This window comes from Carcharhinus amblyrhynchos, chromosome 11 (genome assembly GCF_965287045.1).
Source record: "Carcharhinus amblyrhynchos chromosome 11, sCarAmb.v2.hapA, whole genome shotgun sequence".
In the NCBI taxonomy this organism is placed as follows: domain Eukaryota; kingdom Metazoa; phylum Chordata; class Chondrichthyes; order Carcharhiniformes; family Carcharhinidae; genus Carcharhinus; species Carcharhinus amblyrhynchos.
The window spans coordinates 93,694,572-93,746,259 of NC_137334.1; the positions used below are offsets into that span (position 1 = coordinate 93,694,572).

At 48.3% G+C, this 51,688-nt stretch overlaps 2 protein-coding genes across 2 annotated transcripts; one reads left to right on the top strand and one right to left on the bottom strand.

The window, feature by feature from the left end:
- The first annotated feature begins 512 nt into the window (after positions 1–512).
- Positions 513–30,749, top strand: LOC145350353 (sterol 26-hydroxylase, mitochondrial-like). The gene is made up of 9 exons (XM_080199592.1): positions 513–768; positions 4,206–4,384; positions 9,831–10,030; positions 13,538–13,735; positions 18,161–18,324; positions 22,966–23,132; positions 26,483–26,561; positions 27,068–27,271; positions 27,419–30,749. The coding sequence occupies exons 1-9, from the start codon at positions 520–522 to the stop codon at positions 27,533–27,535; spliced, it is 1,557 nt and encodes a 518-aa protein (XP_080055718.1). The 5' UTR covers positions 513–519; the 3' UTR covers positions 27,536–30,749.
- A 95-nt stretch (positions 30,750–30,844) lies between these two features.
- Positions 30,845–45,515, bottom strand: bcs1l (BCS1 ubiquinol-cytochrome c reductase complex chaperone). The gene is made up of 8 exons (XM_080199593.1): positions 45,453–45,515; positions 43,466–43,834; positions 40,787–40,926; positions 39,766–39,960; positions 39,162–39,225; positions 37,722–37,891; positions 35,159–35,276; positions 30,845–34,487 (listed from the first exon to the last, which is right to left on the bottom strand). Exons 2-8 carry the CDS (start codon positions 43,783–43,785, stop codon positions 34,235–34,237), a joined length of 1,260 nt encoding a protein of 419 aa, XP_080055719.1. The 5' UTR covers positions 43,786–43,834; positions 45,453–45,515; the 3' UTR covers positions 30,845–34,234.
- Between the last annotated feature and the right edge of the window lie 6,173 nt (positions 45,516–51,688).

The window sequence follows — 51,688 nt, forward strand, 5'->3', positions numbered from 1 at the left end:
TCCCTCAGCAGTGACCCACTGACAGTGCAGCACTCCCTCAGCACTGACCCTCTGACAGTGCGGCACTCCCTCAGTACTGACCCTCTGACAGTGCGGCACTCCCTCAGCACTGACCCTCTGACAGTGCGGCACTCCCTCAGTACTGACCCTCTGACAGTGCGGCACTCCCTCAGTACTGACCCTCTGACAGTGCGGCACTCCCTCAGTATAATGTCGATCTGGACAATGGTCTGAACTTCTCAAATGTCCTTGAACTGAAATCTTCCTGATTCTGCTTTGGGAATGTCGTGCTCTGAGCCGCAGGTGATCCAATGAAGAAAGCGTGATCAATATTCTGCTGGATTGTGGGAGGAAGCTGCAACAGCGAAGTGTAGGATTGCTTATCTTTCATCACCTTATTCTAAAGGACTGTAGTGAACCTATGGACTCTAGGACCCAGGAGCAAACTCAATCTGGATCAGTATATATTTGTGTCACGTGAAGGTGTTTGATGATTATGTTATTTGCTCGGGAGCTGCAATGTTTTCCACGATGAGGTCTCCGCTCATGAGGTGGTTCCCACTGGGGAAGGGTTGTGCTGCTGGAAAAGGAGGTCACCTTGTAATCTCTAACCACTCTGCCATCAGATACTCCTCCAACATCCCTGTATCTTCAGAGAACACAGTCCTGACATCCAGACCCGTCCACCAGATCCCGGAACGCAGCACCTGGGGCACCATTTACTGGCTTTTCCTCAAAGGATATTTCCACAAATTGCATCTACTCCAGGTAAAGCGGCAAAGGAATTTATCTGGGGAAGGTGAACGGGGATTGGGATCACCTGTAGCAGGTGAATGGGGGTCAGGGACTCACCTGGCGAAGGTGAAGGGGATCAGAGACTCACCTGAAGCAGGTGAAGGGGATCAGAGACTCACCTGGGGCAGGTGAAGGGGATCAGAGACTCACCTGGGGCGGGTGAACGGGGATCAGAGACTCACCTGGGGCTGGTGAACGGGGATCAGGGACTCACCTGGGGCTGGTGAACGGGGATCACAGACTCACCTGGGACGGGTGAACGGGGATCACAGACTCACCTGGGGCAGGTGAAAGGGGATCAGAGACTCACCTGGGGCGGGTGAACGGGGATCAGAGACTCACCTGGGGCGGGTGAATGGGAATCAGAGACTCACCTGGGGCACGTGAACGGGGATCAGAGACTCACCTGGGGCAGGTGAACGAGGATCAGAGATTCACCTGGGGCTGGTGAACGGGGATCAGGAACTCACCTGGGGCAGGTGAACGGGGATCAGAGACTCACCTGGGGCAGGTGAAAGGGGATCAGAGATTCACCTGGGGCGGGTGAACGGGGATCAGAGACTCACCTGGGGCAGGTGAACGGGGATCAGAGACTCACCTGGGGCAGGTGAACGAGGATCAGAGATTCACCTGGGGCGGGTGAACGGGGATCAGAGACTCACCTGGGGCAGGTGAACGGGGATCAGAGACTCACCTGGGGCGGGTGAACGGGGATCAGAGACTCACCTGGGGCGGGTGAACGGGGATCAGAGACTCACCTGGGGCAGGTGAACGGGGATCAGAGACTCACCTGGGGCAGGTGAAAGTGGATCAGAGACTCACCTGGGGCGGGTGAACGGGGATCAGAGACTCACCTGGGGCAGGTGAACGGGGATCAGAGACTCACCTGGGGCAGGTGAAAGGGGATCAGAGATTCACCTGGGGCGGGTAAACGGGGATCAGAGACTCACCTGGGGCAGGTGAACGGGGATCAGAGACTCACCTGGGGCAGGTGAAAGTGGATCAGAGACTCACCTGGGGCGGGTGAACGGGGATCAGAGACTCACCTGGGGCAGGTGAAAGGGGATCAGAGACTCACCTGGGGCGGGTGAACGGGGATCAGAGACTCACCTGGGGCGGGTGAACGGGGATCAGAGACTCACCTGGGGCGGGTGAACGGGGATCAGAGACTCACCTGGGGCAGGTGAAAGAGGATATATTTCCACAAATTGCATCTACTCCAGGTAAAGCGGCAAAGGAATTTATCTGGGGAAGGTGAACGGGGATTGGGATCACCTGTAGCAGGTGAATGTGGGTCAGGGACTCACCTGGCGAAGGTGAAGGGGATCAGAGACTCACCTGGAGCAGGTGAAGGGGATCAGAGACTCACCTGGGGCAGGTGAAGGGGATCAGAGACTCACCTGGGGCGGGTGAACGGGGATCAGAGACTCACCTGGGGCTGGTGAACGGGGATCAGAGACTCACCTGGGGTTGGTGAACGGGGATCAGAGACTCACCTGGGGCAGGTGAAAGTGGATCAGAGACTCACCTGGGGCGGGTGAACGGGGATCAGAGACTCACCTGGGGCGGGTGAATGTGGATCAGAGACTCACCTGGGGCGGGTGAACGGGGATCAGACACTCACCTGGGGCTGGTGAAAGGGGATCAGAGACTCACCTGGGGCAGGTGAAAGGGGATCAGAGACTCACCTGGGGCGGGTGAACGGGGATCAGAGACTCACCTGGGGCTGGTGAAAGGGGATCAGAGACTCACCTGGGGTTGGTGAACGGGGATCAGAGACTCACCTGGGGCGGGTGAAAGGGGATCAGAGACTCACCTGGGGTGGGTGAACGGGGATCGGAGACTCACCTGGGGCTGGTGAAAGGGGATCAGAGACTCACCTGGGGTGGGTGAACGGGAATCAGAGACTCACCTAAGGCAGGTGAACGGGGATCAGAGACTCACCTGGGGCGGGTGAACGGGGATCAGAGACTCACCTGGGGCTGGTGAACGGGGATCAGAGACTCACCTGGGGCGGGTGAACGGGGATCAGAGACTCACCTGGGGCGGGTGAACGGGGATCAGAGACTCACCTGGGGCAGTTGAAAGGGGATCAGAGACTCACCTGGGGCGGGTGAACGGGGATCAGAGTCTCACCTGGGGCAGGTGAACGGGGATCAGAGACTCACCTGGGGCAGGTGAACGAGGATCAGAGATTCACCTGGGGCTGGTGAACGGGGATCAGGAACTCACCTGGGGCGGGTGAACGGGGATCAGAGACTCACCTGGGGCAGGTGAACGGGGATCAGAGACTCACCTGGGGCTGGTGAAAGGGGATCAGAGACTCACCTGGGGTTGGTGAACGGGGATCAGAGACTCACCTGGGGCGGGTGAAAGGGGATCAGAGACTCACCTGGGGCGGGTGAACGGGGATCGGAGACTCACCTGGGGCTGGTGAAAGGGGATCAGAGACTCACCTGGGGTGGGTGAACGGGAATCAGAGACTCACCTAAGGCAGGTGAACGGGGATCAGAGACTCACCTGGGGCGGGTGAACGGGGATCAGAGACTCACCTGGGGCTGGTGAACGGGGATCAGAGACTCACCTGGGGCGGGTGAACGGGGATCAGAGACTCACCTGGGGCGGGTGAACGGGGATCAGAGACTCACCTGGGGCAGTTGAAAGGGGATCAGAGACTCACCTGGGGCGGGTGAACGGGGATCAGAGTCTCACCTGGGGCAGGTGAACGGGGATCAGAGACTCACCTGGGGCAGGTGAACGAGGATCAGAGATTCACCTGGGGCTGGTGAACGGGGATCAGGAACTCACCTGGGGCGGGTGAACGGGGATCACAGACTCACCTGGGGCAGGTGAAAGGGGATCAGAGACTCACCTGGTGCGGGTGAACGGGGATCTGAGACTCACCTGGGGCGGGTGAACGGGGATCAGAGACTCACCTGGGGCTGGTGAACGGGGATCAGAGACTCACCTGGGGCGGGTGAACGGGGATCAGAGACTCACCTGGGGCGGGTGAACGGGGATCAGAGACTCACCTGGGGCTGGTGAATGGGGATCAGGGACTGACCTGGGGCTGGTGAACGGGGATCAGAGACTCACCTGGGGCAGGTGAACGGGGATCAGAGACTCACCTGGGGCTGGTGAACGGGGATCAGAGACTCACCTGGGGCTGGTGAACGGGGATCAAAGACTCACCTGGGGCAGGTGAATAGGGATCAGGGCTCACCTGGGGCAGGTGAACGGGGATCAGGGCTCACCTGGAGCAGGTGAACGGGGATCAGAGATTCCAGTTAAGAATGCTCGGTTCCCAGAGCTAACTGGGTAATTTAGTAATAATGCGAGATGAAGTTGAGATAATTGTGAGGGGCCAGTGATTGTGTTTGGATAGTGATTGCCAAAATTTCTTTTCTTAGATAATGGAGCACAATCAGTTTGGGCCATTATGGAGAACAGGGCCGTTTGTGCAAGTAGCAGACAGCAAATTAATCGAGCAGGTTTCCCGTCAGGAAGGAAAGTACCCATTGCGGACATCTCCGAACATCTGGGTAGAACACCGTATAATTCGCGGATTGGCGAATGGACTCATTACTGCGTAAGTCAACAGGAACCTTATGGTGTGGATATCAGCTGGAGCAGCTTTGGACACGGCTGAGAAACTGGGCATGGTTTTCGATTGTTACCCCTGGGGGCTTTGAGAGCTTAGTTTTTGTGTAAAGATAACCCTGTGTGTAGTAGTTTACAGTGGAAACTTTGGATGGTATTAACTCTGCACATCCAGAACTAATAAACCTCATATCACATAGAAACTACACTGATCTCACACAGACACACACACAGACACACACACAGACACACATGCACACGCACATACACACAGACACACACACGCACACACACACAGACACACACACAGACGCACACGCACACATAGACACATACACAGACAGACACACACAGACAGACAGACACACACACACACAGATACACACACCCACATATACACAGACACGCACACGTACAGACACACACACAGACACACACATGCACACACACACAGACAGATACACACTCAGACACACACACACCCACAAGCACACAGACACACACTCACACATACCTACGTACACACACACACATCAACACAGACACACATACCTCCATACACACAGCCCCACATTCACAGACACACACCAACACCCACATACACACAGATATACACACACATCTACATACACACAAACACACACATCCATATACACCCAAATATATACACCCACACATAAATACACACATATCCACATACATACAGATATATACACACACATACATACATACAAACACCAACATACACACAGATACACACATCCACATACACACAAATATATATACACACATACATGCATACACACAGATACACACATGCAGTCCATATACTCACAGAAACACACACAAACAGATATATACACACATGCACACAGACAGGTACGCAAAGACAGCACAGGCAGACAGTTGCAGGCACACATTGATAGGGACAAACACAATGGTACCCACACTATGCTAAGCACTTACCGAGCTGGATTTTACTCGCCTTTGGGTTTATGGAGGAGTTGGGAGTGGGTGGGGGTCTGTTGGGGAGAGATTTTGCCTGTAAATGGTGAGGGAAGGTGGGCCGTGTCATTTTGCCAGCAATGGCAAAAGTCGACACCTCATCAACTAGGCGGCCAATAGAAGGCCTCTCCTTGTCACCGCTAGCATTTTCGCAGTGTCAGGTTGGCCTTTTGCATTTTTAAGACGCGGGTTGATGGGTTTTTGATAAGAGAGGGGATTAAGGGTTATGGGGAGAGGGCGGGAATGTGGAACTGAGCAGCGACAGATCAGCCATGATCTTATTGAATGGCGGGGCAGGCTTGAAGGGCTAGATGGCCTACTCCTGCTCCTATTTCTTATGTTCTTATGTTCTTATGAGTCACTGCCAGGTAGCCCCTAGCAACCTCCTTAACAGCTCTGGAGACTGTGTATGGGTGTCTTTTTCAGGCAATCTTGTCAGACCTGGCTGACTGGCTCTGACACCCCGAGGCCTCACTTATCTGATTGGCAGGGCAGCATCCGCCTAAGTGCAACCACTCCCAATGGTGCCACTGAGCTGCCGTCTGATGGGCTGGTAGTCTGGAGGGGGGCAGGTGGCTGTCCAGGAAGGACCAGCATCTCCGATGCCAACAATTGGTGGTCTGGACCCCTGTACATTGTGGCCTTAGGGTCCTGCAAATGGCTGGGATGGAATTGCCCTGAGATTCTGGCCCTCCACTGGGATGATGAGAATAGTATTCTAGGGTGGACAGAGAGAATTTCTGCGCATCAATATCCTTGAGAGAAAGCTGAAGTAAGACAATAAGGAAAGATTTATATGAGTGAGGGGGTGAGAGAAGGACATGGTGAGGTAGATAAATGTACATGAACCAGGAGCAGGAGTAAGGTAATTCAACCCTCAAAACTGCTCCAGAATTCAATAAGATCACGGCTTATCTGATTGTTATCTCAGCCCCACATCCCTGCCGAACCCGCCCCCGATAACCTTTCACCCCTCATTGTTTAAGAATCTATCTCTCTCAGCCTTGGGAACATTTGAAGCCTTAAGGATCTTTTGAGGGAGAGAGTCCCAAAGTCTCACAACCCTTGATTAGAATTGTTTTCCTCTTTTCTGGGTAACCAGCCCCTCCCTCCCCCCTCCCCCCCAACCCCTATTTTTAAACAGTGACCCCGAGATCTAGATTCTCCCGCAAGAGGAAACATCCTCCCCACATCCACCCTGTCCATACCCCCAGAACCATTGGAAGATTTTAATTCTCACACAGAAGCAGAACACCTCACGCAACAAAGGCCATTAATTTCTGGAACCTTCTTGTGGTAGATTTTGGAGTTTATGTTAAAACTGGAAATGGAATGGGCCATTCTGGAATTAGTGATGGATAATGGATTGAATTCATGAACAATCTGAGGCAAGTTATGAATAGTGAGCAGAGTATCAGTAAATTTGACTCTGGGTTCGAGGGAGAGAATTGATTGCAGGGAACTGGGCTGATGTATTAATGATCATATCCACAAACAAACGGTAGGATTTTTTCACAGAACTCTTTGGTGCAAACCCCAAAAGCAGTGAACACCCCAAAAAACAAAAGGCCCATTTGGGTTGTTAGGAAGCCATGATCAACAAGTGAGGTAAAAGGCAGTGGCAAGTTGAAGCTTAGTTTAGTTTATTTATTTATTAAAGAACAGTACAGGAACCACCAAACCTGTGCCAATCATGTTGTCCTACTAGACCAGCTGCCTGTATCCCTTTATACATTAACACCGCAATGAAGTTACTATGAAAATCCCCTGTTCGCCACACTCCACCGCCTGTTTGGGTACACTGAGGGAGAATTTAGCGCGGCCAATCCTCCTAATGAGCACATCTTTCAGACTGTGGGAGGAAACTGGAGCACCCGGTGGAAACCCACGCAGACATCCATTTTAGAGTAATTCTTTCTATATAGAGTATTGCTGAAAAAGAGGCATGTCAAAGTTTTTCATCTTGCACTCATCAGGACAATTCACAAGATTACTGGAAAAACAACAATTATACAGTATGAAAAGAAAGTGTTGATTGGCTGGCAAGTAGACTCTGATTGGTAGATGTGTTGCCATAGAGAATGCATCAGGTGACAAGCTTTGTTTTATATGTAAACCAAGCAGCTTGCTCCTGATTGGTCAAGGCATTATTACCCTGAGGAATGAGTCAGCGAATGGCTGTCACTTATTTTGTTTGGTGAAAGAGGCGCAGTGTGTGTCTATCATCCCAAACTATTCTGACTAATGGACAGGACAGGTGTCCAAACTGTCTACAACTGCCTTGAAAATCTTTCTTTGTACCCCCTCCAGTCTCTGTAATCGTTTTACAATAGGGAGAGCGAGGAACAGTGCAGAGCAAACGCTGAGTGTGATCTACTCAAGGTTCTGTCGCATAACCTGCTTTCCTGGTCAATTCTATTGCCCTGGAAATGAACGCCAGTTTTTGGTTTACCTATTTTTTAATAACCTTAACAACCTGTGTCCTTGCTACAGAGGGAGAGCAGCAAAGGTTTACCAGGCTGATTCCTGGGATGAATGATTCCTGTCATATGAGGAGAGACTGAGTTGGTTAGGATTATATTCGCTGGAGTTTAGAAGAGTGAGAGGGGATCTCATAGAAACTTATAAAATTCTAACAGGGTTAGACAGGGTAGATTCAGAAAGAATGTTCCCGATTGTGGGGGGAGCCCAGAACCAGGGGTCATAGTTTGAGGAAAAGGGGTGAACCTTTTAGAACTGAGATGAAGAGAAATTTCCTCACACAGAGGGTGGGGAATGCATTGGGACCAAAACATTGTCTGATTTCAAGAAGAAATTAGATATAGCTCTTGGGGCTAAAGGGATCAAGGGATGGAGGGGCAAGGGGGGATCAGGATACTGAATTTGATGAGCCGCCATGATCAAGATGAATGGCGGAGCAGGCTCAGAAGGCCGAATGGCCTCCTCCTGCTTCTAGTTTCTATGTGTTGCTGCTTTTAGTGATTTGTGGATCTTTTACCCCTGATCAGTTTTGCTCCTCTGCCCTGTTTAAACTTCAACATTTTTTTCCAATTTTATTTTCAAGTGGAAATTCATTCAGGGCACACAGCTCGTTTGTTAACAATTACATAGACATGAATAAAGAATACAAATATAATTGAAAATGAATTAAAATAATCAGTCACTGCTCCCCACCCTGAGTGAATACTCCTCCGTCTGGGTGAAGAAAATTCTCCTCACCTCAATTCTAAAAGGTTTACCCCTTATCCTCAAACTCTGACCCCTGGTTCTGGACTCCCCCACCATCGGGAACATTCTTTCTGAATCTATCCTGTCTAACCCTGTTAGAATTTTATAAGTTTCTATCAGATCCCCTCTCACTCTTCAAATTCTTTATAAAGGTTCTTACAGAGAAGGACACAGATGAGATTTTGAAGTTTACTTATTAGTCACAAGCAGGCTTGCATTAACACTGCAATGCAGGTACTGTGAAAATCCCCGAGCGGCCACACTCTGGTGCCTGTTCGGGTACGCTGACGGAGAATTTAGCACGGCCAATGCACCTAACCAGACTGTGGGAGGAAACCAGACCACCCGGAGGAGATATGGGGAGAATGTGCAAACTCCACACAGACACTGACCCAAGCCAGGAATTGAAGCCGGGAGCCCGGTGCTGGAGGGAGCAGTGCTAACCACTGTGCCGCCCAAGTTCAGGAAGTGATTTATCCTGACTCTGAGTGCTTGTGGCCTTTTCCCTGAGTGTAATCAGTAATTATACTGTGACACGGGGCAATTCTCATTGTTCATGTGACGCAGTCTGCTTCTGCCGTCATTCCCCAAGTATTCCCCAAGTGTTTATCCCAGACCAATGCCGGCATATCCACGTCATTCTCCAAGAACAGACTTACATAAGAACATAACATAAGAACATAAGAAATAGGAGCAGGAGTAGGCCATCTAGCCCTTCGAGCCTGCCCCGCCATTCAATAAGATCATAGCTGATCTGTTGTGGCTCAGTTCCACTTTCCCGCCCTCTCCCCATAACCCTTAATCCCCTCTCTTATCAAGAACCCATCAACCCGCTTCTTAAAAATATTTAGCGAGGCAGCCTCCACCACTTCAACGGGCAGAGAATTCCAGAGATTCACCACCCTTTGAGTGAAGAAGTTCCTCCTCAACTCCGTTCTAAACCGCCTCCCCTTTATCTTGAGGCTGTGCCCCCTAGTCCTACTGTCTTTTTTGAGCGGGAAGAGTCTCTCCACCTCTATCCTATCCATCCCATTCAACTTCATCAAGACACAACTGCTTATCCAATCCAATGAATGAATAAAAAAAACTAATCTCTGTATCCTTAACAAATCTGCTCCAAGTTTGACTGTACCAAACACCCTGCGGCCACATTGCTCATGTTAAGGTTGAGCTGATCGAGCAGTTCTGTTTCCGTTCCTCAGGGAGGGAGAGGAATGGCACAGAATCCGCACCCTGCTGAACAAAAAGATGCTGAGACCACAAGATGCCGCGTTGTACCAGGGCGTCATCAACCAGGTAGCCTCGGACTTCATTGACCGAATCCGGTGGCTGCGCTCAGCAAAGGGATCTGGGCTCATCGTCCACAACATCACCAAGGAGCTGCGCCAGTATACCTTCGAAGGTGAGGGCAATTCACAGCTGGGGGCCGGGGGTGGGGGGTGGTGGGGGGGGGGGGGGGGGGGGTGGGGGGGCGCAGGGGCGGGGAGGTGGTGGGATGATGGGGTGATGGAGGAGTTGGTAGTGTGAGGGGGGGATAGGGGGAAAATGAGGGGAGGGGAATGGGGTGGCAGGGATTAGGGTCGCGTGGGAGATGGGGTGGGATTGGGAGCTGGGGGGAAGGGATGTGGGGAGGGGTGAAGGGAGGGATGAGGGAAGGGCTGGGCGGAGGGGAGGAGGGGTGGGGAAGGGTGAGGGGAGGTATGAGAGGAGCGCTGGGTGGAGGAGTAGGGGGAAGGGATGAGGGGAGGGCTGGGGGCAGGAGTGGGGAGAGGGGTGGAGGGAGGAGGTGGGGGAAGGATGGGTGAGGAGTGAGGAGAGGGAATGGGAAGAGGTGGGAAGGGAGGGTGGGGGAAGTGGTGAGGGAAGGGGCGAGGGAAGGGTGGTGGGGGTGGGGGTGGGGGAGAGGTAGGGAAAGGAGTGGGGGGGGGAGGTGTGGGGGAGGGGGAAGGGAAGGGTCAGGGAGGGATGGGTGGAGGGGTGGGGGAAGGGGTAGGGGATGGGGGAGGAAAGGGGTGGGGGAAGGGGTGGGAAGGAGTGAGGGATGGTGGGGGGAAGGGTAGGGGATGGGGGAGAAAAGGGTGGGGAAGGGGAAAGGGAAGGGGTGTGGGAGGATGAGTGGAGAGGTGTGGGGGAGTGGTGGGTGGGGGGGAGGGGTGGGTGGAGGGGTGTGGGGGACGGGTGTGGGGGAGGGGTGTGGGGTAGGGGTGTGGGGGAGGGGTGGGGGGAGTGGTGGGTGGAGGAGGGGGTGGGTGGAGGGGTGGGGTCTGTGGAGGGGTGTGGGGGAGGGGTGGGTGGAGGGGTGGGGGGGAGGGGTGTGGGGGGAGGGTGGGTGGAGGGGTGTGGTGGAGGGTGGGGGGGACGAGTGGGGGGGACGGATGGGTGGAGGGGTGTGGGGGAGGGTGGGGGGGACGAGTGGGGGGGACGGATGGGTGGAGGGGTGTGGGGGAGGGTGGGGGGGACGAGTGGGGGGGACGGATGGGTGGAGGGGTGTGGGGGAGGGTGGGGGAAAGTTCCAATTGATAGATTTTTGTTGGGTTAATGCACCAGTAGGAAGTGAAGGTGCAGAAATTGAGTTGAATCTGAAAGAGAGGCTGAAGAACTGGAATCGTTTCTCAGTTCAGTCCTTGTTTGAAAAGGGTGCACGGATAAAACCGGCAACTACAGAGCTGTGTGTTTGGTTTCAGCGGGAGGGAGATTTCTGGAAAGTATAGTTTGGGACAAAATCGACCATCGCTTCGACAGTGTGGTATTGTTGAGGAAAAGCAGCTTGGATTCATTCAGCAAAATCACATTGAACTAACTGGCTGGAGTTTTTTGAGGAGGTTACAGGGAGGGTTAACAAGGGACAAGCAGGTGATGTGGTGTATATAGACTTTCAAAACACACTCGATACAACAGACTGTGAGCAAAGCTCTAGCCCACGGGATAAACGGGAATGTGGGCACTTGGATTGATTGACAGGAAGCAGAGGATGGTGATAAATAGTTGCTTTTCAGATCCAAGGAGGGTTTGAAGTGGAATTCCCCAAGGTTTGTGTTGGAACCCTTGGGTCGTCCTGATTTATATTAATGACCCAGACTGCGCTGCTCAGGGCATCATCTCAAATTCTGCAGATGATACAAAGATTGGACACGGGTGTCAACTGTGATAAGAACCCGTCCTGAACTGGGCAGACAAGCAGCAGATGCAGTTCAACACAGAGGAGTATGAGATGATTGGTTTCTGGCAGGAAGAATGAGGAGAGGCCGAATAGAATAGAGGAGAAACTCTAAAGGAGGAGCAGGAACAGGGGGTGTATACGTACATAAGACATTAAAGATAGAAAGACATGTTGAGAGAGCAGTTAATAAAGCTATTGTTTCTTTTATATCCCTTTTAAATTGGGGGAATGCCCCAATTAATAAAGCCTAAGGTATCCTCTGTTGTTAGTGTCCCCTTAGTTCAGGGACTGCAGGATAAGGAGGTCGTGTTGAACTTGTATGAGATACTAGTTAGGCATCATCTGGAGCACGGTGTCCAGTTCTGGCTGCCTTTGAGGAAGGATGTGAAGGGCTTGGAGATGGTACAGAAGAGATTCACAAGAATGATTCTGGGATAAAGAACTGTAGCTGTGAGGATAGTTTGGAAGGTTGGAGCTGTTTTCCTTGGAGAAAAGAAGGCTAAGTGGAGATTTAATTGAAGTATTCAAGATCCTGGAGGAATGGACAGGGAAAACAGTGAGAAACTGTTCCCACTCAAGAGAGCACCAAGAACTAAGGAGAACAGAATCGGAATAATGGATAGAAGGATGGGGGTGATATGAGGAAAGGTTTTTTCACCCAGAGGGAGGGTGGAGTCTGGAGCTTCCTGTGAGGATGGTGAAGGCAGCTTCAATCGAGGTGTTCAGGAGAGAATTGGATCACAATCTGAACAGAGAATGTGCACAGTAACCGGGATAAGGCAGGGGAGGGAAACTCGGTAACCGGGATAAGGCAGGGGAGGGAAACTTGGTAACGGGGATAAGGCAGGGGAGGGAGACTCAGTAACAGGGATAAGGCAGGGGAGGGAAACTCGGTAACCGGGATAAGGCAGGGGAGGGAGACTCGGTAACCGGGATAAGGCAGGGGAGGGAAACTCGGTAACCGGGATAAGGCAGGGGAGGGAAACTTGGTAACGGGGATAAGGCAGGGGAGGGAGACTCAGTAACAGGGATAAGGCAGGGGAGGGAAACTCGGTAACCGGGATAAGGCAGGGGAGGGAGACTCAGTAACCGGGATAAGGCAGGGGAGGGAGACTCGGTAACGAGGATAAGGCAGGGGAGGGAGACTCGGTAACGGGGATAAGGCAGGGGAGGGAAACTCGGTAACCGGGATAAGGCAGGGGAGGGAGACTCGGTAACCGGGATAAGGCAGGGGAGGGAGACTCGGTAACCGGGATAAGGCAGGGGAGGGAGACTCAGTAACCGGGATAAGGCAGGGGAGGGAAACTCGGTAACAGGGATAAGGCAGGGGAGTGGGACTCAGTGGAATGTTGTTTCAGCAAGCCAGTACAGGCTCAATGGGCTGAATGGCCTCCTTCTGCACTGTAAAGGCTCTGTGATTCTGTGACTTAAGAATCTTAAAAAAAAGCCAGAGATGGGAAATAAGTCATCAAACACTTGAGAGGGAGTTACAGGGGGTGGAGTGTAAATTATCTGTTGCAAGCTCCCTCTCTTCCTCATCCCTCCTCAGCACACACAGTGGCCGGAATTTTACCGGCATGCCTGCCCTCTTTCGGGAATGCGCGAGGCTCGGAGAATTCTCCATTGGCCTGGGGCGGAATTGTACGGACCTCGGGTGGACGTGCCGGTAAAATTCCAGCCAGTGAGTCCCTGAAGCGTTTGCCTGTTATTTGCCTGATGGCTAACGGTGATGCCCCTCTTGTTGAACAGCGATTGCTGCCATCCTGTTCGAGGTTCGGCTGGGCTGTCTGCAGGAGAAGATTCCGGAGGAAACGCAGAAATTCATCAATTCTGCCACCATCATGTTCCATACTCTGGTTTACTGTGACCTTCTCCCCAAATGGACCCGGAACTGGCTGCCGTTTTGGAGGCAGCACTTGGCAGCCTGGGACAACATGTTCGAATTTGGTAAACAAGCCTCTCTGAATCTTAGCACCCTTCGCTGGGAAACACCGAGCGGAACGTTTGCCAGATCCAGAAGTGCCTCGATTTTGATTTATATCCTCGTTTCCACATCCCTCCATGCCTCACCTCTCCCTGTGCCTCCAGCCCCACAACCCTCTTGAGATCTCTGCACTCCTCTAACTCTGGCAGCCATGCCTTCACTTCCTGGGCCCTAACTCTGAGGTTCCTCTTCAAAACTCTCCACCTCTCTCTCCCCCTTTAAGATTCAAGATGGCACAAGAGTGAGGTGACTTCTTGCAAGCTGTTCCCAGCCTACCCTCTAATTCAACCTTTTAGTTTCATTCTATGCCTCTATAACTCTATTCTAACTCTTTTAAGCTCTCTAACAATGCTTTCATTCAATCTCTTACAGATTTGACACCGTCAGACTTTTGAGTGGACCTGCTTTGCACTAAGTTGATCTTTCTCTACACCCTAGCTATGACCGTAACACTACTTGCTGCACTGTCTCATTTCCTTCTCTATGAATGGTATGCTTAGTCTGTATAGCGCGCAAGAAACAATACTTTTCACTGTATGTCAATGCATGTGACAATAATAAATCAAACTGAATTAAAATCAAATCAGAAGGACAGTCCTTAAAATCTACAAGTTCGATCAAGCTCTGGGTCACCTGTCCAAATTATCTCAATCTGTTAGCTTGGGGCTGTTCTTTTGCTTCATTAAATGTGCTATATAAATGCAGGGTGTTATTGTTGTAGCTGAGGGCAGTTCTCTGCTGGGACTGGTTTTATTGGTCACCTCGGATCAAGCACCAGCTGGCGTTGGCCCCATGAATTAGAGAACATGATTGGCAGCCCCTGTTCCCCCACTGCTCTGGTGCTGACTGTCACTGCTCCTCCTGCTACCACTCTCCACATCAAAAGGCAAGGCGACAGGGCAGGGGGCAGTGGAAGGAATCTGCAGTAACGGAATGTCTTACTGATACCTTAACCCGAGAAGCCCCCCCCACCGGCCTCCCCCTTATTGTTCGGATCCTGGTTGTGAATATCGGCTGTCTGACTGTGAGAGGCATCACAAACAAAACTAAAAATCTCAGCAGGTCTGACAGCGTTTGTGGAGAGGGAATAGAGCCAACGTTTCGAATCTGGATAACTCTTCATCAGAGCTAAGAGCAAAGAGAATCAGCAGAGATTTATACCATTGGGGAGCAGGGCTGTAATAGATCAAAGGGGATGTAAATGAGGATGAAGAAGGCTGAGAAAGGTGCAAAACATGTCCATTCAGTGAGCGGAATGTGAGAATGGCAGAACAGAGGCACAGAGGGCTAAGGGAATGTGGCAGTTGTTCTGAAGAAGGGGGTGGGCACTCTTACCTCCAACAATGGTCACCTGGACTCAAAACGTCAGCTCTCTTCTCTCTCCACAGATGCTGCCAGACCTGCTGAGATTTTCCAGCATTTTCTGTTATGGTTTCAGATTCCAGCACCCGCAGTCATTTACTTTAAACAAACAAAACCAACCCTGACCCTGCTTGACATCCTCTCAGTCTGTCCTGGTGGGGGTGAAGATTAGAGAGATTGGGACATCCAATATGAGAAGCAGATATCAGGGGCAGGGTACAGGAGACTGTTGAAATGATAGACGACATCAGAAGAATCGAAGTGGGAAGAGACAAGGGGAGAGAAAAATAGAGGTGAGGTAGGAGTAGTCAGTTCAATGGGGTGGAAACAGTCTAAAACAAAACTCAATACCCAATCACACCTTCATTCTGCAGGTTTATTAATGTCTTTCTGTATTTGGTGGCAGTGTGTATTAACTAAAGTTTAAAGTTTATTTATTATTGTTACAAGCAAGCTTACATTAACGTTGCAATGAAGTTACTGTGAAAATCCCTTAGTTGCACCTGTTCGACTACACTGAGGGAGAATTTAGCTCAACCAATGCACATCTTTCGGACGGTGGGAGGAAACTGGAGCACCCGGAGGAAACCCACACAGACACGGGGAGAACATGCAAACTCCATACAGACAGTGACCCAAGCCAAGTCACTGGTTTAACAGGCCTCTCGTTCCCTGTTGTCTCTTTCTCTCCTTTATTGATTAGCAGTGTTACATTTGCTAACCTCCAACCTGATGGGACCATTTCAGAATCTAGGGAATTTTGGAAAATCATAGCTGGCACATCCATGATCATTGGAGCTATTTCTTTCAGAGCCGGCAGGGGCGGGGTGGGGGGGGAGGCAGTGGTGGGGTAGGCCATCCTTTACTGGGGATTTATCAGAATTTACTCCCTTGAGTTTCACTAGTAAGTCTTGTCTGCTGATATTAATTACTGGAATATCCTTGCTTTTATTTGCCGCTAGGTTACCCACTATTTCTGGAATGTGGTGGGTGGCTTAAGACAGGAACAAGATATTGTTCCATATCTCTGCCATTTCTTCATTACCCATGATAATTTCTTCTGCCTCTGTTCTAAGGAATCAGCACTACTTTAGCTACTCTCCTCCTTTCATGTATATAATATATATGTGTAGAAGCTCTTATGGTCTGTTTTTATATTCCTGGCACTCATATTCTGTCCCTTATCCGTTTCAAAAATAGTTCCACTCCTGAGATTTACCACATTCTTTGCAACATTACATCTCTCTATTTTTAATCTAATACCATCCTGAAACCCCGGGGTCAGTTGAGTCTTTCTTGCTGAGCTTTCATTTTCACTGAAATGGATTTTTCTTGAAAGTTTGGAATGTGAAACTTTAAATATTTCCCACTATTTATTTACCTCCAAACCTTTTTGTTTCTTTACCCAGTTAACACCAGTTCTCCTCTTACACCTCAGTTTAAGATTCTTGTTTATGATTACCATAGAGCGTAAGAAATAAGAACAGGAGGAGGCCATTCAGCCCTTTGAGCCTTCTCCAACATTTAAGAAGTTCATGGCTGATCTAACACTCGCTAAGTCCATTTTCCTGTTTCATCTCCGTAACCCTAATTCCCCAACTGATTATAAACCAATCGATCTCGGCCTTGAGAATGTTCAAGGACTCCACCTCCACAGCTTCCTACGGGAAAGAATTCCAAAGACTCACCACTCTCCGAGAGAAGAAATTCTTCCTCAAATTCGTCTTAAATGAGTCCCTCCTGTTATTCTGCGACTCTGTCCTCTGGTCCCACACTCTCCTCTGAGTGGAAACATCCTTCTGACAATTACCCAGCCTGACCTGTTAACAATCTTCTATGTCTCAATCATTCCACCTCTCATTCTTCTCAACTCCAAGGGGGACAGACCCAACCTGTTTAATCTTTTCCCATAGAGCAGACCCTCCATAACCGGGATCATCCTGTAAACACCCTCTGTACTGCCTCCAATATATCTTTTCTTAAGGGACCAAAACTGTATCTAGTATTCTAAATTTCCCTTCACCTAAAGCCTCCTTCCTCCCTGTTTGTTTAAACCCACTTCCCTACCCTGCCCATATTTATTGCTGCAATTTTGTGTTTATACGTTATCTCCCTTCTTGTCCCCTCTGGATATCCCATTTCGCTGCCCTGTACTTACTGCCTTGTTCTTTCCTTGTAACTTTCCAAATCTCCCCTCACATGAACCCTCCTCTGTACTATTTATATTAAACCATCTCCACATCCCATGTTAGACAAGTCACTCCCAAGGATGCTGGTCCGATTGGAAGTTGTTTCCACTGGCGGGTGAAACCAGAACTAGGGGTCATGGACTCAAAATAAGGAGGAGCAGATTTAGGACTGAGTTGAGGAGGAACTTTTTCACACAAAGGGTTGTGAATCTGTGTAATTCCCTGCCCAGTTGAGGCTACCTCATTAAATGTTTTTAAGAGAAGGATAGATAAATTTTTGAACAGTAAAGGAATTAAGGGTTATGGTGAGTGGGTGGGTAAGTGGAGCTGAGTCCACAAAAAGATCAGCCATGATCTTATTGAATGGCGGGGCAGGCTCGAGGGGCCAGATGGCCGACTCCTGCTCCTAGTTCTTATGTTCTTATATTTAGTAGCACCTTTGATCCTTTCTCACAAACACATCCGTAATCATGTCTTAAGATTTAGATGAGGAGGAATTTCTTCTCTCAAAGGGGAGTGAATCAGTGGAATTCTTTATCACAAAGAGCTGTAGAGGCTGAGTTGTTAAGTACGTTGAAAGCTGAGATAGATTTTTAATCAGTGAGGGAATCGAGGGTTATAGGGATAAGGTGGGAAAGCGGAGTTGAGGATTACCACATCATATCAGTCATAATCTCATCGAAGGGTAGAGCAAGCTCGATAGGCCGAATGATCTATTTCTGCCCCTACATCTGATGTGTTTACGTCTGTGACTCAACGTGTGTGGTTGAAATGAACTTTGCAACATATACCAGGTGTTGACTATTCTGATCATCTCTTCCCCTGTTCTCTCGGTAGCTATAAAAGCAGTGGATAAGAAGGTGGCCCAGATTAATGAGCTTCTGGACGCAGGGCAGTCGGTGGAGGGGCAATATCTGACCTACCTACTGGCCAGTGGAAAGATGAGCCAGTCAGAGATTTACAGCAGCATCACCGAGCTCTTACTGGGTGGAGTCGATACGGTCAGTGCACAACACACAAGCTGATGTTTATCTTTCCGATTGGTCTTGGGAATGGCCTCTCATACAAGGGGGCTGGAGTGTGTAAGTAGGGAAGTGGGACATTGGTGAGACTACACCTGGGAGTGCTGTGTACAGTTTTGATCTCCTTAGAAGCATTCAAAGCAGTTCAGAGAAGGTTCGGCAGGCTGATTCCTGTGATGAAGGTGTTGGCTATCTGAGGAAAGGTTAGAGGTTGGGTCTGTGTCCCATTGGGATGAGAATTCTAGGGGGGGTTTAACAGGGTGCATGCTGGGAGGATGTTTTCTCCTGAGGACAAATTGAGAACTAAAGGGCCTCAGTTTCAAAGTAAAGGGTTTCCCACTTAACACTGAGATGAGGAGGAATTTAGTCTCCCAGAAGATCATTTGTGTTTGGAATTCTCTTCCCAGACAGCAGCAGAGCCGGGGTGATTGACTATACATGTGGCTGGTTGAGAGAGGCTTTTGATTGACCAGGAAGTTAAGGGTTAAGGGGACAGGAGAGAAAGTGCAGCTGAAGCCACAATCAGATTAGCCACGATCTTAATGAAAGGTGGAGCAGGCTCGATGGGCCAAATGGACTCCTCCTGCTTCTATTACTTATCATCTTCTGATTTTATGGATCAGTGTGTGGGAATGGGGTGAGGTGAGGGACAGAGCGAAGCAATTCCACAACCAGTGGATCAGATCTAAGCTCTGCAGTCCTTCCACATCCACTTGTGAATGGTGGCGGACAATTAAACAACTCACTGGAGGAGGAAGAGGCTCCACAAATATCCCCATCCTCAATAATGGAGGAGCCCAGCACATCAGTGCGAAAGATAAGGCTGAATTATTCGCAGCAATCTTCAGCCAGAAGTGCTGAGTGGATGATCCATCTCAACCTCCTCCAGCGGTCCCCAGCATCTCAGATGCCAGTCTCCTGCCAATTCAATTCACTCCCCGTGATATCAAGAAATGGTGGGAGGCACTGGATGCTGCAAAGACTCTGCAATACAAAAGGCTGACAATATTCTAGCAATAATATTAAAAACTTGTGCTGCAGAACTTGCTGCTCCCCTAGCCAAGCTCTTCCAGTACAGTTACAACACTGGCATCTACCCAATAATGTGGCAAACTGTCCAGGTATGTCTTGTACACAAGATACAGGACAAATCCAACCTGGCCAGTTACCACCCAATCAGTCTCCTCTCCAGGGCTGGCAATCTAAGTACAAGCACAACAAACACTCTGTGTTTTGCTAACTGATTTTGAAGAGGGATTTAAATCATAAGAGAATATTCTGGAATTGGAACTCATAGAGATAGGTGAGCAGTTAAGAATTGTATCTTGTTGTATTCAAGTATTATTCAATAGTTAAAAGTTAAGCTAATTCATTTATTACAAACTGTGTTATAAATAAACTGGGCACCCTGGCAGTGCTGGGACCCAGGATGACACTGTCAGGGTGCCAATGCTCAGGGCACACCACCACCCACCGCCTGATCCTTTGGGGGTGCCCCAATTGCCTCCATTCACTCCAGTGGGGTCTAGTCACTAGCTCGCCGAGGTGGGGGAGAGATGCTGGTGAACTAGGAGAATTCAGTTCTGAGCCTGCTAATCATATTCAAATAATATCAAAATGACCATAGAACATAGAACACTACAGCACAGAACAGGCCCTTCGGCCCACGATGTTGCGCCGACCAGCTTTTTAAAAAAAAACACTAACCCACTAATCTAAACCAATCCCATTTCGTCCATAAACCTATCCACAGATCTCTTAAACGCCCCCAAACTAGGCGCATTTACAACTGCAGCTGGCAGGGCATTCCAGTCCCTCACCACCCTCTGGGTAAAGAACCTACCCCTGACATCAGTCCTATAACTACCCCCCCTTAATTTAAAGCCGTGCCCCGTCGTGCTAGCTTTCTCTATCCTAGGAAAAAGGCTATCACTATCCACCCTGTCTAAACCTCTAATCATCTTATATGTTTCAATAAGATCCCCTCTTAGCCGCCTTCTTTCCAGCGAAAACAACCCCAAATCTCTCAGTCTCTCCTCATAGGATCTCCCCTCCATACCAGGCAACATCCTGGTAAACCTCCTCTGCACCCTCTCCAAAGCCTCTACATCCTTCCTGTAATGTGGGGACCAGAACTGCACACAATACTCCAAGTGCGGCCGCACCAGAGTTGTGTACAGTTGCATCATGACGCTAAATTCAATCCCCCTACCAATAAACGCCAAGACACCGTATGCCTTCTTAACAACCTTATCTACTTGATTCCCAACTTTCAGGGATCTATGTACACATACACCTAGATCCCTCTGCTCCTCCACACTATTCAAAGTCCTCCCGTTAGCCCTATACTCAACACATCTGTTATTCCTACCGAAATGAATTACCTCACACTTCTCCACATTAAACTCCATCCGCCACCTCTCGGCCCAGCTCTGCAACCTTTCTAAGTCACCCTGCAAACTATGACACCCTTCCTCACAATCTACCACACCTCCGACTTTGGTGTCATCAGCAAACTTACTAATCCACCCAACTATACCCTCATCCAGATCATTAATAAAAATTACAAACAGCAGTGGCCCCAAAACAGATCCCTGAGGCACACCACTCGTAACCGAACTCCATGACGAATATTTACCATCAACCACCACCCTCTGTCTCCTATCTGCTAGCCAATTCCTGATCCAATTACCTAGATCACCCCCAATCCCATACATCTGCATTTTCTGCAGAAGCCTACCATGGTGAACCTTATCAAACGCCTTACTAAAATCCATATACACCACGTCAACTGCCTTACCCCTATCCACCTCTTTGGTCACTTTCTCAAAGAACTCGATAAGGTTAGTAAGGCACGACCTACCCGCTACAAAACCATGCTGACTGTCTCTAATCAATTCATTACTCTCCAAATAACTATAAATCCTGTCTCTAATAATCCTTTCCAAAACCTTACCCACCACAGAAGTAAGAAGTAAGACTCACCGGTCTATAATTCCCAGGGAAGTCTCTGCTCCCCTTCTTAAACAATGGGACAACATTTGCTGTCCTCCAATCTTCCGGTACTATACCAGAGACCAACGACGACCTGAAGATCAGAGCCAGAGGCTCCGCAATCACCTCTCTTGCCTCCCAGAGAATCCTAGGGTAAATCCCATCTGGACCAGGGGACTTATCTATTTTCAAACCCTCTAGAATATCCAGCACATCCCCCGTATCAACTGCAATACTATCTATTTTACACTCCTGCACCCCAGTGTCCTCCTCAGCTACATTCATGTCCCCTTGCGTGAACACCGAAGAGAAATATTGGTTCAACGCCTCTCCAATCTCCTCCGGTTCCACACACAACTTCCATTTGAAGGGTCTGTGTATCACCTAGCCAATTTCCGGTGTGGGGCAGAGAGCACCAGAAATCCAGTGCTGGGAGACACAAGCAAGGCGCAAACCCCGTGAACCAGCTGCCATGGGATTCTTCTGACCCGCTGCATTAATAATAAGTGCAACGGGATGGGAGAATCGCAGCTACTGTGTTCAATTCTGAGCACCGCACTTTAGCAAAGGTGCAAAGGCATCGGATAGAGTGCAGGAAATGTCAGCAGAATGGTTCCTGGGAAGAGGGGCTTCAATTATAAAGACAGTTTGGAGGAATTGGGACTGAGAGAAGAGAAGGTTGAGAGGAAATTGGATCAAGATGTTCAAAATCATGAGGCATCTACGAAGTTGACAGAAAGAAACTGTTCCCATTGGCGAAAGGATCGAGAACCAGAGGTCACTGATTTCAAGTAGTTTTTAACTTTTTTTTAATCATTCCTGGAACATGGGTGTCGCTGGTTGGCCAGCATTTATTGCCCATCCCTAGTTGCCTTTGGAGGGCAGTTAAGAGTTACCCACATTGCTGTGGCTCTGGAGTCACATAGAGGCCAGACCGGGGTAAGGACAAAACAGTACAGCACAGGAACAGGCCCTTCATACCAACACAGATGCCTCTCTAATCGAACATTTTCGTGTCTCTGATGATAGATTTCCTTCCCTAAAGGACATTAGTGAATGAGATTTTTTTCCCTGACAATTGACAATGGTTTCATGGTCATCAGTAGATTCTTAATTCTAGATATTATTTATTAGATTCAAATCTCACCACATGCCGTGGTGGGATTCGAATGCAGATGCCTAGATCGTTAGCCGAGTGCCTGGATTAATAGTCTAGCGATATTATCACTAGACCATCACCTCAATGCAAAAGAAGCAAATGTGTTGTGACACTAATGTTTTTGCACGGTTCGTGGTCTGGAATCTGGTGTCTCAGAGTGTGGTGGAGGCAGTTTCAAATCAAGGCTTTCGAAAGGGAATTTGAGAATTAGTTTTGCGTGGCTATGGGGAGAAGGCGGGAGAGTGAGGACTGGGTGAGCGGCTCTTGCAGAGAGCTGGCACAGTCACAATGGGCCAAATGGCCTTCTTTCTGCTACAACCATTCTGTGGTCTTATAAAGGTGTTAATAAAATATAAGTTATAATGCAAATCAATTGCTCCTTGATTATTCATTCACTGTTGCCTCTTGGACCCTGCAATGTGCATTTGCTGCGATTGACTGAATCAAAGTGTTTTTTCACATTGCAGACTGCAAACACCTTGTCCTGGGCCCTGTACTCCCTGGCCAAAGACCTAGAACTTCAAGACTCTCTCCACGAGGAGATATGCAGCGTCAGCCCATCAGAGCAAATACCAACAGCCGACGATATCAGCAAAATGACCCTGCTGAAGGCAGTGGTCAAAGAGACACTGAGGTGAAAGAGAACTCTGCAAAGATGCTGTAATACAGTGAGGGACAGGGTTCATAAAGCAGCAAGAAGTATTAGAACATAGAACATAGCATGAGGACAGTAGGACTAGGGGGCACAGCCTCAAGATAAGGGGGGGGGTGCAGTTTAGAACGGAGTTGAGGAGGAACTTCTTCACTCAAAGGGTGGTGAATCTCTGGAATTCTCTGCCCGTTGAAGTGGTGGAGGCTGCCTCGCTAAATATATTTAAGACACGGGTAGATAGGTTTCTGATAGACAGGGGATTAAGGGTTATGGGGAGAAAGCGGGAAAGTGGAACTGAGCCACTTCAGATCAGCCATGATCTTATTGAATGGCGGGGCAGGCTCGAAGGGCTAGATGGCCTACTCCTGCTCCTATTTCTTATGTTCTTAGCACAAACAGGCCCTTCGGCCCACAAGTTGCGCCAATCATATCCCTACCTACCAGGCCTATCTATAACTCTCAATCCCATTAGGGGCAATCAGTTTGCTCAAAAATGGTCTGAAAAGGGGAGGAGAGAGGTGAAGAAGTTTAGGGAGGGAACTCCAGAACTAGATAGCTGAATGATGGGGGAAGGGGTTCACAGGGGGGCAGGAATTAAAAGGATGCAGAGAATTCAAAGGGGCAAAATGACAGAGTTCAGAAGTGATGAGAGACCATGGAGGGATTTAAATTCAAGGGTTTGTGTCCAGTCCAAAAATGTGTGGTTAGGTGGTTGGCCTTGATGAATTATCCCTTAGTGTCAGAAGGATTAGGACTATAAATATGAAGGGTTTACGGGCATGGGATCTTTGTGGGATCATTGTCGATGCAGACGTGATGGGCCGACTGGCCTCTGTCTGCATTGTAGATACCATGATTAGAACTTTAAAATCAAAACCTCTCTGGCTGAGGGTCAGCGAGTACAGGGAGTGAGGTGGGACTGGGACCTGGTTCCGGATTGGAGATGGACAGCAGGGTTTGGGCGAGCTCAAGTTTACAGAGGGTCAAAAAGGTGGCCAGTCAGGAGGTGGTAAATCCAGCAGCAACTGGCCTGAGGCAGGAGCACAGATGGGTGACATTATGGTGGTGATTCTATAGACTCTGGATGAGAGGCTGGTTTGCGTGATGGACTGGGCTACATTCATAACCTTTTGTAGTTCCTTGCAGTCTTGGGCAGAGCAGGAGCCATACCAAGCTGTGATACACCAGAAAGAATGCTTTCTATGGTGCATCTGTAAAAGTTGATGAGAGTCGTAACAGACATGCCAAATTTCCTTAGCCTCCTGGAAAAAGCAGAGGCGTTGTTGGGTTTTCTTAATATAGTGTCAGCATGGGGGGCCAGGACATGTTGTTGGTGATCTGGACACTTAAAAACTTGAAGCTCTCGACCCTTTCTACTTCATCCCCGAATCAGACAAATTCACTTAACGTGTAGGTAGTCTCAATGATGGCTTCTTCATCACATCCTTCCAGCTGCATTTGCCTTTCTAATTAATGTTATTTTTCGCACTACATTAGTATATGGAACTCATTTGGGTCTGTGATCCTGCCCTTTTCCCTGGTGCTGTCTTTCCATAAATGTTAACTTGTCACATTCCTTGATTTTCAACCCTCCTATCCTGATTTTTAAAATCTTCTTCCATGGGATGTGGGCATTGCTGCAAGGTTAGTATTTATTACCCATCCCTAATTGCTGCTTGAGAAGGTGGTGGTGAGCTGCCTTCTTGACCCACTGCAGGCTGTGAGGTGTAGATACACCCACAGTGCTGTTAGGGAGGGAGTTCCAGGATTTTGACCCAGCGACGGTGAAGAATGAAAGGTGATCCCATTGAAGTGGATTAAAGTGTTTACAGGACTTGACAGGATAGATACTGAGGGGCTGATATATTTCCAAGTCAGGACGGTGAATGGTTTGGAGGGAAACTTACAGATAGTGTTGTTCCCATGCATTTCTTCTACATGTCCTTCTCTGGATTTGGAAGATAGCGTTGAGGAAGCCTTGCTGAGTTTCTGCAGTACATCTTGTAGATGGTACACACTTTTCGTCAGTGGTGGAGGGAGTGAACGTTTGTGGATAAGGTGCCAATCAAATGGGCTGCTCTATCCAGGATGGATGTTGAGCTTCTTGAGTGTGGTTGAAGCTGCACCCATCCAGGCAAGTGGGGAGTATTCCATCACACTCCTGACTCATGCCTTGTAGATGGCAGACAGGCTTTGGGGAGTCAGGAAGTGAGTTACTCACTGCAGGATTCCCAGACTCTGACCTGCTCTGGTAGCCATAGTATTTATATTAAGTTTAAATTTATGTATTAGTGACAAAAGTAATTTATATTAACACTGCAATGAAGTGACTGTGAAAATCCCCTAGTTGCCACACTCTGGCACCTGTTCGGGTACACTGAGGGAGAATTTAGCAAGGCCAAGGCACCTAACAAACACATCTTTTACATAGGAGGAAACTGGAGCACCCGGAGGAAACCAGAAACAGGGCGAGTGTGCAGACTCCACACAGTGACCCAAGCCGGGAATCGACCCAGGTCCCTAGAGCTGTGAGGTCACAGTGCTAACCACTGTGCCACAATGCCGCTAGTCCAGTTCAGTTTCTGGTCAATGGCAACCCCCAGGATGTTGGTAATGGGGGATTCAGTGATGGTAATATCATTGAGATGATCAGAACATCTACTGGAGATGGTCATTTCCTGGCACTTCTGTGACATGAACGTTACTTGCAACTTGTTGGCCCAGCCTGCTTACATCCGGGTTTTGCTGCATTTGATCACGGACCGCTTCAGTATCCGAGGAGTTGTGAATGGTGCTGAATATGTGCAATTATTAGCGAACATCCCCACTTCTGACTTACGTTGGAAGCAGGGTCAATCATGAAACAGCTGGAAGGCTGGTGTAGGCAGAGGATGCCACTAAACTCCCTCTGATCATTGAAACCTGTATAGCTATCACTTTTCTGGTCACCTTTGTCCCCTTGGACTGCCCCCTGCTCCTCAATGCCATGGTAACATTGTAATAATCCTGCATACAGTCTTACCCTCAGTAAGCAAGTATCTCAAGCCTGTTTGATAGACCATTGTCCTCAGGACCTTGTCCACTGTCTCCTGGAGGTCCCTTCCTGATGGATGGTGTGACCTCAGAGAAAAAGATCCAGAAATTCCACCTCTTCCTGACGCAGTTACTAATTGTCTCTGACTTGCATTCCCACTCAGTGACAGTGGCGATGGGTGGAGAGAGCAGAGCAAGGGACAGGGGTGAAAGAGAAGGACAGGCAGGGGAGACAGAGTTGGGTGTGAGTGGGCTGTGAATAGGAATGGTCTGATTTCCTCCTGTGTTTAACCTGCCAGGATGTACCCAGTGGTTCACGGTAATTTTCGTACCTTGGAGACCGATATTGTGCTGGGCGGCTACTACGTGCCACGGGGGGTAAGTGAATCTTCCAAAAACCAACTGGAGCAAAACCAGAGTTCGACTTTATATATACACAACGTGGAGATGCCAGCATTGAATTGGGATGGGCACAGTAAGCAGTCTCACAACACCAGGTTAAAGTCCAAGAGATTTATTTGGAATCACGAGCACTGCTCCTTCATCCGGTGAGTCACAGTCACTCCAAAAGTTCATGATTCTAAATAAATCTATTGGACTTTAACCTGATGTTGTAAGACTTCTTACTTTGCTATATACACAGTCTGAGAGTGACACACGCTGGCTCAGCACTCACTGTGAGAGTAACAGAGCCCAGAGCTCCTACACAGTCACTGATTGCTCTCTCTCTGTGTCTGCCAACATAAACACCAGACACATCTGATGAGATGCACAGACTCGCTGCTGTATGTTATTCAACTTTTCAAACAGAGCGAGATTGTTAATCACTTGTACTGACTGGTAATGTCTGTAACTGTCCCATGGAGCTCAGTTCTTTCCTGCAGACAACGTTTTCTTTCTGCCACTACGCAACGTCCTACGATGAACAGAACTTTCCCAATCCTCACCAGTTTCAACCAGATCGCTGGATCCGTGGATCAGAAAGACTCAAGCATCATCCCTTCAGTTCAATACCATTTGGATTTGGTGTCCGGGGCTGCCCGGGGAGAAGGATTGCTGAGCTAGAGGTGCATCTGACGCTAGCCAGAGTAAGTATTGGTGTTATCCAGAGTAAGTATTGGTGTTAGTCAGAGTAAACATTAGCTTTAGCCAGATCGAGAGCCAGTGTTAACCAGAGCAGCACACTCTGTCCACTCTGTAATTTCTCATTGTTTGAAACCTCTTTCTGATTGCAGTTGCTGAAACAGTTCCAGATAAAGCTGGATTCTGGAATAAAGGAAATTCCAGCGAAGACCAGGATCGTTCTCATTCCCGAGAAACCCATAAATCTGCAGCTTGTGGACCGGGTGTGACATTCCAGGAGCACAAACGAGTGATCAGGCTCAAGTTCATCACACTCCCTCAGATCATGCTTGACCTACTTTCTGTCTCATTATTTTCATTCAGTAATCGTTCTGTCCCTAGCCCAGTTACACTCCTGTTTTTAACAGCATTCGACAATAACTCACCTCAGCAATGGTCAATGTCTCACCTTATCCTGTGGGGTTTGAGCCCTTGTGAATAACCTTCTCTGGAAGCTGCCAGAATCACAGGTACCACTCTTCCATTCACTCCAGGTGATGTGAGGAAACAACTGAAAGCTATTTGTTCCTCATTGGGCCAGAAATACAATCAAGGAAATTCCTCTAAGCATCCTCCAGGGAGTCCTGCATCTTTTACATGTCCTGCCGTTAGTTGCTGGACATGTCCATAAGAGTCATAGAGATTTACAGCACGGAAACAGGCCCTTCAGTCCAACTTGTTGATGCTGTCCAGTTTTTACCATTAAGCTAGTCCCAATTGCTCATGTTTGGCCCCTATCCCTCTATACCCATCTTACCCATCCTGCAGCACTCTGCCATCCCAACCAATAAGAAAGATGAAAAGGGGGCTCTTCATAATACAATTGGATATTGCTAGGCTCTGGGTCAAAGAGCCATTTTCCCATCTGCAGTTTTAATAATGGAAGTGTTCAATGATAACAAAGGGAACATTTTGCAATATCCCACTGGTTTATCCCCTAGATTTTGCTTAGAACGGTCTTCAGTTTCTGGAGAATCGGTGACCCGAAATTCCTCTGTGTTTGATCAAATCCAGTCCAGATCACACGGACCAAGTGATAGAATCCCAACCACAGAATCCCTACAGTGCAGAAGGATGCCATTCAGCCCATCGAGTCTGCACTGACCACAATCCACCCAGGCCCCATCTATTTACCCTGCTAGTCCCCCTGACACTAAGGAGCAATTTAGCATGGCCAATCCACCTAACCTGCACATCTATGGAGTGTGGGAGGAAACCAGAGCATCCAGAGGAAACCAAAGCAGACACATGGAGAACATGCAGACTCCCACAGACAGTGACTCGAGCTGGGAATCGAACCTGGGTCCCTGATGCTGAGGCAGCAGTGCCAACCACTGTGCCGCCCATGATCTCTATGAAGGCATTAAACCACGATATGATGGGATCTCTGCTCCAGGAACAATCTCAGAGAGGGTCAGCAGCCACCAACATGAGCTGAGACCTGTCCAACACTGCAGTACAATTCTGCCAGAGTTTAGAGTCACTTCTCCTGGTCCACCCCAGTAATCCAAACTGGAATCACCCATTAATAGGGATGCTATCCAATATGTTTAATTGTCTTACAGACCTCTAGCAGGTCACCCTATAATGCAACTAAATAAGTAGACTGAATTCCTTGAGTCTAACTTTAACCTGGGGACCATTGTGGAACCGCAGTCCTTACTAACCAATATCTGCTCAGTAAGGAATTCCAGGGTGATGGATTAGAGTCATAAGGCTTATAGCATGGATACAGGCCCTTCGGCCCAACTTATCCATGCTGTCCAGTTTTAACCACTAAGCTAGTGTCAATTGTTTGCATTTTGCCCATATCCCTCCATACCCATCTTACCCATGTAATTGTCTAAATGCTTTTTAAAAGACATAATTGTACTACTACCTCTGGCAGCTCATTCCAGACACTCACCACCTTGTGTGAAAAAAATTGCTCCTCTGGACACTTTTGTATCTCTCCCCTCTCACCTACGCTCTTTAATTTTAGACTCCCCTACCTTTGGGGAAAAGATATTGACTATTTAGCTGATCTTTGTCCCCCATTATTCTATAGACCTCTATAAGGTCATCCCTCAGCCTCCTACGCTCCAGAGAAAAAAAGTCCCAGTCTATTCAGCCTCTCCTTATAACGCAAACCATTAAATCTCGGTAGCATCCTAGTAAATCTTTTCTGCACTCTTTCTTGTTTAATAATATCCTTTCTATAATAGGGTGACCAGAACTGTACACAGTATTCCAAGTGTGGCCTTACCAATGTCTTGTACAACTTCAACAAGATGTCACAACTCCTGTATTCAATGTTCTGACTGATGAAACCAAGCATGCTGAATGTCTTTTTCACCATGTTGTCTGTCTGTGACTCCACTTTCAAGGAGCTATGAACATGTACCCCGAGATCTCTTTGTCCTGTAACTCTCCCCAGTGCCCTACCATTAACTGAGTAAGTCCTGCCCTGGTTCAATCTACCAAAATGCATCACCTCACATTTATCTAAATTAAACTCCATCTGCCATTCATCAGCCCACCGGCCCAATTGATCACGCTCTTGTTGCAATCTAGATAACCTTCTTCACTGTTCACTATGCCACCAATTTTGGTGTTATCTGCAAACTTACCAACCATGCCTCCTATATTCTCATCCAAATCATTAATAATAGTGGACGCAGCACCGAACCCTGAGGCACACCACTGATCACAGGCCTCCAGTTTAAAAAACAACTCTCTACAACCACCCTGTCTTCTGCCATCAAGCCAATTTTGTATCCGTTTAGCTACCTCACCTTGGATTCTGAGAGATTTAACCTTATGCAATAACCTAGCATGTGGTACCTTACCAAAGGCCTTACTAAAGTCCATGTAGACAACATCAACTATGCAACTCTCATCTATCTTCTTGGTTACCCCTTCAAAAAAACTCAATCAATTTTGTTAGACATGATTTTCCACTCAAAGCCATGCTGACTGTCCCTAATCAGTCCTTGTGTCTCTAAATGCCTGTAGATCATGTCTCTCAGAATAAGATGATAATATTCCAATCTGGAGCAGTTTGTAACTTGAGGAGAAATTCAAAAGTCACCATCGTAACCCCTTCCTACCGGGCCCCACTGCGCAGCGCCTTCCCACTGGGCCCTACCTCAAGAGACCCTTCAGCCTATCCAAAGCTCTGGAGTCCGTACTGATTCCCAGCTCTTCTCTGCTCACTGACTTACACTGATAATAACTCGAGTTTAAAACTCCTTTCCATGTTTTCAGATCCTTCCAAAGCCTCACAACCTCTATCTCTGTAATCTCCTACAATCCTCTGAGATCTGTGCTCCTCCCACTCTTCTCTGTCTCCCGTTTCATTCACCCTGCCAGTGGTGGCCATGTCTTCAGTTGCCTGGGGTCTTAGCTCTAGAATTCCCCACCTAAACCTCATCTTATCTGAAAGAATAAATTTTGAAGGAGAAACTTTGCTTGTGAGCGTTTTGCTTAACCATCAGTGGCTGCGTTCATTTCAGGTTAAATATTTAATGCCAGATGTTGAGTCACATATCTTCCAGTGACCGTTCCTTCCCAGTGTCAAGCCATGCAGTGACGGCCACAGGCTGTGGCAGGCATCACACTTCAAAATCACACTGTAAATGATACAATAGCCTTTATTGCAAGGAGATTAGATTACAAGAGTTAAGGAAGACTTGCTACAATTGTCTGGGGCTTTGTTGAGACCACAGTTGGATGCACTGTGCAGTTTTGGTCTTCATAGTAGGAATAATGATAGGAAGGACTATTTCTTACGTGGCGAAAAACTGCAGCAGGCGATGGTGCAGAGGGACCTCGGGGTCCTTGTGCATGAGTCGCAAAAACTCAGCCTGCAGGTGCAGCAGGTGGTCAGGAAGGCGAATGGGATGCTGGCCTTCATAGCGAGGGGGATTGAATATAAAAGTAGAGAGGTCTTGCTGCAGCTGTACAGGGCACTGGTGAGGCCGCAGCTGGAGTACTGTGTGCAGTTTTGGTCGCCGCACTTACGCAAGGATATTTTGGCCTTGGAGGGAGTGCAGAGGAGGTTTACTAGGCTGATACCGGAGTTGAGGGGCTTGAGCTATGAGGAGAGGCTGAATAAACTAGGCTTGTACTTGTTAGAGTTTAGAAGAATGAGGGGGGATCTCATTGAGACATATAAGATGATGAATGGGATGGATAGGATAGAGGTGGAGAGACTCTTCCTGCTCAGAAAGGACAGTAGGACTAGGGGGCACAGCCTCAAGATAAAGAGGGGGCGGTTTAGAACGGAGTTGAGGAGGAACTTCTTCACTCAAAGGGTGGTGAATCTCTGGAATTCTCTGCCTGTTGAGGCGGTGGAGGCTGCCTCGCTAAATATTTTTAAGACGCGGGTTGATGGGTTTTTGATAAGCGAGGGGATTAAGGGTTATGGGGAGAGGGCGGGAATGTGGAACTGAGCCACGACAGATCAGCCATGATCTTATTGAATGGCGGGGCAGGCTCGAAGGGCTGGATGGCTTACTCCTGCTCCTATTTCTTATGTTCTTGTCTTATATTTAATATTTTCCACAGAAGTGCGACAAAGGCTCACTAAATTGGTCCCTGCATAGAATCTCTGCAGAGCAAAAGCAGGCTATTTGGCCCATTGAGTCTTCACTGACTCTCCAAAAGAGCATCTTAGGTCCATACCCCGCCCTATCCCAATAACCCCATGCATTTACTAAGGCTAATCCACTCAACCAATGCATCTTTGGACACTGAGGGGTAATTTGCCATGGACAATTCACTTAACCTTTGAACTGTGGGAAGAAATCTACACAGCCATGGGAGAACATCAAAGTCCACACAATCACTCAAGACCAGAATTGAACCTGGGGCCCTGGTGTTGTGATGCAACAGTACTAACCACTGTGCCACCAACGAGGTGTGATGGAAAACCGAGTAAATTGGGTTTATGTTCTATGGAAGTGAGAAGAATGAGTGGTGATCTCATCGAAACATCCAAGATTATGGAACAGCTTGACAGGTCGAATCTGAGAGACCGTTTCCACCTGGCTCAGGCATCTGGAGCATGGGTGCACAGAGCAGGGAAGGACGGCAGCTGTTTAGAGCCCAGATAAATAAAAGATTTCTTCATTCAGAAAGTTCTGAAGCTCTGTGAAGTCCTCTATCGCAGAGCTCTCTGGATTCTGAATCATTTGGTATATTCAAGACAGGTAAATCTTTGGACTCTGAGAGAATCACGTGTTATAGAGATGGGACAGGCTCTTACTGATTGGCAGAGCTGCTTTGATGGTATGCCTGGCTTCTTCCAATCTTATTTTGTACCTCAAGACTCATCTCTGAAAATGATTAATTCTTGAAATGCAAGCATTTATTCCCTGTTGTTTGAGTCTTTCTGCCACTGACTGGGTAACATTCCATTGTCCAGTTAACACTGATGCTTCAGTAATTTCACTCAGGGCCTGGGTGGCCAAGGTAATTGTGTTAAACACAGTCCTCCGATCCACCCAGATAGGGGACAGGAGTCACAAGCAAACAACATGATTCCTGGAGTGAGTGCAGCACAGATTCATCATATGACTAAAACATTAAATTTTGAGAAAAGGCCGCAGAGAATGGATTTGTACTGCCCGAGTTTAGAAGATTTCGTTTTTAAAAAAAAGTTTTTTTTTGGTCACAAGTAAGGCTTACATTAACACTGCAATGAAGTCACTGTGAAATTCCGCAAGTTGCCCCACTTTGACGCCTGTTCGAGTGAATGCACCTAATCAGCACGTCTTTCGCACTGCAGGAGGAAACCAGAGCACCCGGAAGAAACCCACGCAGACATGGGAGACAGGAGACAGGGACGCAGATTCAATTCCTGGCTTGGGTCACTCTCTGTGTGGGGTTTGCACATTCTCCCGTGTCTGCATGGGTTTCCTCCCACAGTCTGAAAGACGTGCTGGTTAGGTGGATTGGTCATGCTAAATTCTTCCTCAGTGTACCCGAACAGGCACTGGAGTGTAGCGACTAAGGGATTTTCACAGTAACTTCATTGCAGTGTTAATGTAAGCCTACTTGTGACTAATAAATAAACTTTTAACAAATCCTTGCTACCATCTGAGCCCAGTCTAGCCCTGGCCCAATGCTTAGAACTCTCCCAATCAGAGATCAGGAGTACAGGCTTTCATGCGAAAGACTGGAACACAATATCCGTGAAATAATAAATACCTGAGTGATGATCCAGGCCCACTCTCCCATACTATACCGGTGGAGGCACCATCTTAAACAAGACTCTCACAGGTGGGTACTGAAGATTTCATGACCATTTTTACAAGAACGGGGGTAGTGATTAAGTGATACAGAACTTGACTGTTCCTGAAATAAAAGATATGTCCTCATCCAACACTCATTGGGACAGATACAAGAATACCAAATTTCAAAGCAACAACAATTCATATTGCATGAGAAAATAGCGCTAATTGGTTCGGCCAGAATTGATTTGCGAAATAATTAATATCCTTTTTTCATGCAGTATAAATTGTTGCTCCCTTTGAAATTTGGTACTCCTGTATCTGTCCTGATGGGTGCCACATGAAAAGTTTCCACAGCATGCCTCTTTTTTCTGCAATATTAGAGCAGGGGCATCCTCCCTGCTGACCTGATCAGTATTAACACTGTAGTCGTCTCTGGTGACTTACTCTTCACATTGTTTTCTTTCTTCTACCTGCGAAGGCATCACAAAAATTTCAACACAGCAAGATCCCATAAAACAGAAACATGTGATTAAAGGCCAATTTATCTGTCGATGTTAGCCCTCCATTCAGGGCAGTAAACAAGAGCATCTCTCCCTGCACATGGAGCACTGAGGATAGTCATCACATAGAGGTTTATTTCCAATAAATAGAGCATTGTTTTTCAGTGCTGGGACATCTGGTCCCCATTCCTCTCCCAGACGCTCCTGGCTATCACACGATGATCTGCTGGATGTCCTCAATGGCTTTGAGGGGTTCCAGTTTGTACAGCAGGAAATGTCCCTGTACCTGGGCGGCACTGATTCTGTCAGAGAGAGACAATGCTCTCTCTGCAAACTCATCCGCCATGGTCACTGGCTGCTCTGGGTAAAAGCGCTGGAACATCTGGGATAACTGCCAGTGGGAGCAGTAGCCAACAAACTGCTTGTGGTCCACTCGTCCAGGACGGATCAGAGCAGGATCCAGCCTGCGGACAAAGACAAAAACGTGAATCATTATCGATGGGGAATGGCTGTCACTGCTGGCCGGGGGACGGGGCAAATCTAACTTGTAATTGTGGGATCAAACTCTTACTTTCCTGGCACCTTTAACGGAGCAAAAGATTCCGAGACATTTCACAGGAGTGTTATAAAACAGAACCTGACATGCAGCCACATCAAGACACATCCTCCATCAAAAAAGAGGCAGGTTCTAAGGAGCATCTTAATCATTTAGGGAGGTAAGGCAGCGGAAGTGTGTGACTACTTACAGCATCAGGGACCCGGGTTCGCTTCCCGGCTGTGGTCACTGTCTGTGTGGAGTTTGCATGTTCTCTCTCGTGTCTGTGTGGGTTTCCTCTGGGTGCTCTGGTTTCCTCCCACAGTCCAAAAGATGTGCTGGTTAGGGTGCATTGACCCAAACACGCACTGAAGTGTGGCAACTAGGGGAATTTCACAGTAACTTCATGCAGAGTTGCTGTAAGCTGACTTGTGACTAATAAATAAACTTTAGCACCGATGGTGGAACAATTAAAACTGGAGACATTGGAGAACTGGAGGAATAGAGGTGAGGACAGGAGGACGTGGATGCTGGGATGGGGGAAGGAAGTTACAATCAGAACAGCCACTATCTTGATGCAGGCTGAAGAAAGGCTCCTACCTGTCCAAGTAGTTTGTGGTCATAAACACCAGCCTGGCCTCAGCTGACGCCACGCCATCGAGAGCATTTAACAAACCGCTGAATGTTAGCCGGCCCATTCCTTGGTACACAGTAGGGTCTGAAATCACAGATCAGTCAGTGTTTAGTATCTCAGTGTGCGCAAAGACTGGGGGGGCCTGGGGCCCAGCTTCACTCCAGACAATCCAGCCCAAGAGAGAGAGCTGCCGCCATCCAGCCCGAGGCCCTAACTACCCTCTGGGGGAACATAACAGATCACAGGACACTACTCAAAGAGCAGCTGAGCTCTTCTCAATGCCACACAGACATTTATCCCTCAACAAATATCACTGAAACCAAGCATATCTCATCACTGTGTGTAGGATCTTGTTTACACACACTGGCTGCTGCAGTTCCAACACTACAACAGTGAGCACACTTCAAAAGTCAGCTGTAATCGCCTCACCCCTACCTTCCCCAGCCAGCGTCAGAGCCTGAATCAAGGCTGTGGGGCTTGGATTAGAGGTGGAGACACAGAACTGGATCTGGATTTATTTCAGGGAGCTTCATCAGGACATCCTTGGAGAACCCTGAATTCCAGTGAGAGAATTCCAGGCAGAGAGCACGTGAGGGGGAGGGGCAGAGAGAGGGACAGACACAGAGGCAGAAAGAGACTGAGAGCAAAAGCACCAGCTTCAACTGATGAATCAGTGTTCCTCCATGTTAAACACCACTTGGGGGAAGCACAGAGGCTGGAAAGGGTGCAGAATCTACTCTGGATTTCAACATCACTCTCTCTCTCTCTGTCTGTCTCAGTTGTAGTGTGTACCATCTACAAGATGCAGAACAGGAACTCACCAAGGCTTCTGAGCAGCACCTTCCAAACTGAGAGGTGATGGCCTAGTGGTATTATCGCTAGAATATTAATCCAGAAACTCAGCTGATGTTCTGGGGACCCGGGTTCAAATCCCACCACGGCAGATGGTGGAATTTGAATTCAATAAAAATATCAGGAATTAAGAATCTACTGATGACCATGAAACCACTGTTGATTGTTGGAAAAACCCATCTGGTTCACTAATGCCCTTTAGGGAAGGAAATAAGAACATAAGAAATAGGAGCAGGAGTAGGCCATCTAGCCCTTCGAGCCTGCCCCGCCATTCAATAAGATCATGGCTGATCTGTCGTGGCTCAGTTCCACTTTCCCGCCCTCTCCCCATAACCCTTAATCCCCTCTCTTATCAAGAACCCATCAACCCGCTTCTTAAAAATATTTAGCGAGGCAGCCTCCACCACTTCAACGGGCAGAGAATTCCAGAGATTCACCACCCTTTGAGTGAAGAAGTTCCTCCTCAACTCCGTTCTAAACCGCCCCCCCCTTTATCTTGAGGCTGTGCCCCCTAGTCCTACTGTCTTTTTTGAGCGGGAAGAGTCTCTCCACCTCTATCCTATCCATCCCATTCATCATCTTATACGTCTCAATGAGATCTCCCCTCATTCTTCTAAACTCTAACGAGTACAAGCCTAGTTTATTCAGCCTCTCCTCATAGCTCAATCCCCTCAACTCCGGTATCAGCCTAGTAAACCTCCTCTGCACTCCCTCCAGGGCCAAAATATCCTTGCGCAGGTGCGGCGCCCAAAACTGCACACAGTACTCCAGCTGCGGCCTCACCAATGCCCTATACAGCTGCAGCAAGACCCCCCTACTTTTATATTCAATCCCCCTCGCTATGAAGGCCAGCATCCCATTCGCCTTCCTGACCACCTGCTGCACCTGCAAGCTGGGTTTTTGCGACTCATGCACAAGGACCCCGAAATCTGCCGTCCTTACCCAGTCTGGCCTCCATGTGACTCTAGAGCCACAGCAATGTGGTTGATTCTCAACTGCCTTCCAAGGGCAACAAGGGATGGGCAATAAATACTGTAAGAAGTCTTACACCGTTGTAAGACTGTCCCTCTCTCTCTGTCCTCTCTTACAACACCATTGTAAGACTTCTTATTGTGTTTACCCCAGTCCAACGCCGGCATCTCCCCATCAATAAATACTGGCCAGCCAGTGACGCCCATGGCCCATGAATTAATAAACAAAAAAAAGAGACAGAGAGCGCTCACGAGGCCGAAAGAGCAAAATTGAAGGCAACAGAGAGAGAACTCAATGAAATGTTACAACAGATTACATTAGTTAACATAATGAAATATCTTGAGTGTTTTAAAATACTGTGTCACAGAGAGAGATCTAACAACAAATGAATTACAAGAGCTGCAGGAGTGTGGCACAGTGGGTTAGTGCTGCTGTCTCACAGTGCCAGGAAACTGGGTTCAATTCCTGGCTTGGGCCACTGTCTGGTGTGGAGTTTGCATGTTCTCCCTGTATCTGCGTGGGTTTCCTCCAGGTGCTCCGGTTTCCTCCCACAGTGCAAAAGACATGGTGGTTAGGTGCAGTGACCCGAACAGGTGCCCGACTGTGGCATTTCCACAGTAACTTCATTGCAGTGTTAATGTAAGCCTTACTTATGACTAATAAACGCGATTGTGTGGATGATGAGAGCGAGGGGCGTGCACTCACTTTCTTTGGCCAAGTCTCGGTTGACGAAGGCTGCGTCCACGTCCTCCAGAAGGACGATGCTCTGCTGTGGCGCCACGCTGAGCAGGTGGTTGAGTCGGTCGTCAGTCAGGCTCCTGTCACTCAGGCTCATTAGACAGATGCTGTATTGGAGCTCCCCTGCCAGCGCTGTGCTGAGGGCACAGGGAGGAGGGAAAGGCAGGCTTTAGTGCAGTAACAGCAACATCGTCCCACATACACACACACACACATACATACACCTGCGTCAGACACAGGCAGTGGGCAGGTTACAGATTCCCCTGGGCTCACAGGCTCCAACTCCAGTACAGGTTACAGTGTCAACGTTTGGGACAATAGGCAACTTTATCCAAAACTACGTCTATAGAACCAGGAATCAAACACAACACTAATAATTCCAGCCCCACTTTCACTCAGCAAGCCCTGGGAAACAATCGCTCAGTGAGGAATCTCACCCTAACCCCAGCACAGGAATCTCTGCAATCAGTCTAACTCGCCCAGAGATACAGAACATTAAAACGCCGAAACACGCCCCAAATCTTCATAAGCCAAATCACTTTTCACTGAATGTAGAATCGTTCATGTTTTTGTAGGTAGCACGAGGCTGACACTGCCTATATAGCACTGAGGGACTGCTGCATTGCTGGAGGAGCCGGACTGAGGGAGAGCTGCACTGTCAGATGTACTGTCTTCTGGATAAAACATTGAACCAATGTCTACTCTGCCCTCTCTGCTGGGTGTTTGATTTTGATTTATTGTCACACGTATTAGTGTACAGTGAATGGTATTGTTTCTTGTGCACTATACAGACAAAGCATACCGTTCACAGAGAAGGAAAAGAGAGTGCAGAATGTAGTGTTACAGCCATAGTTAGGATGTAAAGAAAGATCAGCTTAATGTGAGGTAGGTCCATTCAAAAGTCTGACAGCAGCAGGGAAGAAGCTGTTCTTGAGTCGATTGGAATGTGTCCTTAGACTTTTCTATCTTTTTCCTGACAGAAGAAAGTGGAAGAGAGAACGTCCAGTGTAAAAATTTCACTGCCGCTATTTTGAAAGAGCAGTGGGCAGTTCTCCCCAGTGTCCTGGGGCCAATCTTTACCCGTCAACTAAAAGCAATCGATCTGGTCAGTCACGTAGCTGTTTGTGGGATCTTGCTCTGCAGAAACCGGCTGCTGCGTTTCCTACTTTGCAACAGTAAATACACCTCGTCATATGTCACATTCGAGTGTCCCAAAGTCATGAAAGATGCAACAGAAATAGGAGTGAGGCTTGTAATTTGACTGCTGCTGAAAGAAGGGAGGTTGTTGCTGGCCTGGCAATCCACCCACACAGTTCAACATCATTCAGGTAGATTTCTCTTCCTCAATGTCTCACTGACTGGCAAAACGCACGAGAATCTCCCTCCTGCCCCAGTTTAAATACTCACATGAAGCTGCTCTTCCCACATCCAGGAGGTCCGTACAGCAAATACCCGCGGCGATATGGAATCCCTGTGGAAGTACCACTCAGTCACATGATGGGTAACACACAGTGTCATCAATGAACTGCCACAGTGATTGCCTGGCTTCATCACACAGACTGGAGGGTGGGGGAGAGGCAGTAAGATAACGGTCACAGATCCAACCTAGGGGCCTGAAACCAAAGAAGCTCCCACTTCATTTTAAATTATTGAGCATCAACACTGCCCCCTCTTGGGGGTGTTTCATAACCTGAAGACTCAATAGAGTCCCTTCAAAACCTGCTGCCTCCCAGGACAGCAGCAACAATTCTAAGGGAGAATCATCACCGACAAGCCACACACCACCCTGACTACAATCACCGTTCCTGCACTGTCAAAATCCTGGAACTCCCTCCTTAACAGGGTCTAACTACATCAGGTGGACTGCAGCAGTTCGAGAAAGCAGAGATGCACCACCGCCTTCCTAGGGGAGATTAGGGATGGGCGATAAATGCTGGTGTGGCCAGCGATGCCCACATTCTGAGTGTGAATGCCCCACTGCCTTGGTCACAGTTGCTGCGCTGTCCCTTACCCCGGTCCGTGTACCACTTGGGATTCCCGATGAAATCTTTGACGTCTTGTACGATTTTCTCGGAGATTCCTTTCTCCAGCACGACAGAACTGAGTGGACGCCTGCGCCGTGGGAATCCAAACTGCCGCCATTCTGCCCCCATTGCTGTGTACATCACTGTCTTCCCTTCCTGCTCTTTGAGGGCCAGGGTTTTTGCTGCGAGTGGAGGAAGAACAGAAAAGGCCAGGTAACGCTCTCAATCAAATATTACAGAGAAAATAACAGCCCAGGCTCTTTCCTCTGCCTCCTTACCGAATCTTATAGAAAGAGGCCATTTGGCCCATTTGTGCCTATGCTAGCTCTTTGGAAGAGCTATCCAGCTTATCCTTCTCTCTTGCCAGACCCCTTACAATTATTTCCCTTCAACTACTTATCCAATTCTCTTTTAAAGGTTCCTGCTGAATCTGCTTCTACTACCCTTTCTGACAGCACCTTCCAGATCACAACAGTTCACTGAGTAAGACAAAATTCTCATTTCCCCCCAAACTCCACTCAGTTCTTTTGCTAATTATCTCAGGTCTGTCTCCTTCTCATTACCGAGTTTCCTTATAAGATAATGAGGGGCACAGATCAGCTAGATACAATATCTTTTCCCAAAGGTAAGGAATCTAAAACTGGAGGGTATAGGTTTAACATGAGAGATACCAAAAGTGTGCAGAGGGGCAATTTTTTCACACAGAGGGTGGTGAGTGTCTGGAACGAGCTGCCAGAGGTAGTAGTAGAGGCAGGGACAATTTTGTCTTTTAAAAAGCATTTAGACAGTTACATGGGTACTTTGGGTATAGAGGGATATGCGCCAAATGCGGGCAATTGGGATTAGCTTTAAAAAAGGGCAGCATGAACAAGTTGGGCTGAAGAACCTGTTTCCATGCTGTAAACATCTCTGGCTCTATTAAAACCCCCCACAATTTTGAGCATCTCCATTAAATCCCACCTTCACCTGCAAAGTAGAATCGCACAAAGTTATCAAAGAAACTTGTACCTTCAGTCAGAATATCAAAGAAGATCTGTCGGTTGCTGCCCAGTGAGGTGAGGGTGACTGTCTCCCATGGGGTGCCTGTATGCAAGTCAATCATCTGCTTCTCCCGGTTTCGCTCCACCCGAAGCCATTTGCTTTTGTACCTGTGGCAAATTCAGCGCGTTGTCAACACCCAGAATTCTCAGGCTTTGCGCAGCAGTTGAAGCTGTGCTGTTCACAGTCCCTGTTTCTAAACTCTGAGTGCAGTCCCAGAACTGGAATCTAAACCTGCAGCAGGTGTGTGAACCAGCTGAGCAGCTGTGACAGCTCTTGTCCCCACTGCTCAGCTCCAGCTTAATCTGTGGGGAGGCGTTCACAGTCTTAGGGAAAGGATTTACCCGGCATCCCCATCAAACACTCCCAGGACAGGTACAGCACAGGGTTAGATACAGAGTAAAGCTCCCTCTTCACTGTCCCTATTAAACACTGTAAGTCTCACAACACCAGGTTAAAGTCCAACAGGTTTATTTGTAGCAAATGACACTAGTTTTCACAGTGCTTTTCCTTCGTCAGGTGGGTGGGAGTTCTGATCACAAACAGGGCAAATAAAAACACAAACTTAATTTACAGAATGACTGGAATGCGAGTCTTTAATCAAGTCTTAAAGGTACAGATAGTGTGAGTGGAGAGAGCATTAGAGAGAGATTAAAGAGATGTATGTGTATTGTCTCCAGACAGGACAGTTAGTGAGATTTTGCAAGTCCAGGCAAGCCATGGGGGTTACAGGGAGTGTGACATGAGCCCAAGATCCCTGTTGAGACCATCCTCATGTGTGTGGAACTTGGCTATCAGTCTCTGCTCAGCGACTTTGCACTATCGTGTGTCGTGAAGGCCGCCTTGGAGAACGCTTACCCGAAGGTCAGAGGCTGAATGCCCGTGACCACTGAAGTGTTCGCCAACAGGAAGGGAACAGTCTTGCCTGGTGATTGTCGAGCAGTGTTCATTCATCCGTTGTCGTAGCGTCTGCATGGTCTCCCCAATGTACCATGCTTCGGGACATCCTTTCCTGCAGCATGTTAGGTAGACAATGTTGGCCGAGTTGCAAGAGTATGTACTGTGTACCTGGTGGATGGTGTTCTCACTGAGCATGAAGGGATCCATGTCGATGATCTGGCATGTCTTGCAGAGGTTGCTGTGGTAGAATGGACAAGCCGTCGTATAACAGGATCTGCTCAGATGAGGAGGATTGCAACAGACACTCCAGACGCTGAAAGACCCTCTATCATAAGAGCAGGATATGGCGCTCGACCCATTAATCGACAGTTCCGATGCGCCACAGTCAAAAACCGCACCAACCTCCTCAGAAGACAAACACAGGACACGGTGGACACAGTACCCTTCGTCGTCCAGTACTTCCCCGAAGCCGAGAGGCTACGACATCTTCTCCGGAGCCTTCATGTCATTGATGAAGGTGAACATTGCAGAAGGCCACTCCTACATCCCCACTTCTTACTGTCCGCAGCAAGTTACCCAGTCTTCAGGAAAATAGTGATCACGACACCACACAACCCTGCCATGCTACGACAACGGATGAACGAACACCGCTCGACAATCACCAGGCAGGAGTGTTCTCTTCCTGTTGGCGAAGACTTCAGCGGTCACGAGCATTCGGCCTCTGATCTTCGGGTAAGCATCCTCCAAGGCAGCCTTCATGACACACGACAACGTAGAGTCGTTGAGCAGAGACTGATAGCCAAGTTCTGCATCAGGACGGCCTCAACCAGGATCTTGGGTTCATGTCACACTATCTGTAACCCCCACAACTTGCCTGGATTTGCAAAATCTCACTTACTGTCCTGTCTGGAGACAATACACATCTCTTTAACCTGTGCTTAATGCTCTCTCCACTCACGTTGTCTGTATCTTTAAAACTTGATTAGCTGTAAAAACTCGCATTCCAATCATTCTGTAAATTGAGTTTGTGTCTTTATACGCCCTATTTGTGAACAGAACTCCCACTCATCTGGCGAAGGAGCAGCACTCCGAAAGCTAGTGGCGTTTGCTACCAAATAAACCTGTTGGACCTTAACCTGGTGTTGCGAGACTTCTTACTGCGTTTACCCCAGTCCAACGCTGGCATCTCCACACCATGCCTACCATCAAACACTTCCAGGACAGGTACAGCATGGGGTAAGATACAGAGTAAAGTTCGCTCTACACCGTCCCCATCAAAGACTCCCAGATTAGGAACAACATGGGGTTAGACTCAGAGTAAAGCTCCCTCTACACTGTCCCCATCAAACACTCCAGGACAGGTACAGTATGAAGTTAGATACACAGTAAAGCTCCCTCTACACTGTCCCCATCAAGCACTCCCAGGGCAGTACAGGGTAAGTAATAATGAATTTTTGGAATTCCCTATGCCAGAGAAGCTGCGGATGTTTGATTGTTGAGAATATTTTAGGCTGGGGTTGACCTTTTTCAGGCAATGAGGACTCGATGGTAAGGGTGGTCTCCTCCTCTGCTTCGACAAGCACTGTTTTCCACACCAGCCTCCCTGTGCCACTGAGTGTCTGCATTCGTGAATATGGGTTGATGTGGCTGGCAGTCACTTCCTGCAGTCACAGGCTGGGGCCGGGGGGGGGGGGGGGGGGGGGGGGTTTACGTCCCAGAGGTATACAGAGTATATGTTGCCATACTCACCAGATGAAGTGGTTTCCAGGGCTGGGAACAAAGGCGAAGGTTGTACTGATCCTGCCACTATCATGTTGGAAGTAGGAGGTCTCCACACTGAGATGCTGCGTTCGTTGGGCCTGGTGTGTAATCCAGCTGAGGAGCCAGTGGTAGCTCTTGTCTCGACTGGTCACCTCCAGCGTGATCATACAATGCCTCCTAAAAGCCACCATCCCGAACTGGGCCCCCTTGCGAGCAAGCGCCAGCGCTGTGCCCACCCCCACCAGCCCGAATCCAGCCCCAAAGTACGGATTGTCCTTCAGGGCCACAACAAAGTCTGAAAACGGCATTTTTGACCAGTTCACCGGTGCCTGGAGTACATGGTGTCAGCAGCAAGATCTACACAAAAGAATACAACAACAAAAACTCAATTGTCAACACCAGAATCTGTGATTATAGGAATTAGTGCCGCGTGTGTATGATACTGGAAATAGCTCCAATCACTCGCATCAATCACTCCACCATGATATTGTGTCTTCATCAGTTCCACAAGAATGAATCAGGCGCTGGGAATGGAGGAGGAGTACAGAACACAAAGGAAAAACTTTTTATACCGGGGACAGGACGGGGGAAACAGATACACTCATGTCAAAATCAGAATAAGGCAGATACAGTGAGGATATGAATATACAGTGAGCAGATACAATGAGGGTATGGAGCTAGAGGGGGCAGATACAGTGAGGATATGAATATACAGTGAGCAGATACAATGAGGGTATGGAGCTAGAGGGGGCAGATACAGTGAGGGTATGAATATGCAGGGGACAGATTCAGTTACGATGTGGATAGAGGGTGCAGATACAGTGAGGATGTGAATATACAGGGGCAGATACAATGAGGATATGGAGCTAGAGGGGGCAGATATGATGAAGGTATGGATAGGGAGGGGTCAGATACAGTGAGGATGTGGATATAGAGGGGGCAGATACTGAGATCTCCCCTGTCAATGTCTATGCTATGAGCTACGGAATAGATTTGGATCCTCTTTCACATTTGGCTTCTAAATTTTTGGACTTCTATACTGCAGATACTGGAATCCGAAATAAAAACAGAAAATGCTGGAAAATCTCAGCCGGTCTGACAGCCTACGTGGAGACAGAATAGAGCTGATTTCTGGTCTGGATGACCCAGGGGACATGAATGTATCTATTCCTGGAGGGGTGGCACAGGGACTCAGCTTTGAATCCCGGCTTGGGGGAACGAGTGTGTGTTGGGGTTCGCTCCCGCCGGGTTGTGTCACTGTCTAACCACCCCCTGCGCCCCTCTGTGGTCTGTGTGGAGTTTGCACATTCTCCCTGTGTCTAAGTGGGTTTCCTCCCACAGTCTGAAAGACGTGAGGGTTTGGAGCATTGGCCGTGTCAAATTCTTCTTCAGTGTACCCGAACAGGCGCCAGAGTGTGGCGACTAGGGGAATTTTACAGTGACTTCATTGCAGTGTGAATGTAAGCCTACTTGTGATACTAATTAATAATAAACTTTAAACCCACACAGACATGGGGAGAATGTGCAGACTGCACACCAACAGTGACCCAAGGCTGGAATTGAACGCAGGTCCCTGGTACTGTGAGGCAGCAGTGATAACCCACCGTGCCCCCCCCCCGTTCTGTCCTCTGGAGTGTCCCCGATTTCCATCCATCGCTGCCGGGGTCCCAGCCTCTGGAATTCCTCCCCCCCCAAAACCCACTCCCTTCATCCAGATTTTGCCCCAATTCCGCACACCCCACCCCACCCCAGAGACTCAGGGTGGATTTCTATTGGCTACTATTAGAATGAAGCCCTCTGGGAAAGAGGGAGAGGCAAGGCGCTACATCAATGTAAGTTGTTGTTGTTGTCTGGTCTAACCGAGGAGCAGGGGCGCCGGGGGTGGTTATACAGTGACACGACCCGGGGGGAGGGGGTGAACCCCACCCCACACTCTCTCTCTCTCACACACCCACACACACCCTGACACACTCACTCTCACACTCCGGGCTCTCACTCAGGCTTCCCGCCTGCGCTGCCCTTCCCGCTTCCGGTCCCCGCCGCTGTTTCCGGTCCGCCGCCCCCTCTCCTCCGGCCGGAACGCCCGGGAGCCGCGGAAGGTTCCGGTACAGGGGCTAATCGCACTGCTCAGCCTGACAAAGAATGGCCCCCCCCCCCGACCCCTGACCCCCGACCCCCGACCCCTGACCCCTGGGGCACATCCCAAATCCCCTTTATCACCAAAACTCATCACTCCCGCGGGTCTAAATTCAGGAATTGGAGTAGCCAGTTTGCACATAGCAAGATCTCACAGATAAGAACATAAGAAATAGGAGCAGGAGTAGGCCATCTAGCCCTTCGAGCCTGCCCCGCCATTCAATAAGATCATGGCTGATCTGTCGTGGCTCAGTTCCACTTTCCCGCCCTCTCCCCATAACCCTTAATCCCCTCTCTTATCAAAAACCCATCAACCCGCATCTTAAAAATATTGAGCGAGGCAGCCTCCACCACTTCAACGGGCAGAGAATTCCAGAGATTCACCACCCTTTGAGTGAAGAAGTTCCTCCTCAACTCCGTTCTGAACCGCCCCCCCTTTATCTTGAGGCTGTGCCCCCTAGTCCTACTGTCCTTTCTGAGCGGGAAGAGTCTCTCCACCTCTATCCTATCCATCCCATTCATCATCTTATATGTCTCAATGAGATCTCCCCTCATTCTTCTAAACTCTAACGAGTACAAGCCTAGTTTATTCAGCCTCTCCTCATAGCTCAACCCCCTCAACTCCGGTATCAGCCTAGTAAACCTCCTCTGCACTCCCTCCAAGGCCAAAATATCCTTGCATAGGTGCAGCGACCAAAACTGCACACAGTACTCCAGCTGCGGCCTCACCAATGCCCTATACAGCTGCAGCAAGACCTCCCTACTTTTATATTCAATCCCCCTCGCTATGAAGGCCAGCATCCCATTCGCCTTCCTGACCACCTGCTGCACCTGCAAGCTGGGTTTTTGCGACTCATGCACAAGGACCCCGAGGTCCCTCTGCACCGTCGCCTGCTGCAGTTTTTCTCCAGGTAAGTAATAGTCCTTCCTACCATTCTTCCTACCAAAGTGGACCACCTCACACTTGCCAACATTAAATTCCATTTGCCAGTTCCTGGCCCATTCGCCCAGCCTATCTAGATCCTTCTGCAGACTCTCCACACCCTCCACACAATTTGCCGTTCCACTAATCTTGGTGTCATCAGCAAATTTCGACACCATACACTCGGTTCCCTCCTCCAGATCATCTATATAAATGGTAAATAGCTGAGGCCCCAGCACCGACCCCTGGGGCACTCCACTAGTCACCAACCGCCAATCCGAATAGCACCCATTAACCCCCACTCTCTGCCTCCTATTTGACTTTGATCTTACTCTCTTGTGGTTCTGCATTTGCCTTGACTTGACTTTATACAGAACCTCCCAGGGACCATAGCATATTTTATATTCCCCCTCCTTCCCCCCACCCCCGGCCCTCATGAGGGCATATAGGGTCTTGTAAGATCACATCCAAAAGGTAGCACCTGTCATGGTGCAGCACTCCCTCAGCATCGGTGCTCATGGAATGGAAGTTTCCAGATTGAGACACGCAGACTATCACAGTTTCCTGAGGGAAGTGTAGGAAGGAGGTCTTCTCCATTCAGCCTGGTGTACAGTATGGACATATACCATTCCAAGACAAGGCAGGTTCAATGCATCAAAGAAGAACAAAGAACAAAGAAAATTACAGCACAGGAAGAGGCCCTTCAGCCCTCCATGCTGCCCAACTTAACTAAAACCCCCTACCCTTCTGGGGACCACATCCCTCTATTCCCGTCCTTTCCATGTACTTGTCCCTTTAAAGTCACTGTTGTATCCGCTTCCACTATCTCCCCTGGCAATGAGTTCCACGCACCCACTACTCCCTGTGTAAAATATCTGCCTCATACATCAGTTTTAAACCTTCCCCCTCGCACCTTAAACCTGTGCCCCCTAGTAATTGACTCTTCCACCCTGGGAAAAAGCTTCTGACTATCCACTCTGTCCATGCCTCTCATAATCTTGTAATTTTCTATCAGGTCTCCCCTCAACTTCTATTGCTCCAGTGAGAACAAACGAAGTTTCTCCAACCTGTCCTCATAGCTAATGCCCTCCATACCAGGCAACATCCTGGTAAATCTTCTCTGTACTCTCTCCAAAGCCTCCACATCCTTCTGGTAGTATGGCAACCAGAATTGAACACTACATTCCAAGTGCAGCGTAACTAAGGTTCTATAAAACTGCAACATGACTTGCCAATTTTTAAACTCAGTACCCCAGCCGCTGAAGGCAAGCATGCCACATAACTTCTTGACCACCTTCTCCACCTCCTGTACACCCAGATCCCTTTGTCTATATTTCCTATTTGTATTAGACTTTCCAAAATGCATTACCTCACATTTGTCCAGATTAAACTCCATCTGCCATCTCTCCGCTCAAGTCTCCAACTGATCTACATCCTGCTGTATCCTCTGATGGTCCTCACTGCTGTCCACAAATCCACCAACTTTTGTGTCATCTACAAACTTACTAATCAATCCAGTTACATTTTTCTCCAAGTCATTTATATATACTACAAACAACAAAGGTCCCAGCACTGATCCCTAAGGAACACCACTTGTCACAGCCCTCCATTCAGAAACGCACCCTTCCACTGCTACCCTCCGTCTTCTTTGACCAAATAAGAAGTCTCACAACACCAGGTTAAAGTCCAACAGGTTTATTTGATAGTAAACTCACAAGCTCCTTCATTAGGTAAGCGTTCTGGTCTTAGAACACTCCACTCACCTGACGAAGGGGCAAAGCCCGAAAGCTTGTGAGTTTACTATCAAATAAACCTGGTGTTGTGAGACCTCTTACTGTGTTTACCGCAGTTCAACGCTGGCATCTCCACATCATTCTTTGACCAAGCCAGTTTTGTATCCAACATCATCTGGGCTTTATTCGAAGTTCCAGATTTTCACTCCGTTTGAGGAAAAAAATGGTTCCTGATGTCACTCCTGGATGGATTCACTCCAACTGTATGGTTATTTGACACTCAATCTGGATTCCCCTGCCCCCGTTCCAAAGGAAAAGATTTCAAAAAGCCAAATATGTATTATTTCCAGTGTAGAATTTCCCTGTTTATAGATCCTAGCTTGATTAAACTCAAATGCCCAGGATTGTGATCTCTCATGGTTTTCTCTTGTATGCTGATATTGCTACAACAGGGTTGGAATTCATGCACAATTCTCTGGCTGCCACCACTTCATTGGCTGGAGCTCAGTTCTGAGCAAGGTGGTGAACTCCACTCAGCCACAACATTGCTCTCCCGGACCACTGGCTGAGGCTGAATGGGACATGAGCCACACAACTACCTGACTGACACTGAGCCTAAAAAGGTGCTTCAGAATGCCCAGAATTGTCTGACAATCTCTGATGCCCATTCTTACAACCTGCCTTTTGCAAAGCTGGATTCTCAAGGCTTGTCACATTGAAGACCAAATATCAGAATAAGCTTAGTGTTGAACCAGATTGAGACTGTCATCTCTGGAACTGGACATCCTGTGTTTGACATCTGTGAAACAGCATCAGTTTCTCATTCAGGAAGTGTTATCTGTTACCATTTGTAGGCCTACTGTAGGTAAATGTGCTGTGACAAGTGCAACATATTTGAGTGTGCATCATTAACTATTAGAAATAGCTGCGTTTCTAATACTCGTTGATATATGGGTGACACAGTGGCTAGCACTGCTGCCTCACAGCGCCAGGGACCAAGGTTCGATTCCCGGCTTGGGCCACTGTCTGTGCTGAGTCTGCACATTCTCCCCGTGTCTGTGTGTGTTTCCTCCGGGTGCTCCGGTTTCCTCCCACAGTCCAAAAGACATGCTGGTTAGGTGCACTGACCTGAACAGGCACTAGAGTGTGGCGACTTGGGGATTTTCACAGTGACTTCATTGCAGTATTAATGTAAGCCTACTTGTCACACTAATAAACAACCTTTAAACTTTAAGTTTGATTCCCTTCAGCTATAAGCTACGTAAAAAAAAACTGTTAAAATGACTTGCATACATTGTGGTCCGCAAAGCTTTCACTGATGATCTAGTGGTCCATAAAAAGGAAAAGAATCGGAATCTCTGCTCAATTCCATTAGTAACGAATGCTGAAATTCCACTGGTCTTCCCTATTAGCCTCACCACCTGTATACAAACATTCTGTGATGCCTAGATCTGCAATGAAGCATTTTGAAGTTTCTCTCCTTTTACATAATCATTTGCCTTTTTATTCCTTCAGATCGAAGTGGATAACTTGATAATTTATCCACGTTGAACCCCATCTGCCAGATTTTGGCCTGGAATGTCCAAACTATTTAGGATTGTGGGTTTTTACGCAAACAGAAAATAGATGTGGTTTGCACGTGGATTCAAAATAACCGGTGGCACAGTGGTTAGCACTGCTACCTCACAGTGCCGGGGACCCGGGTTCGATTCCCAGCTTGGGTCACTGTCTGGGTGGAGTCTGTACTTCTTCCCATGGGTTTCTGCTTTGTGCTCCTGTTTCCTCCCACAGTCCGAAGGACATGGGTGATGAGGTAGATTGGCCACACTAAATTGCCTCTTAATGTCAGGAAGATTAGCAGGGGAAATATGTGGGGTTATGAGGATAGGGCCTGGGTAGGATTGTCATCAGTGCAGGCTCGATGGGCTGAACGGCCTCCATCTGAACTATGGGGATTCTATGAACAAAATTTATTCGAGATGTTCTCTACAGAGTATGAACTAAAACAGCAGTCTCTGCAAACACCTTAATGATATCACCATCAAATTAAATGTTATCAGCTCTTAAAGCAACCTGCAGCCCTTTTAAATATGTAACATCGCCCTCTCACCTTAACTTACCCATATCTATTTGTAAATTTCTTATTTCCTCTTTGCAACTTGCTTTCCCATATAAATATGGGAGGGGGGCTGAACCTTGTAGCAGACACTAGTTACAGCTTGCCACCCAGAAAAAGACCCATTTATTGCCATTCTGTTTGGTTAGCCAATCCAGGGCATGACCCCCACCCCCCCTCTCCATCCTCCTTTAAAAACATCAGACGAGCAGAGAAGTAAGTGCGAGAGTCAACCACCAGGTTTTTTTTAAAACATAACCATCTTTTATTGTCACAAACCTCTGCGTAGACCGTTTAAAAGAAATCACAGGGGCAGCAGCAGCAATCGTCACAGGCAAAACCCATCTGCTAAAACACAGAGAAACACCTCAACACACACAAATGCTGCTTAGTTACGCTCGAAGGAAAACTGCAATAGGTTCTGAGCGCAACAAATTAAACGCACCCAACAAGGGGCGGCAGGTTTTGTGGACAGAGCCCTTTTGTCAAAAAGAAACGTCACAACCCACGTGAGAATCATACCTCCCTCAGACGTGAAATTAATTTCATTTACACACATAAATATCTGGATATATATTATATAAATACAAGCAGTCATACGAATGTCCTCCAGCCGCAACACGGGCCAGAATAAAAATAAACAAACAGGCTCACCGCAAACTTTGGGAACTCAAGCAGCTGACCTTAGAATGTGCCGTCCCTAACAGTAACTCTGCTGCCTGCTCTGAATCTGCACCATGGAGCTGGGAACAGTGCTAAGTATCAGCAGCACCATTTCACTTGGTGCCAGGGCTGGGTTCTCAGCTCTGCCCGCAATGCCAGTGCAATGGCCAGGCTAGTGAGTGGTGGCATACACCTTACCATTCCTGGCACACAAACAAACTCCCTGACAGTCCTCAGAAAAACCCAAGAGCCACTGACCTTAATCTGCTGATTATTTGCAGAGAGACACTGTCCCTTTCGGCTGCCCGCTCCTTCCATCATCACCCAATATATAAAAAAAAGGGGTTGACGGTTTACATTTCAGAGAATCCTGCCTTCTTATTATCTGCATACTAACTGGAGTGATGGGTGCTAATGCTGCTGCTTCCCTGGCTCTGAATAGTCCATGACAGAAATCCTGAGTGTGCAGATATTGGTGACAGAGATATTCAGCAAACACACCAACCCCCGTCCAGAAATAGCAAGGAGCAGATATTCCCTAAGGGAGGATTCAGAGAAACCCAGGGCACAGACAGGAGGGGAGTAACTGACAGAACAAAACAAATATACCAGGAGAGGGGACTGAGGATGTAAGTTATGGA

Bases quoted from the DNA above. Each gene is read 5' to 3' on its own strand.
- LOC145350353 (XM_080199592.1), top strand. From the start codon at position 520: ATGTTTTCCACGATGAGGTCTCCGCTCATGAGGTGGTTCCCACTGGGG. The intron at 769-4,205 runs GTAAAGCGGCAA...TTCTTTTCTTAG, and splicing joins ACAAATTGCATCTACTCCAG to ATAATGGAGCACAATCAGTT. The intron at 10,031-13,537 runs GTGAGGGCAATT...CTTGTTGAACAG, and splicing joins GCGCCAGTATACCTTCGAAG to CGATTGCTGCCATCCTGTTC.
- bcs1l (XM_080199593.1), bottom strand. From the start codon at position 43,785: ATGCCGTTTTCAGACTTTGTTGTGGCCCTGAAGGACAATCCGTACTTT. The intron at 39,961-40,786 runs GTACAAGTTTCT...CTCCACTCGCAG, and splicing joins CTTTGATATTCTGACTGAAG to CAAAAACCCTGGCCCTCAAA. The intron at 39,226-39,765 runs GTAAGGGACAGC...GTACTTCCACAG, and splicing joins CAAGTGGTACACGGACCGGG to GGATTCCATATCGCCGCGGG.